We start from the raw sequence: 61,785 nt of genomic DNA on the forward strand, positions 1-61,785 counted from the left end.
TTTGTGCTGATCCTAGAGTTTAGTATAAGTGAAAGATAAACACTTATGGATAGAATCGAGAATTTTACCATTAGTCTTCTTCTGGGGAAATGACACCATTTGGTTCAAAGTCAGTTCAAAAAACCTTCCTGTTGGGGCGCCTGGGTGGCTCAGTGGTTGAGCCGCTGCCTTCGGCTCAGGTCATGATCTCAGGGTCCTGGGATCGAGTCCCGCATCGGGCTCTCTGCTCAGCAGGGAGCCTGCTTCCTCCTCTCTCTCTCTGCCTGCCTCTCTGCCTACTTGTGATTTCTCTCTGTCGAATAAATAAATAAAATCTTTAAAAAAAAAAAAAAAAAAAACCTTCCTGTTTATGGAAAAAGTAGGAGCTGAATTTGAGAACCACTACCTTAAGGAACGAGTAAAACTCTGGGATTTGTACTCAGCTTGCTACAGACCTGTTATCTTTTTCTTGTTTTTGTTCCAGACCCCTTAAGTTAAACATTTCCTATCACGATCTTGGTCATGCTCTTCATTTACCTTGCAAATCCTGTTATTCAAATAGTTCAAAGATGAATCAGATGTGCAATTTGTTGAGATTTTACTGCAGGGAACAGAGCTGGTTTCTCTCCCTTTCGCATTGTCCTGCTTACTTCTTGCCCCTTGTGCTTCTGGTTCTTTCCTAGGTGACAACCTGAAGACTTGGGACTGGCCAGGTATACTCTGCAATGCCTGAACGTAGTTCCATAGTCAACAAAACTCATTCACCACTAAGCAAGTGACTTATCATCAAGGAGGGAAGGGTATAATGAGCCAGCTGCAAAAGAGTGTCTCTTGACTCCAATGACTTAGGTAAAGAACCACAAGGTCATCCCTGTGGTGTAGTTGCGCTTATCAGCTGCACGGCTCCTTAGCCTAGAGCCTATCAAGCTTGATTAGAACTCTTCTGCGCTGGGATGGGCTTCACAGAGGTGGGCTGATGGTTTCTAACTGTAGTTTAATTTGTCACGGTGTTGGCCCTTGGTACAACTGTGGGGGTGGGCAAATCTCCCACTATGTGCTCTGTTAAGCCTCTCCTGGGTCCATCCGCAGCACCTATCCTCTCTCTCTACTGTTTCACCTCATGGAGTGTGACCTTAACTCAGTCCTTAACCGTTTTTTTTTGTTTTGTTTTTTTGTTTTGTTTTGTTTTGTTTTTTCAGTTTCCTCCAGAGCAGAATCATCCCACAACACAGTTGCTGATCAGATGAGGTCCTATGTGAGGGGACATGTTAAGAGTAGACACTTTATGGGGCACCTGGGTGGCTCAGTAGGTTAAGCCTCTGCCTTCGGCTCAGGTCATGATCTCAGGGTCCTGGGATTGAGCCCCGCATCGGGCTCTCTGCTCAGCGAGGACCCTGCTCCCCCCCTCTCTCTGCCTGCCTCTCTGCCTACTTGTGATCTCTCTCTCTCTGTCAAATAAATAAATAAAATCTTTTTTAAAAAGTAGACAGTTTACAAAGTACTTTCATCTTGGTTAATCCTGGTTGGAATAGTCAAACAGAATCCACCAAGTTCTGTAAATCTCCACCAGGGGGCACCCGTTCATTCCAAATTCTCCATGCCATTCTAGTCTGGATTCAGCAGGTGGCATGCCCGTGCTTTTTTTTAGCCTTAAGTGGCAAGAAAAGGGAGGGTACTGCCTCATGCCCTCTCAGATTTGAGACTGGATATGGCTATCATTTATGATTAGGGCCAGAAAGATCCCTTTCCTTTATGCTCTTAGCAAATAATGCCCTAAATAATCGATTAGTTTTGAAGTCCATTTTTATGGGAAAATTTTATGGTCAGCACTGCAGAAAAAGAAATGGTAAAGAATATATGCATATGTATCAACTACATCAGAGTGTGGTAATGGAGGGAGAGATACTTTGGGGGGCAAAGTCATTGGTAGATGCGGGAACGGTTATTTAAAGTCTATCTTGTTCTAGATGTTTTACAGATATTACTTCACTTTTCCTCAATAACCGGCTGGCAAACTATGACCCACATGTCAGATTTGATTGACTGTTTTTGTAAGTAAAATTTTACTGGAATATGGCCACAGTCATTTGTCTACGTATTGCTATGTGCCTTCACCAGACATCAGCGGTGACCATATGGCGTATGTTGTCTCAGGGATTTACAGTCTGGGTTTACAGAAAGGGTTTGCTGACTCCTGCTCTATAACCATGTGAGATGGGAACTATTTGCATTACACTGATGAATAAATGGAAACTCAGAAGAATTAAGTAACTAGCCAAAGTCTCCTGTTAGTAAATGGCACACCTAGACCTTGACTCAGAGGCAACTTTCTTTCCAGATCCCTTGCTTTTACTGCCCTAAGTGTACAACAACCTCCCAGTTTATCCAGTGCCCACATGGGCTTGGCGTTTTATCTTGTGGATCTCATTTCTTATCATAAACCCAGACTACTTTGCAGTGTTTCTGGGACTGCACAATCTAATTTCAGCTTGCCATTTCTGTCTCCCTCCTGCTCCTACCCTGGTGAGTGTCATGAGAGTGGAGCAGGTGCTCCCACTGCTTCCAAACACACCCTTCGCTTCTTCACGCCAGGCCTCTTTTTTGATTCCTCTGCCTCCAGGTAAATACCCTCCCCCGCCTTCAGCTCCTGTCTCCAGGAATCCTGGCTGGACTGCACATTCAGGCATGATCTCTCCCTCTTCCATCCTGGAGAGCAGTTCTCTTTCCTGTTGATTTAGTATTTATCATATGCTGCCTTGGACGATCTTTTAGATATGCACGTCTTATCTTCTATGGGAGGTTATAAACTTCCTGAGCTCTGAGCTCTAGGACTGTCCACACCTCGCTCCACACCAGGGAGGGTTGCGGGGAGACTGTGTCATCCACGTTGGTACTATGTAATGGCAGGTCCATTTGGCTGATGAGCATTCTTGCATGGAAAGAAACTCTGTTCACCCTTCTCCACAACTCAGCACATCACTGAAAGCACAATCCTGGCCCATCTGGATATGGGGTGTAAAATGGGATGAGATGAAGAAAACTGGGGAAAAGCTGCAAAGAAATAAGCATCCTTCCCTTATTTTTTAAATCGAGGACTGCATTATTAGATTTCCCTTCAGGTGCTTTTCCTAGGACAACACAGTGATTAACAGCCTGAGATCTAGAGTCAGACCCAGTTTTGAAATCTAACTTTATCACTTACCAGCTCTGTGACCTTGGGCAAGTTACTGAGCCTCTCTGAGCTTCTGTGTCCTCGAATTTACAATAGAAAAAGTCGTCATGCCTAGTTGGTTTGCTGTGAGGAGTAAATGAGGAGATACATTTAAAGATACATCTTAGCTCAGTTTCTGGCGAATAGGAAGCTCATAACAATTACCAGCTATTATTTCTCCAAAGCTCTGTCCCTAGGTACCAGAGGGAAACGTTTAGGGCACCAGCTCTAAACATTTAGGACTGACTGGACCCTGTCCTCCCACTGCTGTGCATGAACCAACCTTCCTGACTGTGTCATCAATACCACAAAGTGGCCCACGGTGATCTGAGGGGTTACCAAGAAAGTAGATGATGGATACCCTGCCCACAGCACCTGTATTTTAATAGCAACGCATGAAGCAGAAAAAACAGATATTTCTTCTCATTCCCTTCTCTCCAGACACCATTTACAGCAGACATGTGGTTTCAAACTGGAGACAGAGTTGAGAAACAATCCTGAGTCCTAGTCTGCTGGTGTAATGCCTTGGGGTCTCTTGGGTAGGAAACTCTCTTGGTTAACAATAGGTTCCTTCATCTGCTATCTCCAAGAGAAACTGCAACTCATTTTTAATCTATGGTATGGTTACCTTGGGGCTGGAGGTTAGTCCCTCCCAGCTATTCCTTTCTTCTCCATACTTCCGCAGCTCTTTATTCTTCCAGAACACACCTGAGATTTCAGATTTAAAAACTGACTCTACTGCAGAATGAGCAATTGGGTTGATGTGAACAACATACAGGTAGAGAAGTTTACTGGTATTAACCATGGGCATTTAATCCAGGCTGGTTCGCTGAACTCTGGGTTCACAGCTCCTGTCTCTTTTCCCTCTGTATTTGGTGAGACAATTCAATATGGCCCTTGGAACCATCTGGTGTTTTCTGGTGACTGTGAGGTTTTATCCCTGGCTTCTAGTGAAGACTGCATTCTACAGGGAGCTGTCTGAATTCTTAGATAGTTATTCCCGGGGCGCCTGGGTGGCTCAGTCGTTCAGTATCTGCCTTGTTTCAGGTCATGATCCTGGGGTCCTAGAATCGAGCCCCACATTGGGCTCCCTGCTCAGCAGGAAGCCTGCTTCTTCCTCTCCCACTCCCCCTGCTTGTGTTCCCTCTCTCACTGTCTCTGTCCCTCTGTCAAATAAATAAAGAAATAAAATCTTTAAAAAACAAAAAAGAATAGTTATTCCTCTGGTTTCTGTGCCTTCAAAATCTTTCATATAATCCTTAACTTTGAGACCCCAGCCTGGCACACACCCTTGTTCTGATTTTCTGGCATCTCCAAATGGAATCAACCCAAATATCCCAACAGATAATGTCTCAGGGCACAATCCCAATGAACTATCCACCTCCCACCTGGCACTGCCTTCCACTCGCCCTCCAAAAAAAAAAAAAAAAAGGTCTTGACATAAATATAATAACTCTCCATAACTCTTCCATTCATTTTTAATGAGTCCACAGATGGACTGCGCCCTTTTCCAGCTGACCTTTTAGAGCTGTTAAACTGGTTTGTTTATATCCAACAGCCAAAGCAAACAACCATGAGTAAAAATCTCATGGCGGGGGGGGGGGCAGGGGGGAGAGTGCACTATTTTATCTCTAGAGTTACAGATTCTCTTCCAGGCAGGAGAACACGCAGGTGTAATCAAAACACGTAAGGCACAGCCATGCCAGGAAAGAATTTCCCATTCTTCCCCGTGGGCTGGTGTGGGTAATTGGTATAAATAATTATAAGTGTTAATGATTACAGCAACTATTCAAGAGTCCATTCGTAACAGATTAAGGGCCTCCGGGAGCAGCCAGAAGAAACAGAAGGTCATACAGCGAATCCCGGAGTAGAAAGAGGAAACAAAGTTAGCGAAATAAGAGAGAAGACTGTCTTTGAAGTCCTGCACAAAGGATTTCTGGCTTGAGAGTGACCAGAAAGTTAAGCCAGGAACTAAGTGCAGCTGGAGTACTGACTATCGGACCAAGGAAAGTCTACTTAGGGAAGCGGCACCAGGAAAGAGGAGTGAGTTTACAGAAGAAAGCCCACAGGGCCGAGAGCCGACCGAGACGGACTGCCATGCTGGGAAGACATGAGCTCTCCATCTGCTCTGGGCGGTGTCCGTGTCACCGCTGACCGGTTACTCTGAGTTCTGTGAAAGGGAGGGGGGCGGTTCCACAAGTCCTTGTGCTTCTGAACCTACCCTGTGCACAGGGCAGCGCTGGCATTCAGTGGGGGAGGTAGGTGAGGATAAGAACAAGGCGAGATTCCTCCCCCAAGAAGCTTCAAGGCTAGCCTGGGAGACAGAATCAAGAACTTGCACGAAACATCTCACGAACCAATGGAAACAGCGTGAAATAGACTGCAGTCTATGAGTAGATGAATGGATAATCAAGATGTGGCATGTGTGCACACGTTGGAATGTCACTCAGCCATAAAAGGAATGAGAGCTTGCAGTCGGCAGCCACGTGGATGGACTTAGAGGGTATGAGGCTCCGTGAAATACGTCAGCCGGAGAAAGACAAATACCATATAATTTCACTTATACGTGGCACCTAAGAAGCGAAACAAATGAAAAACGACAACAACAAAAATCCAGAGTCTAAAACACAGAGAACAAATGGGCTGTTACTGGAGGGGAAGTGGGTGGGCTGATAGGCAAAATGAGTGGGGTGGATTGAGAGGTACAAACTTTCAGTTATAAACAAAGAAGGATGAAGAGTACAGCCCTGGGAACATAGTCTAAAATTTGTAATAGTGTCATATGGTGACAGACGGTGACAACACTCATCGAGGTGGACATTGAGTAACGTACAGAATTGTCAAACCAACATGTTGTACACCTGAAGCTAATATAACATTGTATATTGATTGTATTTCAGTTTTAAAAATCTGAATGCCATAGAGCGTGAGTGTTCTGTGGCTCCGTCTATCAGGTCTCTGGGCATCTGGGGTGGGAAATATGGGAAGGGAAGGAGCAAAGAATTTCAAGGAAAAAACAGATGGTAAGGGTTAAAGAATGGAGCCTCAGCCTACAGACTTGAGGCCTGGAAGGCCGATCTAGATCCTGGATTATCTGGCATCCCTTCAAATTTGGAGTCTTTAATAGGGCGGGCTGGTGAACCCTGATGGTTAGTTACGTTTAGAAAAACCAAATCTCTCTTTATGCTCAAATAAAGGGATTTATTATATGTGCAAACTACAGCAGACTATTTTTCTTGTTTGGAATTATCTTTTGTGGAGCAGTTTTCCCAGCATCCGTAACTGGAAAGCATTAGTCACTCACACTCACCAAAGGCAGAGATATCTTAGTTGGATATAACTGCACAGTCTTGTCCAAGATATATTTCCTAAAAAAATATTTTTCTCAAATCACTGTGGGAGTAGCAAGACCGCCCATGGTATGTGAAGAGTGACTTTTCATTTTTCATCTGAATACCTTATTGTTCTAATTCCTTAATAGCAAGGATGGATTCACACTTCTCTTGTATCATCTATAACCCAAACATATTTTTGTACATTTCCTTTCTATTACTTATTCATTGACTTCGACACTCATGAAACATCACATTTCTGCAATCTTTGTTTTCTCTTCCATTTCCATTTCCAATTACATGACTCCATGGGAGGTATAAAGAAAGGATTTAAATTTATACTTAAAAGAAGCTCTCATTCCCTATGCTTTGTCATACACTGGCTTTAGAATTCAGCTGCCAGCCTCAGGTTTTCTTGGGGTTGGGACAAGACTCTAGTTACACCAAGAAATATGCATATGTGTAGCACAGAAAATCTCCACTAAGGTATATCCACAGACCTGAGAGTGTTTTTATATTTTTATCCAAGGACACTTACTCCTTGAGTGAGAATAGAAACAATTCACATCTCATCACTTGTGTTGAGAGTGTTGGTGGAAATCTGAGTTAAATGGCATGGAATCTCTGGTTAATTCCCGGGTAGTTTCAGTGCCTCTGTGGATTGTGGCTGGGGCCACTGGCCATGCCCTCCTGGCTGTTTGTCACCATGCTCATGTCACTGAAATGCTAATGCTCCATTTCCTCATCGGTGTGGAGATTAATATCTACAGAGTCTACCTCATAGGGCCACTTGAAGCTTGGATGAGATAATGAACATGAAAACATTTTTGTAAATTGGACAGTGTTGGCTTTTTCTAGGCTGTTATCTCGTGAGAGGGGGAGAATATTAGATTGCTCATGAAATGGTCCAGTGAGAATCCTGACTTACAGCTCCGCTTGGCTTCTCGACAAACACTCTGCTTGAACCTGTGATTCAGGAGACCTAAGCGAGTGGGGTGCTATTGAAAAGAGCACTGACTGGGAAGTATGTGATTCTGGGTTAAGACCCCAACACTGCACTATACTGAGTTGTATGAATGTGTGTAAATCACTTAACCTCTTTAGTTTCTTTTTCTGTAAGATGAGATGCCTGGACCAAAAACTTTACATATTCTACAAATATGAAAACCATGGTTCCAGACTTCTAAGATATTCACGATATGCTGAAGTATGCATAGTGCAAGGTCACGGACCTGTCTTCTACACTGAGGTGTCCTCTGGTGTTATATACTAGGCCTGACATCTAGTAGGTACTCAATAAATTCATGTTGAATTTAAGAATGATGGTTCAGCCACGGTAGTAACTGACTTGTAGGGGGTAATTTTACATGTATTTTAATGCAATTCTATTCCTCTCAACAAAGATGAAAGTTTAAATATATAACTCCATGTGGTCAGTAAGAAATATTTTTCTAAGACATTAAATGAATCCACAAATCCAAAAACATGATTCGAATTTTGGCTTCGAAAAAAAAGGGATATGATATTTGAACTCGGGATTTTCTGGACCTTGTCCATAATCTGTTCCAATGTCTTGACTACATGTTTTCTTCTAGCACCAAATGTTAAGATCTAGGTCAATCAACTGAACTTTTATTCCTCCCTGCCACCACTGTCACTCTCTCATCCAGGCCTCATTTGGCCTTTCAGGATGCTTTGTGATGGGTGCCAAGCTGTTTCTGGACCCTGAGACTTTACACTTATGATTTCTTTGACCCAGAGTCACCTCCCTCCTTTTCTTTGTCACCTGGCTAGCTCCTACTGTCCCTTTCAGGTTTGTCTGGAAAGTTTTCCAGAAAATGGCTCCTGACCCCAAAGGCTGGGTTAGGTACCAGTAGTACCCTGAATGCTTCTCTAATGCAACGTGTCTACATCATGTCATTTATCACACTAGATTGTTGTTAAGCTGTTAAAGTGAAGGGGAGAAGTCACAGACACTAGAGCTATGCTGTTGGGTGTCCCAAGCCCACTAGTCAGGTAAGATGGCAGGGATACCTCGTACAACCTGCCTTATAGCGTTGTCCAGAGAATTAAATGACTTGACAGATTCCTGTGTGGGAGAACACAAGTTGACACAGAGTATCATATAATGTTTTCTGATTCTGGTGTTATTATCTGTTTGGTCAACTCAAGCCCATAAGCTCCTTCAGAGCAGAGACCATATTTTATTTACTGTGGTATCCCCGTGCCATAAACACTCCGTAAACATTTGTTGAATGAATGGATTTTTCTTTTATTGAAGCTATATTGGGGGACCCTCTTGCTTGACTGGAGATGAAGCCCCAAGGATCGAAGAGAAAAGACGATGAGTGGGGGCGGGGGGGTACTAGCCAAGTGGGCGGGAGGCTTAACGCAACCTTATTCAGCATAGGATAAAGTTTTGGTAACACCCTTTAAAAAGCTGTGACTGGTAGTAAAGGACTGGAAAAAGAACATGACAATGGAAGTGATCATTGCTGGCTGTGGAGTTGGCAGACACAAAGACAGTAACCCCACTTCCTCCTTCAACCTGTGAGGGCTGAGCCATGTTCTTTCCAGTCTGTCTGCCCTTAGAGATGCTTCTTTTTTTAGTTTGTCTCATTACCCCAGTGCTGCATCCACTGTCCACACTCTAACACATGACCCACAGTGACATTCAGGAGCCAGGCCCGTGCCTGATTCTCTAGCCTCTGACTCCCTGCAGGACCATCCTGTCCCACCCTTTCCCGTACGGCACCTCGGTGTTTGTCCTTGCTGGGAGCACCCCCCAAAACCTACTTCTCTTCTCCAAGACTCAGCGGTGGTGTCACCCCTGGGAAAGCAACCTCTGACAAGCCCAGTTTCTTCTGGGCCCCGATTGCTTGCCACGTAAGCCCAGTCACAGAGTTCTCTCCCCGTGTGGTTATTGTTCCTTCACCAGATTCGCCATTACTACCTGTGGCTGCCATTTTGATGTCCTTGATGTGGAGCGCTGGGCACAGAGGGTGCAGGCATGGCTGGAGCTCTGCTGGGTGGAGCTTCCCGGCTCTGCCCTTTACACTCCCACACTGGATGTTCTCATGCTTGCCTCATGGGCTTAAATTCAGCCTCTGAGGCTTACTTCTGAATAACCTCAGTCTAATGTAGCCACCCAGAGCCTCCTTATTTGTGAAATAGAGCCTATTTGTGAATGTTAAATAAATAGATGGTCCCTTGTTTATGATGAATTCCATGTAGATGATCAGATCATCTGCAAATAACAGCTTTGCTGCTTCTTCTTTAACGTTTATGCCTTTGATTTTCTTGTCATTTGCGTTGGGATAGATTTCCAGTACCATTTTGAAGAGTAGCAGTGATACTGGCCATTCTTATCCGGCTTCTAATCTTAGGGAGGGGGCGTCTAAAGTTTCTCCATCAAATCAGATACAGATTTGTTTTAAGAACTTAGTGAACTTGGGGTGTCTGGGTGGCTCAGTGGGTAAAAGCCTCTGCCTTCAGCTCAGGTCATGATCCCAGGACCCTGGGATTGAGCCCCGAATCAGGCTCTCTGCTCAGCGGGGAGCCTTCTGCCCGCCTCTCTGCCTCCTTGTGATCTCTGTGTGTCAAATAAATAAATTTTTTAAAAAATCTTTAAAAACTTAGTGAACTAAATAACTTTCTAGTTTCTGAAGTACAGAGGGGACTGAAAAATATACCTTAGCCTACCTTGACCTAATTTTCCCCAGTACTCACAATTTATTTTCCTCACCTCCCCATCCATGAGGGATAAGAGGTTCTAGGCTATTTGGAACCCAGCAAGGAAACAAAGTCTTGGGCTCATGCTGGAAGAAACATATGTAGGAAGCAGATTGTTCAAGACCTAACCCTCAGCCAAGTAAATCCCAGCAAAAACATCCCCTTCTCCTCCCTCTATTTCCTTTGATCAGATGGAAAATACTTTTGCTTATCCCATCCCCAAATTCTGCTCTAGGAAATAAGATAGTCTTTGATATCTGCATACTTTACTTTAATGAACTCTTCATTTTTTAATACATTATACTTTATTAAAAAGTTTACTTTAAAAAAAGTGGATCTGGGAATGCCTGGGTGACTCAGTCGGTTAAGAACCTGCCTTCAGCTCAGGTCACGATCCTGGGGTCCTGGGATCAAGTCCCACATTGAGCTCCCTATTCAGTGGGGAGCCTGCTTCTTCCTCTGCCTGCTGCTCCCACTGCTTGTGCTCTCTCCCCCTCTCTCTGACAAATAAATGGATAAAATCTTTTAAAATAAATAAATAAATAATAAATAAATAAATAATAAATAAATGGATCTAAGAGAAGTTGCCCACAGTGAACAATAATACTACTCACAGGTGCTTAAAAAATATTTCTTCATTAAATGCATTCACCAAATACATTTTGAGTTCCTATTGTAGGAGCTGAGCACTGTGCTAGGCTCTTGGGACAAAAGTATGAATCAGAGAGACAGAGACCACACTCTGGGAGTTTCCGTGCTAGCTGCAGGAGAGAGACAAAACACAGGAAAACAAAGTTTATTAAAGTGTTTCAAACATGAAGAAAACAAAGGACTGAGAGAAAGAAGGGGAGTCTACTGTAGACAGAGTGGTCTGAGAAGGTCTTGATAAGGAAGGGACAGTTAGGTTTGGGGTGGGAAGTAGTTATCCACAAAAGCATAGGGACTGACAGTGGGGGTCCAGCCAGCTCTGGGCAGAGGAGAAAGAAAGGCCTGGCTGTGGGAATGCAAGTTTTCGTTAGGGCTTGAGAAGAAGAAGATAAATGCCACCAGAAAACAAAACAAAGCAGAGCTGTATGTTATCTAATAATAAACAAACCAAGTTACACAATAAATGCAAGGGCTGAAAATCTTTTGTTTTTGTTATTTATTTTTCAGCAAACATATCAAGACAAGGATGAGAACATGTCTCTTCCAAGTTGGGCACTGACTGATCCTTGTGTGCTGTGTCAATCCAGCCCTAGAAGGCGGTCGGTCAGTTTCCCACACACAGTCCTAACCAGCCTGGATGATGGAATTAGGGAGCCGGGACAGGTGTCTACTGAGAAAAAGAACATTTCACTGATAAGCTGCCCAGGTGAGCTCATTCTTGCCTCCCACTCTCCTCCGCCTTGCCTGAGAATTTTCACCATGAGAAACACCAAAACACATTCTCGGAGGACTTGAGTTAGAACTATTTCTGTTGAAGTGGGTAGACATCCAATTCAATTAGATAGGTAAATGGTTAGGGATATTTAATCGCTCCTGTAACTGACAAGTACAGGGATAGAGTGAGTTGAAGACCTCAAATAAACTTCTCTTTCTTTCTCTGTCTTTCCCTCTTCTCCACTCTTTTCTGTTTTGATGCCGCATTCAGGTTCCAACCTCTAGCCTTCCTTCTCTAGCATCTTCAGGTTTTTGCGGTCTTTTCCATTAGCAGCTCCAACAGAGAAAAAGGGTTTCTTTCTTTTTTTTTTTTTTTTAATATTTTATTTATTCATTGGACAGACAGAGATCACAAGTAGGCAGAGAAGCAGGCAGAGAGAGGAGGAAGCAGGCTCCCCGCGGAGCAGAGAGCCCGATGCGGGACTCGATCCCAGGACCCTGGGATCATGACCTGAGCTGAAGGCAGAGGCTTAACCCACTGAGCCACCCAGGTGCCCCGAAAAAGGGTTTCTTTAACCTTAGCTTCTGGGTCAGTTGCCCCTTCTGGATCCCTCCCTGGTCTATGGGAATGCCGACTGCCTGGCTGGGTTACAGACCTAGCCCTGGAGTTGCATGATTAAGAGGTAGAGGTGGGGAAGGTGAAAGGCTCTTCTAGACAAGACTAAAGCTGAGAGACAGTTTCTCTGAAGGAAAATTAGGGCATTTATTCTAAGAAGGGAAATGCAAGCTGAGCTAGCCAAAAATAAGAGCTGGGTCCTACAGTCTATCTCTTGGTTCACTTTCTTCCATGCACTTGATTTAAAAAATGTCCCCACCTAATAGCCTGTGATGATTCTAAGCATACATGAAAAGCTACTCACGCACACTCCAAAGGGAGAGAACTTTACTTTGGGTCTAGTTCCTGGTCCTTGACCGTTAAGTGATTTCTGTTCTGATAGCTCATGGCTAAACTACAGATCTGATGATGCCCCCGCACAATCCGTGTAAAGTGGTAGAAGAAAAAATAGGGCAAATCAACTTGTAGCAAAGGAAAGGGAAAATAATCAGCTGCGAGGCTATCCTATAGGATGCGTTCAACTCTGCTAATTAGAAATAGCAAGAATTACCCGCCGTGGAAAGAACTGAGTTGTCAGTGACAGCCAATGGAGCTGTTTCCACTTGAACTCTTGAGAAAGATTCTTATTCATTATTTTCATCGCTGAGCACAACCTCAGTGGGGACTGGGGAGGGTTTCTGTTCTCAGGACTGAACTGCTTTCCCACCCACTTGCTCTTGTAACTCAGCAGTGTTGGGGTTCATCTACACTCTAGACCCTGGCCCGGAGCTTTCTGTCTGTTAAGGAAAAGCCTTATGGTTGATTTCCTTTCCAGTCTTCAGTTTAATGGCCACCATCCTGACCTCTGCCTGGGGGCAACCGGAACAATAAACTGGGACGGAGGAGGACAGACAGATTGGCCTTTTTTTCTTTCTTTCTTTTTCTTTTTTTTAAATTTATTTGTCAGAGAGAGAGAAAGCACACAGGCAGACAGAATGGCAGGCAGAGGCAGAGGGAGAAGCAGGCTCCCCGCTGAGCAAGGAGCCCCATGCGGGACTCGATCCCGGGACGCTGAGATCATGACCTGAGCACAAGGCAACTGCTTAACGAACTGAGCCACCCAGGCGTCCCCAGATTGGCCTCTTGATGCAAGGCTGTATCCTAGTGGTGAGCTCTTTTAATTAGGGTGACCTGCTTTAGAGCTGTCATTCAGGTGTAATTATTAATAGCACCCCTCCCCACACTCCAAATTGTCCCATTTGGGATTATAAATTATATGGTCACCCTACTTAAAATGGGGTTAATTCTTCCCTTTCTCGGACAGGGATGGCACAGCAGGAGTCTGATGCAGACCCTGGCGACGGTCTTTCCATGATGAGGTGTTTTTTTTTTTTTTTTTTTTTAACCTTCCTGCCTTTGCTGTTACTCTGGAAAGGGCGCAGAATTTCCTTTTTTCATCCTGGCATAGCTCAATATATCTGACTCTTGACCATTTGGGTTTGCTGGCTAGAGTCAAAAAGGAACATCTTTTAGCCAGGCTGTAATTTGTTCCTTCCTGCTTCTGAAGAGGCCCGTTTCAACATGAGCCTGTCTCTTTCTTTGGAATATTTATAAACACTGCAAGCAGTCCAAGGGCTGGCATTTGTCCGTCAAGACCTCTAAAACTCCACCTTTGAAATGCTGGGACCTGGAGACCTTTTATTCGGTGTTTTTGATGACCTGCATCACCAAGATTTCTAATTCCCCAGCCTGGGACAGAGGGATCCTTCCACCTCTCACCCTTCTTCAGCTTCACTAGCTGCCCATTGGAGGATCTGCACTCTAACACCCCATACTCCGCTGTAGAGAACCCTCTTGGCTGCAAGACATGGAACGGAAGTCAAAATAGCTTAAGTCCAAAAAGGAATGTTCTGGCTCATCTAACAAAATATCTAGGGTTACCTTGCCTTCAGGAGTGATCAAACAAAAACGTAAGGATTTGCTGGTGCGTGGTGTTCTCCACCTCCGTCTCTGTATGTCTGTACGTTGTTGCATGTGCGTGTGTGTGCGCGTGTGTGCATGTGTGTGCGCACACGCCCACCTTTCTCAGCTTTGCTTCTTTTAGTAGCTGATCCTTTGTACAGCAATGGAACAAGGTAGTTGGTAGGTGATGATTATGCACCCACCACTGAAGCAGAGCCCCTCTCAAAATGGTAAGGGCTAAGCTGGAAAGGGGATTGTTTCCCCAAAGGTGTTACCACAAAAGCGGGAGGGCGGGGGAGGATGGATGCTTGTATAGGTAAGGAAACAACAGGTGTCCACCTCATGCTTGTTAAAACATGGAGGCAAATCTCTCCAGGTTCAATTCCCATTTTGAAAAGTAAGGAGGAGTATAGTTACCTATTCTATCTCAAAGTGAAGGGGAAAAAAGGCAAGGGTAAAATATTTGCTTATTTTTTTAAAAAAAAATTTTATTTATTTATTTATTTATTTAACAGAGAGAGAGAAAGAGCAGTGGGAGCAGCAGGAGAGGGAGAAGCAGGCTTCCCACTGAGCAGGGAGCCCAGTGTGGGGCTGGATCCCAGGACGCTGGGATCATGACCTGAGCCAAAGGCAGCTACTTAACTGACTGAGCTACCCAGGCATCCCAAATATTCACTTAATTAAAAAATTAAACACATAGGCTGGGAAGTTAAGGCTTTTCTGAAGTTGCTGTGTGCCCTTGAAATCTGCTGTAGAATTGGAAATCTTGACCTCCATCCTGGAACATCAGGGAGCCCTTGTGTCCCTCCCCTCACTCCCTACTCCCTCCCTGAGGGCTTGAAGGGCGGGGGAGGATGCATGACGACAAGGAAAGGAATGTCATTTCTGTCTGGTCTCAGGCTCTGCCGATATTAGCTGGGAATGTGCAATTTATTAATGTCGATCTGAGCATCTTCAGCAATGATATGTCACAGGAATTAGTTAATTCAACAAGTATTTGTTGAATGCCTGATTTCTTCTCCTTTCTCTCTCCTCTGCCTTCACCCTCTGCCTCTCTCCTAGACCTTTCCCATCAGCTTTCAAGCATCCCCAAGGAGCTCTCATCTTAAAAACTAAACAAACAGAAAGCCCACAAACAGAAATCGTCTTCCCCTTAGACCCTACTTCCTTCCCAGTTACCACCCCCTTCGCAACCAAATTTCACACACGGAGTGTCCCTATTTACTACTTGTGTTTCCGGGCCTCTCTTGTTCCCATTCCTGATTTCGCCTGAACAAAAGAGTTTATGCAAAGAGTGAGACCCTCTGAGAACACAAACCTCTATGTACGGCTCTTTTATAGCACTTAAATGTTATGTGGTAATTGTCTGTGTGATGTCAGCTGGAGTAGGAACTTTTTTTTTAAAGTAGGCTCTACACCCAACATGGAGCCCAGGAGTATGAACTTCTTGAGGGTTAAGACAGAGCTTACTCAGTAAATGTCTTACAGTGGAACGTTAACATATGTCTACTCTGGGCATGGTGACTAATGTGTAGTAAGTGTTAAACAGATCCCTACTGAAGTCACCAGTTAACCGGGGTTGGCAACAAAAGAGAGAGACGGTTTTGGTATGGGAGGGAGGTGAGTGAAATTTTAGGCATCTTGAGCTAACTTAGAAACGTAGGAGGAGAATGAGAAGAGTGTGCTATATTGGAAGGCAGAAAATAGCTCTGCTGAGGGCATAGCAGGCCATGTTAAATGCTATAGCAAGTGTTTCCTCTTTTCAAGCTGAACACTACAAGAGGTCACTGGGTTTGCCAAATGATTATCAATTATCTTTTTTTTTTTTTCTTGGTGGTGGTGGAGGGAGGGACAGTTTTATTAGAATGTTACCAGACTGGGGCACCTGGGTGGCTCAGTAGGTTAAAGCTCAGGTCATGATCCCAGGGTCCTGGGATCGAGCCCCACATTGGGCTCTCTGCTCAGCAGAGAGCCTGCTTCCCTCTCTCTCTGCCTGCCTCTCTGCCTACTTGTGATCTCTGTCAAATAAATAAATAAAATCTTAAAAAAAAAAAAAAAAAAAGAATGTTACCAGACTGCAAACCCTTAGGAAGCAGTGATTTGCAGGGTCCCCCAAATGCAAAGATGACACAAAAATTAATTTAGGTGGACAGTCAACAGGGAGACATGCAATGGGAACTTTGGGGAGGTAGCTGATGACATCTGCACACTTCTCACCATCGCTACACCTTAAATGGATCCAGCCCATCTTATCCCTGTGGTTAAGTATCTCAAGAGAAAGAACTAGAACCGCAACATGGATGCACTTTTCTTAAGTGCATATTGAATGTGCACATGCGCATTTGAAATGTGAGAGACCGAATGGATAGGCACGGTCATTATGACCCTCTCTCTGGTTACATTTCAAACACATTTTAGAGCATGTTGGAACTCTTCCTTTCCTAGCTCCGTTCATTACATTCTGATCACCCTCCCTAAGGAGAGAGCACTGCTTTTCCTAAGTCTCCATGTGGCCCTTCCCTGATTTTTCCCATGAGTGTCCTGGGTATGCAATTTCAGAATTAGACAGGAATTTGTGGAGGACTCCTGATAGGCTGGGCTGGAAGTGGAGTTCTCTCTTATAGCCAATGCCCAATGTTCCTAAACCCCTGATACAGATGACCATCGCGTCTGTTTGTAAGGCGGACGAAACCAAATCCTAAAGGCGAACAAGAGAAAGAGAAACAAATTCCAGCATGCTCCTAAGTCTGCAGCACAGGTTGTTTTGTTGTTGTTGTTGTTGTTTTACCTGTCTTGGAGTTAATTCATGCAATTTGTCTTCAATCTCTTAATTTAATTACTTTTCTTGAAAACACGCCTGGGACAAGGCCAACATGGGAGAGAGCAATGTCACGGGGTCAGGATCTGGAAACAAAACAGGTCTTACGGTTTTAAGGATGAGCACCCAAATCTTAAGGAACCTGAATTCCTGGTGAGCAGTCAAGTTCTTTATACCGCCCCCAGCAGGATTCCGGCGGTTTAAAAAAGACAAGGAAAAAGAAAAAGAAATCTATTGAAAAAACAAGTCAACTCAAAAAGAACCCACCCCAAACTTCCCCCATCCGAAGAAATGGCAGCTCTCACCGCGGAGTCCTCCGGCACCCCGCGACAGCTCAGCTACAGGCCACCAGCTGCGGGGGCGGCCGTGTTCGGGAGAGCCGAGTCGCGCTCGGCGGGGCCGCGGGGCGGGGCGGGGCTGCGGGGCGGGGCCGTGGGGCGGGGCCGGGCCCAGGGCTAGACGCCCCTGCGGCTCCCAGTCCTGGAGCGCGAGGGAAGGAGCGAGCGCGTGTCCTCGCGTGCGGAGTGCGCGTGTGGCTGGGGAAGCCTCCGCGCCCGCTGCCCTGGTGGCAGGAAGTCCCCGGGAACTACAAATCGAGGCATGCTGGGAACATTCCCCTGCTCCTCCCAGGAAATGTCCTTTGTCCAGCCCTACAGGAAGCCCCAGTGAGGAGTCAGCCGGGCAGCCAGCCAGCCAGCCAGCCCGCGGCCGCTGCAGACGCCGCCGCCGCAGCAGCAGCACAAGGGCAGACGCGGCGCGGGACTCCGGCCGGGGCGCGTGCTGCCCTCGCTTCTCGCCGCCGCGCAGGTAGGAGCGTGGCTGCGGCGGGGCTCTCGAGCGGCTGGGACTGGTCGGGCACCCGACCCGACCGCTGCGGGGATGGACTGTGCGCCGGCGAGCGGGTGGCGGAGAGGCTGGGCGAAGTTGTGCGGCGCGCGCTGGACCGCTGTCCGCTCCCCCGGGGCGCAGGGGCCCCGCGCGCGTGGGGTGCTCTTGCGGCCCCGAACCCGGGCTGAGCTCCCTCCGGGGTCTGTGGCGAGGGGCGGGGAAGAGGCGGCTGAGGCGCTAGGGAGGAGGGGGCAGAACGGAGAAGGCGGGTGGGACCGTCCCGCCGACCACCGAAGGGGGCATCCGAGACCCTCGGAAAAACGAAGCCCAGGGAGGAGCTTGGAAGGCAAGGAGAAGGTGAAGGGCTTTGTGTGCAGCTGCGGACAGGGACCGAGTGTGCTTCCCTTCCCTTGTCTGTCTGCGCCCCCAGCCCGACTCGAGGCTGGAGGGGTGGGGGTGGGGCACTTCAAGGAGGGGCAGCGGGTCCTCTTGGGTCCCTGTGCTATGTGTTCCTCCTTTGCCCTCTCCGCTGCATTCTAGCCGACTCCCATCAGCGGCTTGGGCTGCCATCAGACTGGGCAAATGGCACAATAAGGATGAGTGGGTGGGAAGATGGGCAGCAGCTCGTCGCCCCGTTTATCTGTGGTGGACTTCCCAACCCCAGATGTCCATGTCTGCCGGTGGTGGGTAGCGGGACAAAGCTGATACATTCACCCAAGGATAATGCTGTGAGTGGAGGCATGGGGGTGAGACGCGTGTTGGGAGGAGAGGGCGAGTGAGAAGAGGTTGAGGTGGGAGAGCAGCGGCCGCAGGGGCGCTGAGTGTACCTACGAGCCAGTGTACATTCTGGCCAGGCTTCGAGAATAGGGTTACCACTTCCTCTGGGACTTTCCACGATTTTCCTTTTTCCTCACTGCCACCCCGGGAGTGAATCACTCATCCCTTGCTGCAAGGAGCGGTAGGCTGGGTTCAATTTGGGCTTGTTGTATTCCCGCTTTCATAGCGGACTTACTTGTCTCTTACCTGGGGTTGGGGGTCACATGAATACCCCGCATCCCCTCTGGCCTTATGCTCTTCCCTGGGGGACTGAGGGTGTGGTGAAGGTGGTTGGATAATGGCTAGCAAGTTAATAGTCTTTGAGGAGCTGTGATGGATGAGTGGGCAACTTTGAACACGGCCCAAGTGTTATTGCTGTATCTGAACTCACTTGACCAAGGCCTCTGGTTCTCCTTTAACCCTTTCCGTCTTTTTTTTTTTTTTTTTTTTTTAATGCCGTACCCAGATGGTTACCTCTTTCTCTTAACAAGACAATACATGGATATTAGTTAATGTGGAATATATTTTAAGAGCCAGATGGACCTTTAAAAATGACACTTGGTGGTGAGGCAGGAGCACCCAAGGCTCATGGTTAAGGAGGAGGTGGTAGGGCAGAGCCCTACACCTTGTATAAAGGGTTTGTAGGGAGAAACACACTGTTTACACTGATTTCTGTAGGAGAAATGAAACTTCTGAAGGTAAGGTAAGCATGGGGGGTTGAGGGAGAAACCCAGGTGTCCAGGCTGAGGGCCGGAAGAGGGAGAAATAAAGGGGGAAAGCTCTGTCAGTTTGGAAGATGATTTCGAGTTGGAACATCTTGGCTGTGTGTGCGTGTGCAAATGTTGGAGGTGGAGGTTGTTGTTGGGGGAGAATTTGATGTCAGAATTCCAGCTGGGCCCCCAAAGAGAATAAGATGGCACCAGAGTGAAGCAGAATCAGAAAAGGGAAGTCAGGCCACCCTTTACATTACACACAAAGGGAAACATTGATGGCCTTCAAAAACCATTGGGATTAAGGAGGTGAATGGAAACAAATCAGACTGGGGCAAACGAGCTGGTGCAGCTGGCGTGAGGCGGTGGTATGAAGCTGACCTCACCGAAGGTTGTATGACTAAGGCCGATGGAGTTGCACCCACCCCACCCCCCAAAAAGCTCCTTGGATTTCCTCAGAATCTACGTGTTTGCCTCATTTCTAGCATCTGGCTAAGGGAAAGAGAAAGGGCAAAAATTGATGGTAAGGATGATAAATTAAGACAAGAAAGATATTGCCTGCTCATGGAGGGTGGGAACCCCTTCCCCCAAAACTGCAGAGCCGTTTTAAGAGGTCTGGAGCCTGAAGCTCTGCCAGTGCTATGTGGGCTTTTCTTTGGATCTAAGATCCGATTTCTTTTCCTTCTCCCCCCACCCCCACCCCTCCTGAACAGGTTTCTTAGCACTATGTAATGTTAATGTACTCAGTATAGTTACCTCCTTAGCTGGGCATACAAAACCTTTCACGGTTCTGGGCCCACCTATTTCCATTGGATCCAGGGCACCCCAAAATACCTACCCATTCTTGCAACAAACAGCTCCCCATTTCCAGACGCCACAGATAGACTTCCCCCAGTGTCTCCACCGCGTTGAATTCCATGCTTGTTTGGCATCCCTGCACAACCTCTGATTAGTTTCTGCAAATCCTTGCCTATCTGATGTAGCACCCATCTAGAAGGCTTCCCAGACCTCCCAGTGAGAGTTCATCCCATCCCCATGGTACTTTGTATGCTTGGGATGTCTCCTACCTCTGTTCGTCCTTGTGATAGCTAGATGTTAATTTTATGCCCTTGGGACTGTAAACCCCTTGAGGGTAATGGCTTTCTCTACCTGGTGTTTTATACCTAGCAGTGCAGAACAGATGTTTCTTTGAAATGCATGAGTAAATGAGGAATGAGTGAAAGAATGCATATGTCTTAATTTATCTCTTTCCTTTTCTATAAAAAAAGGGGTGAAGCCTTTCTCAGACCTGTGAGGATTCCTCGCAGTTGTGAATCGAAGTCATCTGGGTCATGAGAGTCTCTGGTGCTTTTCCGTGTGCTCCTGGATTAAGAGGCCCTAAAAGGATCCATCACAGTGTCTAATACAACGACACTCATTAAAAGTTTGTTGAATAAGTTCTTTGCCAGCCTATGTTTTCGAACTCTTATAGACAGGGTACGGAATCGATTAATCCCAGGTGGGTAATTAGTGAGTTTCCGCCTGGCTCCTGGACTGAAGAAGGTGACTGTTCTCTCTCAGTTGTGCAGGTGAGATGTACTTTCTAGAAAGCAGCACCAACAAAGGCTGTCCTGGTATTTGGCCATGAAGCCACTGACATCTGTCATGTTGCTTTGATTTTTATAGTCCAAGCCATCTACCAGGATTAAAATGTTGTATGTAAAAGTGCAAGGCAGATCAGACTCTCAGATTTTCCCCAAAGGTGCTGCTGTTCTGTAATCCCTCACTTAACCCTCACTGGACAGCTTTTTGTGCTGCTTTTTGCACTTGATGACAGCAGCAGTTAACTGTTTATTGAACATCTATGTATCGACTATTGAACTGGGTAATTTCCATACATTGCCCTAATCTGATGATTTATGTAGTATTCTCTCCATTCAAAAATTGAGGAAATGGAGGGTCAGAGGGAAGTTAAGAAACTTGCTCTAAGTCCCAGTTTCTGATCTGGAAATAGGCTGGAAATTTGGGTCTATTGACTCCCAATCCTGTTCAGAATAGGTGGATCTTTGCTTACCCTGGGAGAATATTGCCAGGTCTCCCTTCCTTTTTCTTCTGAGATCCCTCACTTTCCAAATTTCCTACCAGGAACATTGTTGGGTTTTTAAATTCATCCTACTAGATCTCATTCTTAAAGGCACTGGTTTTTCATAAATTCGTTCTTCTTATGCCCTTAAGCTCCCATGGGTGTCAGTTCGAAAGCTCAGGTTCAGAACCCCTAATAAGATCTTTGAGCACAGAACTGTTTGCCTGGAATCCTTTTCCTTTCTCTCCCAGCCTATCTGAATTTTTTCTGTTCCTCCCTCCCGGCCAAGTCTTACCGTTTCTAAGCCGCCTTTCTTGACACTCCAGGTCACATGCAGCCTCTCGAATTTTTTGTGTTGTCTGAAATACCTGGAGCTCAGTGTCTTCCCAATGAACACAAACCTGAATAAGCCCGCACCCCATATGGGAACATTTGCATATTCCCTGCTCATGGCAGGAACCATATGTCCAGAACACAGCCTGGCATACAGTGGACCTTCAGGAACTGAGTTGAGTTGACCATAAATTGGTAATGACTGACAGTGCAGAAATGTAGACATGAAACATCATTTGCATGTTGACAGTTTGGGAGACAGGTCAGAGGGATCGTTTTCTTAGTTAATTTTCATGTGACTGCCACAAGAAATAAGCACCTTCTGGGAGCCTGGGTGGCTTAGTCAGTTGAGCGTCCAACTCTTGATCTCAGCTCAGGTCTTGGTCTTGGGGTCGTGGTTCAAGCCCCATGTTCGACTCCACGCCCAATTTAAAAAATTAAAAATAAATAAATAAATAAAAAGCACCTTCTGGAAATATGCCAAAGCAGACCTGTGTGTTGCTGAGTTTCCCGAGCTTGAGGTTGACTTAGACATCACTGTTAAGTGATTATGGTGTTTTATTGAGATAGTATGGGGGGGGGGACTGGCCTCAATGCCTGCCCCCTTGATGTCGTGCCCACCTCTCCATAATCTTGTAGGAAGGGCCTTTTGTTGCACATCTGAGAAAATCAGAAGTTTCCTTCTGCAGAAACAGTTTGGGGAGGCAAGAGGTAAGGCTAAGGTGAGGAAGGAATTAATTCCTTTTTTTTACCTCTGGGGGAGTAGCATCACTTGGGTGGGATATGGGTTTGGGCGTTATTGTATCATGTATTAATGGGGAAGGTAGAAAGGTCAGCCGGCTTCTCCTTTTCTGGTAGAAAGGTGCTTACCCACCACAAGAGGCTGAATCCAACTCCAGAGGCTGACTGTGCCACCTTTTCCCCTAACCTCAAGGCAACACAGCACTTTGGAAGCCTGCATACAAACACAGTGTGCTGTGGGTTGTCCTTAAGCACATGAGTCATTTTAACTGCAAATGGGATAGTAGTTGCCATTCCTGCATTTGTTCAGCCATTCACTGTGTATCCATAGCCTGGCAACAGTGTTACAGCTAGGTGTGGGGAAGGACATGTGCAAGTCTTCGTGTCCCTTCCTGCAAAAGGTGAAGTGTGCATCTTACATATATCCCTATAGGTGCAGCTTTAATTTGCTAAAACGTATGTAGTTAGGGAGGAAGGGCGTACTTGTATTCTGAGAGGCATTTTAAAGATTTTATTTATTTGAGAGACAAGAGATCTCAAGTAGGCAGAGAGGTAGGCAGAGAGAGAGGGAAGCAGGCTCCCTGACAAGCAGAGAGCCCGATGTGGGGCTCTGTCCCAGGACCCTGGGATCATGACCTGAGCCCAAGGCAGAGGCTCTAACCCACTGAGCTATCCAGGCGCCCCCTGAGAGGCATTTTAGATATGTATTGCCTTCCAAGAACTTTTCTTAGGGTCATGTCCTAAGTTAGAAAACAGGAACCATTCTACCTGGGTCTTATTAATAATAAATGTGTCACTTTTATCGTTTCGGTGCTGTGCATATTCAAGTGGTTAGCACACCTTTGATGCCTGATAACAGTTAGGCAGGGCACCACTGGAAGAACATACTGCCCTTTGTTGCCCCCCGGCCCCCCTGCCCCCCACAACCTGGGAACCTTTGTATATTTCAAATAATCACTGTTATTTTCTTACGTAGTCTTTTTTCTCTTTTTTTTGATAATCTCTTAGGCAAGTATCAGCAGTGATTTCTGTTAGCAGTAGGTGGTTTTGAGAGCAGTAGATTTTGGGGGTACCTGGGTGGCTCAGTTAAGCGTCTGCCTTTGGCTCAGGTCATGCTCTCAGAGTCCTGGGATCAAGCCCCCAGTGGGGCTCCCTGCTCAGTGGGGAGCCCGCTTCTCCCTCTCTCTTTGTCCCTCTGCCTGCTCATGCTCTCTTTCTCTCAAATAAATAAATAAAATGTTTTTAATAAGTGGATTTTGGGGGCACCTGGGTGGCTCAGTGGGTTAAGCCCCTGCCTTCGGCTCAGGTCATGATCTCAGGGTCCCGGGATCAAGTCCCACATTGGGCTCTCTGCTCAGTGGGGAGCCTGCTTCCCTTCCTCTCTCTGCCTGCCTCTCTGCCTGCCTCTCTGCATACTTGTACTCTCTCTCCGTCAAATAAATAAATAAAATCTTAAAAAAAAAAGTGGATTTTTAAGTTTATTTTAAGTTATTTATTAAGTAACCTCCACGGAACAGAACCCAGAATAATGGGTAGTAGCACATGGTAAATGTTCAGTAACTGTTGAGCGAATGAATGTTATATTTTAAAAATATTTCATTTTGATTTTTTCCCAATAGTGCGTCATTGCCAGTTTTCTACAGTGAGTTGTGGCACAGGGTATGTGCTTATGTGCTCTATAAGCAGAGGAAATAGATACAATTTTGTAAAAGGTAGCCTTTATTAGTAGAGCAGTTTTAGGTTCACAGCAAGATTGGGCACAAAGTACAGAGAGTCCCAATGTGGTCTATGGCCCTAAAAATGTACAGCCTGCCCCTTTATCAACCTCCCATATCAGAGTGGTGTGTTAAATCCATGAACCCATATTGACACATCATTATCACCCAAAGTCCGTAGTGCATTTTAGTGCATTTTGGGTTTGTACATTCCATGACGGTTTTGACAAATATGTAATGACATGCGTCCATCACCCTAGTATCATACGGAATAGTTTCATGGCCCTAAAACATCCTCTGTGCTCCACCTGTTCATCCTTCTCTCCCCTCTAACTCCTGGCAAACACTGTTCTTTTTTACCATCTCCATAGTTGGCCTTTTCCAGAGGTCATATAGTTGGAATCATAGTGTATGTAGATGTAGCCTTTTCAGATAGGCTTCTTTCACTTAGTAAGAGACATTAAGGTCCTCCCATGGCTTGTCATGACTTGCTAGCTCATTTCTTATTAATTAACTCTGAATAATATTCTGTTTTCTAGAGGTATGGCAATTTGTCCATTGATCTCTTGAAGGACATCTGGGTTGCTTCCAAATATTGGTGATGATGCATCAAGCTGCTGTAAACCTCCACATGCTGGTTTTAAGTGTAGACAGAAGTTTTCAGCTCATTTCTATAAATATCAAGGAGTGAGAATATTGGATTATAGGGGGTAAAATGCTTATTTAGTTTTATAAGAAACTGCCAATCTCTCTTCCGAAGTGGCTGTCCCATTTTGCGTTCTCAGCAGCAGTAAGAGAGAGGTCCTGTTCCTTCACATCCTCACCAGCATCTGGTATTGCCAATGTTCTAAGTTTTTTTGCTATTCTGATAACTGTGTGGTGGTATGTCATTGTTGTTTTAATGCGTAGATCCCTAATGACATATAACATTGAACAGTTTTTCATAAGGCTTTTTTGCCATCTATCGCTCTTTGGTGAGCTGTCTGTTTAGATCTGTTGCCCTTTTTTAAGTCAAGTCATTCATTTTCTTACTGTTAAATGTTAAGGGTTCTTAACATATTTTGGATAACAGTTCTGTATCGGATGTGTCTTTATATTTTCTCACAGTCTGTGGTTTGTCTTCTCATTCTCTTGATACTTTTTTTTAAATATATATATGAACTTTTCCCTTTTTTTTCTTTTTGATGAGTGTATGTTGCCAGTTCTTTTTTTTTTTTTTTTTTTAAGATTTTCATTCATTTATTTGACACACAGAGATCAGAAGTAGGCAGAGAGGCAGGCAGAGAGAGAGAGGGAAGCAGGCTCCCGTTGAGCAGAGAGCCCGATTCGGGGCTTGATCCCAGGACCCCGGGATCATGACCTGAGTCGAAGGCAGAGGCCTTAACCCACTGAGCCACGCAGGGACCCCTGCCAGATCTGCTTTAATGTAAAGCCAGCCTACCCCAGAAATGAGAAATCACATGTGAAATAAACCTGAAGAAATGCTCCCTGCTTTTTTTCTTTTTTTTAAAATAAGGTAAATGTCAGTTGAATTCTACAAAACTGTGGCCTCAGTCTGGATTAGCTTGGGGGCACTTGCTATGAGGAACTCTTTAATTTCTGTTTCCCTATTCGCTACTAGGTATTGTGTGTGTTGATTGAATTGGTGGTTTGGTGACTATTTCTGGTCACCTATTTTCTGTAGAGCATGTACCCTTTTTACAAATTCCTTCAAGAGCCTATGTGTGTCTCAGAGCTTAATGCTGGACCCTTAGGAAAAGGGTTTTTTAGGCTGATTGCTTGTAGGTAAGAAGAGAAATCAAGACATGCACGCCCTTCCTATTATACTAGTAAGAAAACCAAGCCAAAACACAAAACTCTTGAAAACTGCCAGAGGGTAAGCTTTGGTCTGAGTGGACACTTTCAGTGTTGAGTATCAGGTTCTCCTGTGTTTGATGGTGCTTGCTGTTCTACCTTCCCACCCCAACCACACAACTTCTCAAGTTATTAGTCTCTTTTTTGTTCATGGTTTAATTTATGTTAGTTCTAGTCCTGTCTTTCCTCCAGGGATGAGAGAGAAGCAGCTGTCCTGTCAGGCTGGCAGAGTCTAGTGGCGTTTCCTACCTTAAATACAAACACAGCTCTGCGCCACCTCTGTTCTCTGCAGAGCTGAACTGGATGTTAAAATCTTCGAGTGGAGGGGAGGATACCCACAGGACAATTGGATGCAAATAAGGGGTGCTGGCGTTGGGCCAGGGATGCAGGATTCTTTTTTGAGAACATTCTGTCTTAACTTCTGAAGCTAATCACCACTTTCTATCATGTCTACTTATTTAGCAGGATAATTAAGCATGCTTGGCTCTTGGTGCTGACAGGTTATTGGATCCTTTTAGGAGAGCTAGGTTGTTTCCAGGGCTCTGCCTTACCTGGCGTGATCTTGGCCACATCACTACATTTCCTGATCTTATTAGCTCTTCCTGTTGAGACCGAGGGAGAGAAATAAGTACACCTAATTTTACCCATTTCAAGGAATAATTGAGGGCTCATTATGTGGGGGATGACCAAAGTGAGTAAATAAGTCTGTTCCCAACAGGAGGTGACAGTTGGGAGGTGGGACAGAGAGAGGACAAACAAGATGCAAATTATTGTAAATCTGATTATATTTTAAAAACTAATATGAGACAGAACAAGATAAGGAAAAGTACCTCAAAGAAGTCATACAAAGTGAAACAGTAATAATTCTCTCTGAGCACCTAACAGTAATCTTTATAGAGTAGATACAGTTGTGACCCATTTTACAGATGAAAAAACCCCACCAAGGCTCGAAGAGATTGAGGAACTTGCTTAAGATTGTAGAGTTAGAGGCTGGATTCATGCAGGTGGTGTGGCTCCAGAATCCAAGTTTTTACCACTCCGGGTGTTGCTTCCCTCCAGGAAAGGACAGACTGCCCCATGCCGTTCTGAGAAGGAAGAGCATGGCTAGAGAGGAAAAACCCTGGGAACTTTCTTGGGGGTCATAAAGCAGTCCCTTTGGCCTGAGGTTAGCTGATTAGAGGTTAGGGAGAGGTAAGAGAGTCTTGGGCTACATTGTTGAGGAATTGGAGTTCGTGCTTCTTTGAAGGCTCTGGCTGTCAATCAGAGGTTTCTGAACAAGAGGGATTAATGGAGGGGCAGCTGTGTTTTAACATGGATCCAACAGTGGTGAGTAGATGCCTGTAACTGGCAGGAGTGTCTGTGGCAGTGATAGTGGCTACAGAAAAAGAAAGTAAAAGGAAGGCCTGGGCAGTTGATTTGATTGAAAGGGGTGAGGAAGGGTCAGTCAGACTCAAGGGTTTTGAGCCTCCCCACAAGTAAAGACAAAGAGGCATTAACAGAAATGGGCACCGTGAGGAGCTGATTTGTAATAAAGATTCAGAAAAGAACTACTGGGTTTTTTTGGTGTGATACGGGTCAGATTACAATTGGAAATGACAAATGGAAATTCATTTAGTCTTCACAATGGCCTTTGAATGTCACTTGTTTTTCTCATCACATAGATGAGAAAACTATGCCTAAAGAGCTAAATTAGCTATTAATTTAGCTAAAACTAGCTAAAGAGCTAAATAACTGTCCTGGGGCATATGACATGTAGGTGGTAAACTTCTGCTTGAACCCGGGTCTGTTGATGCCTCCTGTCCTGTGTCCCATGTGTTGTGCAGGGCAACACCTCAGGATGAGGAGGGGTATTAAAGCTCCTCATTGTGGTGCTTGGTGCATCATTAGAAACAGGGACATGGGGTGCATATTGGGGCTGGGGGCAAGAGGTTCAAATTATCGAGGTCTCTGGATAGAGGTGTTTATTCAAAACTGGGGAAAGTGGCTGGACGATTGTAGGGTGAGAAAGAAGAAAATGTAAACAAGAATCTTGGGGGTTGACTTGTTTTAGGAGTTAAGAGAAGGCAAAGTGGTAGGTGATCACGAGAAGGACTGGCACCGTGTGATAACGTGGATGCTCAGGAAGGAGAGAATTTCCAAGGAACGTGTCTCCGCAGGATTGCTGCCGTCACTTACCCAATCCCCTGTTTTGTATGCCAAGCACTTTATAGTGTTGATGCTGTTAACTTTAAAAATGAAAGTCACTTATTTCACTAGCAAAATGGGTTTATTTGGGAAAAGTAGAGAAATGTAATTTGAGACCTGAAAGCTATGGCAAAACCATAGGCAAGTCCAAGCAACAAGGGAGAGGAACATTATTTTACAGAGAAAAAGGAAGTGGAGAAAGGTCGTTTTGAATGCCATCAGCAGCAGAAAAGCCCAAGTCGAGGGTGATGACTGTTTCTTATTGGCTGAGTTACAGGGTAGTTGATTTCTTTTTTTTTTTTTTTTTTAACCAGTTTATTTATTTATTTATTTATTTATTTAAATTTATTTTTTATTTTCAGCATAACAGTATTCATTATTTTTGCACCACACCCAGTGCTCCATGCAATCCGTGCCCTCTATAATACCCACCACCTGGTTCCCTGACCTCTCACCCCCCCACCCCTTCAAAACCCTCAGATTGTTTTTCAGAGTCCATTGTCTCTCATGGTTCATCTCCCCATCCAATTTCCCTCAGCTCCCTTCTACTCTCCATCTCCCTATGTCCTCCATGTTATTTGTTATGTTCCACAAATAAGTGAAACCATATGATAATTGACTCTCTCTGCTTGACTTACTTCACTCAGCATCATCTCTTCCAGTCCCGTCCATGTTGTTACAAAAGTTGGGTATTCATCCTTTCTGATGGAGGCATAAGACTCCATAATGTATATGGACCACATCTTCCTTATCCGTTGAAGGGCATCGTGGTTTTTTCCACAGTTTGGCGACCGTGGCCATTGCTGCTATAAACATTGTGGTACAGATAGCCCTTCTTTTCACTACATCTGTGTCTTTGGGGTAAATACCCAGTAGTGCAATTGCAGGGTCATAGGGAAATTCTATTTTTAATTTCTTGAGGAACCTCCACTCTGCTCTCCAAAGAGGCTGTACCAACTTGCATTCCCACCAACAGTGGAAGAGGGTTCCCCTTTCTCCACATCCCCTCCAACACATGTTGTTTCCTGTTCTGCTAATTTTGGCCATTCTAACTGGTGTAAGGTGGTATCTCAATGTGGTTTTTATTTGAATCTCCCTGATGGCTAGTGATGATGAACACTTTTTCATGTGTCTGATAGCCATTAATATGTCTTCATTGGAGAAGTGTCTGTCCATATCTTCTGCTCATTTTTTGATATGATTATCTGTTTTGTGTGTGTTGAGTTTGAGGAGTTCTTTATAGATCCTGGATATCAACCTTTTGTCTGTACTGTCATTTGCAAATATCTTCTCCCATTCCGTGGTTTGCCTCTTTGTTTTGTTGACTGTTTCCTTTGCTGTACAGAAGCTTTTGATTTTGATGAAGTCCCAAAAGTTCATTTTTGCTTTTGTTTCCTTTGCCCTTGGAGACATTATCTTGAAAGAAGTTGTTGTGGCTAATATTGAAGAGATTACTGCCTATGTTCTCCTCTAGGATTCTGATGGATTCCTGTCTCAACGTTGAGATCTTTTATCCATTTTGAGTTTATCTTTGTGTACGGTGTAAGAGAATGGTCGAGTTTCATTCTTCTAAATATAGCTGCCCAGTTTTCCCAGCACCATTTATTGAGAGACTGTCTTTTTTCCACTGTATATTTTTTCCTGATTTGTCGAAGATTATTTGACCTTAGAGTTGAGGGTCCATATCTGGGCTCTCTACTCTGTTCCACTGGTCTATGTGTCTGTTTTTATGCCAGTACCATGCTGTCTTGGTGATCACAGCTTTGTAGTAAAGCTTGAAATCAGGTAATGTGATGCCAGGGTAGTTGATTTCTTGCAGGAGATGCAATGTACGTCTTTCTCTGTCCGGGTCTGAAATTGACAGTGCTTCCTTTGACTGACCTCAGTAGCATGGCTGTCTCTTTGAGCCTGTCCTCCTGCCCTCCAGACTAGACTTTAGCGAGGTTTCCCTTTACTAATTTTCACAATGGCAAGATCAGAGGAGAAGAAACTGGGTGGATTTGGAAGTTTGAAAATTATAGCCGGTACTGATGTGAGCCTGACTCCAGAAATGTTAGCGATGAGTACTGTGTGCTGAGACGGCGAACACCTGGGAAGCCCACAGTTAACTGGGAAACTGCTAGGTGTGGTGATGCTGAAGCAGTTTATCAGGGCTCAGTGGCATTGATCCCTCCTTTTCCCAGGAGTCTGTGAGGCTTGTTGGCCAAAAAAATGGCACTGCAGAAGGGAATGTAATAGAGTTTGATCATTGGTTTGGGGCATTTAAAAGATGATATTGTGAGGGAAAAGTGTCCCTTCTTAGAGTTTCATAGTTTGATGGAAAAATGTCTTTTAAAATTCTTTTAAAATGGCATAACCAATACTAATTCTTCCGGTTGATGGCTTCCTGGGCTTTCTTTTCTCTCTAACCCTCTCTCTCATGAAGACTTTTCTTTCAGAGGCTGTACCAAGGATGTGGACTTATTAACTGTTTACCATAACTTAACTCCATTAAGTCAAAGCTAATTCAAATGACTGCTTTGTTCTGGCCAACAAGATGTCTGTTTTGTCTAAGAAAAACAGTTAAATCTGAGACCATTTCAAAGCATCCCATGAAGATAAGTTTGAAGAACATTTTCTGTGTTTTTTGAGAGGAAAGATAATTAAAATAGAAAGAAAAAATAGGTGTCTGGGAGGGAACAAGGAAAATAGGAAGAAAGAGGGTAGCGTCCTTGAAATGTTATATCAGTAAATCCAGAGCACTAAACCCATAAATATGACAGAGCTGGCTGGCAGACTTCCGTGCAGCGGAGATTGAACTTCCACAGAATCACATAACCTGGATGGTAGTCACAGTTCTCCCACCAGCTGACTGACTACTTTTATGAATTCAAACAAGCTACTGATTTTCCCCTAGGCCTCTTTTTCCTTACTGGTGAAATGAGGGATCCTTTAGGGGTGCCTGGGTGGCTCAGTTGGTTGAGTGTCTGCCTTTGGTCCAGGTCATGATCGCAGGGTCCTGGGATCGAGCTCTGCTCGGTGGGGACCCTGCTTCTCCTTCTTCCTCCGCCTGCCATTCCCCTGCTTATTCCCTCCCCGCCCCCACTGTTGAATAAATAAATAAGATCTTAAAAAAAGGGGGGGGGGTGTCTGAGTGGCTCAGTCCATTGGGCTCTGCCTTTGACTCCGGTCATGATCTCAGGGTCCTGGGATTGAGCCCCACTCTGGGCTCCCAGCCTGCTTCTCCCTCTCTCGCTCCCCCTGCTTGTGCTCTCTTGGTCTCTCTGTCAAATAAATAAGTAAAAAAATCTTTAAAACAGAAACTGAGGGAATCCTTTAAAGACATTTTCAATTTTTTATTCAAAAAAATACCGTGAGATTGTCTCAGGATCTATGGATATTGTCTCTTCAGCAAAATTTAGCTTGTGTTTGGCCTGCTTCCACCACCTGGCCTGCTTCTGCTCACCTCCCACACAGGGAATGCAGAGCTATGCAGGAGCAAAAAGATGTAATAGAAAAAAGGGTGAATCGGAGCAACTGTATGCATTGTAATGGATCATGGTGAAGGTGTATGGCGGGGTAGGTTTTTTTACTTGCCATTAGGTGTGAACCAGGGCTCCTTACGTTGGTTTTTTTTTTTTTTTTTTTTTTTTTTTTTGATACTCCCAGAATCCCCTTTCTCACCTGGGAATTTCCAAGTTATTATTTGTAGGTTGGATGACTGCGCGAACACTTTGAAGATTGGTTAGGAATGAGTTGGTGACTTCGGCCAGATTTTAGTTCTTTTTCCTTTGAGAAAAGGAGGGTTAGCTAACAAAGCATTTTGTGTCCTGGGAAGGTAACAGCTTGATTAATGTGCTTTGACTCACTGCCCAAGTAAGCAGCTGATGGGAGCCATAAACCCAGGGTCAAACTTGTATAAATTAGCTTCATCCCAGAGACACAGTGTGTTAGAAGCTTGAAGAGCTACTTAAGGCCTCTTAGTGCCCCTGCCATGTGACACAGGTGATTAGGAAGTGAAAAGCAGGTGAGGTAATGCTCGGCCGTGGGGGCAAGCAGGAGTGCTTCAGCCAAGCACCAGAGTTGCATGGGGTTGAAGAGAAAGGGGATTGGGACAGAAGGTTCTCGATGTCAGTGATTTCAGCTCGAGTCTGCCCTTCACTGGCACATTCATGGGTAATTCACTGAATCTTTCTGAGTCTCCGTTGCCTGATGCATCTATGAAATAGGGTCCTGGATGAGACAAACCCATCAGGCAGGCTGCTGCTCCCCTCATTCTGCTGTAGCCCCTATTTGAAATTAACTGCTGTTTTTGTCTCTGCTACCACCTCATTTGGGATTTACTGTCAATATCTTCTCTTCTCTACCAACCCACCAGAAGATTTCTTGGCATATAGTGGTGCATTGGGCTCTTATCCCTCTTCCTGAAAGTCACTGTGGATTTCTGAAATACTGTGCTAGGGAATGTATTGTGAGTCCTCTGTAGCAACAGGGGAATTGCCGGGTTTTTGTTTGTATGCCATGAATCCTTTCAGAGTCCAAAGGAAAGAAAGCTGTGGGTCTTCTATTCAGAAGACAGTTTCTACAGACACCTTCACGTAAGGTTTCAGAGAGTTCGTGGACTCTGAACGCCCTCAGGCTAAGAACCCACGCACAAGGAAGATATCATTATTCTGTTTCTGAGCTTGTACAGGACTGCTGCTCTCTCCAGGGAATCCTAGGCACTGGAGGTAAAGGGGACGTAAGGAACCCAAAGGGCCTGAGCCTCACGAATGACTTAGGAACTATGGTATTCGAGCAGCGGATGAGGCCTGAACACCAGAGTCTCCTTGAGACAAGTGTGCCACTTCCTGGATGAAGCTGTGACCCGTGACGAGTTCTCTGCGTCCTTTGCTAAAACAGATGGTATCTGTGAGTTTCCGGTTTCCAACCTAAAGTGGAAACATGCTACCTTCTTGCTGCTCTCTTTGTAATGTGGGGTGAGTAGATTTGGGTGGCATTTCTCTGAGAAGGACACTCTCTAAATTTAAAAGTTGTCAGTTTGGGCTAGTAAAGTAATTCATGTTCATTGCATGGAGATCACTAATTACTGTTTTCATAAATCACTAGTTTTCATAAATCACTAGTTACTGTATTAACTTCCTGTTCACCAACACACACCCTAACATTGTTCATGCCTTTAGAAGATCATTCTGTGGATGACCGATTATCAATGTATTCAATCTGTTGGATACCTCACTTTATTTCGTCGGTGTGACTCCTGGGGATAAAGCATTCCTCTTACAGACTGGTCAGGACCTCAACCCCTAGCCAGGTTTATTTCCCCCTTTTGTCTTGGGTATAAAGTTGCCAAACTAATGGTGGAAATAAATAAGCACCAGCTATGGCGCGATCCTCTTTTGAGTTCTTTGGGAATACAAAAGTAGGTGAAAGTGGAAACTGTTTTCTCATTCTTTTTTGCATGTAACGGCTATTGTTCTGTCTCATAAAAAGAAAAAAATGTCTCAAAAGCATTGAAGTTAAGGTCTTTAATCTCTTCACCCCACTGTCTCTGCCCCCAGTTCTCCTGGGCTCAACTCAGTATCGAGCATTGTCATCAGTCCTGATTCGGTGTACTCTAAAAGCGAGCTAGTTCTTTGGTGGAAGTCACTGACCGTCGATCACAGCCTGTTCAGAAATTAAGTGAATCTGATCAACCTCAGTTTCAGAAACAAGAATGTATGTTTTCTATTTTAAAATTTATTAGTAGCTTTCCTGGCAATCACAGGAGTAGAGGACAACCACGAACACCGATCAGCTTCAACAGTAATCAGTGGCTGGCCATCTTGTTTCTTCCGCATCCCTGCTCACTCTCCTTTGTCCTAGAATTCCAGACATTTCGTTTCAAATAAGGCAAGTTCCAGACATGCCATTTCACCTGTAAATTTCATTACGTATACCTTTACCATTGTAAATTGATTCCCAACACCAACGCCTTAAAAAAATGAACAAGTTTCTTACTCTCCAATATCTAATCAACATTTGCAATTTCCTGACTGCCTTATAATTTGTTTTTGTACTTCAGTTGAACTGGGATTCAAATACTCTGCGTTGATGTTGGTGGATACATCTCAAGTATTTTGAGATACAGTTTTCCTTCCTGTATGTTTCTTGCTCCTTTTCTCATCACTGTTGATGTGTCTCCTATGGTTCTCCTGTAGTTCTGTGATCTGGGTTTTGCTGATAATGTTATTTTCAAGGAAATAAGAATAACACAAGTATGTAATTTTTAAAAAGGTGGTTTTTCGTGTATGTAAATGTTTCACTTTGTGCTGAAAAACAGCCTAGCTCTAAAGAGTTTACAGTTTAACTAGGCAGGGAAATGGAAGCATCGGGAGATGTCTCTACATTTTTATTTTTCCTTTCTCTCTGTTGGAAGACACCTTGGCCGATTCTATACAGAGGTGTTACTTACCCACTGCTGAAATGAACTGGGCGGAAACGCCAGCCATCCTTCATCAACAACACCAAACAGATATTTCGGGCAGAGAAATGGAAGAGCAGTTTTGCCTGTTGAATTTGTAGAGGAAAACGTGGGTGATTGAACGTATGCATCAAACCCTTTGGTCCCAATCCTCCTCTCTCCTTTTGAAGGTGTGGTAAGCATTCCCTTGAGGACTGTTCATTCCAGAGGAAATATGATCACAGAATCATTTGGGGTGGAAAAGACTTGCTGAGGTCACCTGGCCCCATCTGGTAACCTTAACAAGAATTCTAGCATCAACTCTTCAGAAGGAGGCTGTTTGTTAACAACTTCCTTATCCCACATACAGCTGCTGTACATTCTAGGTGGGCTCTCTGCCTTGTCCTCCAGTGAAACAAATCATTAGATGGTGTGTGTGTGTCTCTGCAGTGGGAGTGTTGTTTGTACCCATATATGTGTCATTGTAGCTCTTTGGGTAAGATTAATTTTGATTCTTTCCTACTGTTTGTACAGTACATACACACCCAGTTCAACTATATATAGGAATAGTTTTTTATAAAAAGGAAGATGTTTTTAGTGAGTAAATTTTGACTTATGATGGCATTATTGTAGATTTATTGTGTGTAATGATTAATTTTATGCATCAACAATTTTATGCTGAGCCACTAGGTACACAGATTCTTGATCTAACATTCTGGGTGTTCCTGCAACAGAGTTTTGGGATGAGATTAACATTAAAATTGGTAGGTTTGAGTAAAGCAGATTGCTCTCCATAATATGAGTGGGCCTCATCCAATCAGCTGAAGGCCTGACTAGAACCAGAAGATTGATTTCCCTAAGTAAGGAGGAATTCTCCAGCAGAAGGGCCTCAAAGTATTAGTTTTTAGGGCTCTCCAGCCTACTGGCCCTCTGTGTAGATTTTGGACTTGTCAGTCTCCATAATCCCATGGGCCAGTCTCTTAATAGTGACTCTCTTTCTACATGCACATCCTGTTGGTTTTGTTTCTCTGGAGAATGCTGACAAATGGTGTGGAGGGGGGAAAAAAGCAAGTCAGTATATGTCCTGGATTTATCTCGCTGGCAGTTTTTTGTTTGTTTGTTTGTTTGTTTTGTTTTTTTAAGATTTTATTTATGTGAGAGAGAGAATGAGAGATTGAGAGCATGAGAGGGGAGAAGGTCAGAGGGAGAAGCAGACTCCCTGCCAAGCAGGGAGTTAAATACGGGACTCCATCAAGGGATTCCAGGATCATCACCTGAGCTAAAGGCAGTCGCTTAACCAACTGCGCCACCCAGGTGCCCTGGCTGCCTCTTTTTGAAGTGGTGTTTTCTATTAAAGAGATGGAAAGATCATTGGAGAGGCCATGAGAAAATTGAGATTTTGACCTGACGTCTTCTAGCAAGCTGTCTTTCGGTTCCTGACCCTGTCATTTTCCCTTTCCGAGCCTCACTTTCCCGTCTGTAGGAGTTTGAGCTAAGGGATTTCCAGCTCGATGATTCCATGAGATAACAAATGTTGAACATTTCAGCGAGCTACCGAGGAGGCCTCTGAAGGCAGTTCTCCCGAGGACTGCCCAAGGACTACATCAGAAAAAAAAGCCAAGGATGGATATATACAGTAGTGGTGGTGGTACAAGGCCAAGCACAGTGACGAAAAAAATCATGACAAGAAAGGATGCTCTGCACATCAAGTAGGACATTCCAATTGGTTCGTTGTTAAACATGGAGGAGTAAATGTCCGCATGAGAACCTGTAGCTTCTGTGCCTTCTCCTCGAAGGGCAGATGGTCTCACTTTGAGGGCACCCAGAATCCGTCTCTGAATTGGAGGAATGCTTTTTTTTTTTTTTTTTTTTTTGCAGCAGAGTAGGGTGGTGGTGAAGTCTTGACAGCTGTGACAAGCTCTGAGGCCCTCCGGCCAAACTGAGGGGCCTCTAGCACAACCAACAGACAGGAAATGCCTGACCCCAAGGACATCGTTGCTATTCTTGATCCAAGAGATTGGAAGGCGTCTCAGACTAGCTCTGGCCAGTGGGATTGTCTATTGATTTCTCTGTTGCCTTGGTTTGAGCCTGTCTCTCTTTTTCAACTTGGGCTTTCCCCTCCAGGTAAAAAAGCGGTAACCACAAGGAGGAAACCGTATTATTTTAGCTTCTCCTGTCTGGTGAGTACTCAGTATTTAGCTGCAGTAATCTTTTGGCTTTCTGTAAGAAATTAATGTTCACCTCATGTGGCAGTCTGCCACTGGTCAGGTTGGCATTTTGGGTTGGACAGTCTGGGTGTGTGACTGGGGAAATCAGCTGCCCCCTTTGGATGTGGACACACTCTCCTTGATCACTGGAGGCATGCAGGCAAATAATGGTGAGGTGGATTTCTTTGCCTCTGGGGTTCTTTCCAACCACAGGCTCATCGTGAGGAGGCAGGACCCTGATGGGCATCTCCCCAGAGAGGCTAGTGCTGGTTGACTGTTTACTCAGTTGGTGCTGAGGACTGACAAATGATTAACCCCATGGAATCCCTGGTTAGACCCCAGTTATGGTCATGAGTTCAGCCTTTTGAACTGCAGACTAAAATTGTTTTTCCAGCATTCTCCCCAGTTGGCGTCCCTGCCCGTTCCTGCCCAGCCTCTGCTATGGAAACCCTCCCCAGGGAGCAAGTGGTGCGCCTGGGGGGCATGGGAAGTGAAGGCTGGAGGCCTCAGTCCGCTGCTGCGGGGTAGGCGGGGAGGCTGCCTAGCCCTAGCTGAGGTAAGGAAAGCACTCTGGAGAGGATAGGGAGACAGGAAAGGCACTGCAGCCTGGAGGAGGCGGAGTGGGAGCTGCTCCTGGCCCTCTGCCCAGCTGCTTCCTTCCCGTGACATGACAGCCCCGTCGGCCTGGCTCCTGGCCACCTGGCAGTGGCCGTGGCACGTGACTCCCCCACTGGACCGGCCAGGAGTCTGTCGGCAGAGGGCTGTGTGCAGGCCAACCCCTCCACCTGCCAGGGCCCTAGGTGGGCCATGCTCCGCTCCCCCGGCCCCCAGAGCTCAGCGTGCCCTTCCCGGGCAGCAGTGCCAAGGCAAGGGGCCTGGACACGCTGGCCGGAATCCTTAGGGTACCTAGGAGCTGTGTCACTGGGAGCTCATCTGCCGAGCTCTGTGAGCTGTGTTGTTCGTTATGTGTAGACCTGGGTAGATGGCACTCCGTGTGTACTTCCCTGATTTACTGGATTATTGGAGTCAAATGAGCTGCAGCGCCCAGGGGGAGACCGTCTCACAGCAGGGGCCTGGGAGCACCTCGTGCTACTCCACCTACCCTGGCCAGAGGTGGCATGACCATGTGGGGTCCTGCGCCAGAGGCCCTGGAGAACCATGGCCAGCACTGTTTCTTTCAAGAAGGTGGGGGAGTGACCTGGGTTTGTCTGCCCCAGCCTGCTCCCAGAAGTGCGGTTGACTCCATAAATTGGTGGGCCCTCACTTTTGGAAAAGAGCTAGGTTTTGCACATAGCTGCAAAGGGGGCCACTGTGAAAATGTACTGGTACACTGTGGTTAAATGCTAGTTCTGGCCCTGCTCCTGGCTTCACTTCCTTTTCCCCCACCTCATTGCCTCAGTACCTCCTTCCAGCATACTTTATCCCATTTACTTCTATGGCATTGTCTTCACATTGATCTGATTAATCGTTCCATTGGGGTTGAATTTGTCTAGAAGGCACTTAAGCATTTTCCTAGTAACTTTCTAGGGTAATGAACATGACTCTTCTTTGAGTTTGGAGACATGGGGTGGAAAGAGGAGACATGAAAATATTGCAAATTCTAGAAACTAGGATTTAAGCAGTCTTTGCAGAGATAACTGATCCCACCCTGGAGTGATCTGTACCCAAGGAGAAAGGTGTGGTGGTGGGGGGGGCAGGGAAATGGGGGTGGACACTCGGGGCGTTCATAGCTCTGCTGTGCTAGTTGAGTAAACATGAAGATGTGTAATGACACTGACAGTGATGTCCCCTTGGATTACCTCTCTCCTGCATGTCATATGACAAGCCAGAAGAGGCCTTGGGTCCATTCAGACCGAACCTCCTCATGGAACAGAAGCCCAGAGGGGGCAAATACTCAAAGTCACACAGCCCAGGGGCTGTGCTAGTCAGAAACAGGGGCTCCTTCCTCCCCATTGCTGCTAGTTCAATGATTAGCGTTAGATGCAGGATTCATCGGGTCTGCCTCACTGCCTCCGCCGTTACCTGTTTGGTTTTCCGCCCCCACCCCCTTAAATTTCTGTCTCTTCTGCAGGGGTGGGCAGGATATCCCCTACAGTGGAGTCTGGGTTTATGGAACACCTCATTCAGCTCGCTTGTACTTTCTGAATGCAGGTTGTATTATCCGCATCTCCAAACCACTATGGGACTGCACCTTCTTCCCTTACCCTCTGCTGGCTCTTGTGTCCGCAAGGTGGGCTGTTCATTATAAAGTCTTGAGTAGTGAGGCCACAGGAAATTGCGATGTACTTGCCAAAGGCTCTTCTTGGTGAATAGCCGTGAGCTTCAGTTTAGGAGGGGTAAGTGTGTGCATATAATTTTTTAAATCAAGAAGTTCGCGTAAGTTTCCTAACATTATAACTACTGTTTACTGTCACTATGCCTACTGCTTTTCCTAATCTTATAGGATATAAGCAACAATCTGAGGGGTTTGAAGCAGCATGGGGTGGGAGGTTGGGGGAACCAGGTGGTGGGTATTAGAGAGGGCACGGATTGCATGGAGCACTGGGTGTGGTGCAAAAACAAGGAATACTGTTATGCTGAAAAAAAGAAAGTGATGATCTTTCAAAAAAAAAAAATTAGGTACAGTTTTGAAAATCTGGCAAGGAGGTCGAAGGTCTCTTAGGGATTCCATAAGTCCCTGTATTTGTATATGCATGAGTAAAACGTTAAAAAATATATATATCTTATAGGTGGCAGTATAGTTGTTTTTTTCCATGCAAGCTCTGAAGTTGAGCAAGGTTAAGTAACTTGCACAAGGTCACGTAGCTGACAGGATTTGAACCTAGGTCAGTGTAGCCGCACATCTACCACAGTGCCTCGCCACCCATTCATTATCCACCCCTGGCCTTGCCCAAGAAGGCATGTTGCTAGTTTTTGTTTTGAGAATGAATGGGAAAGGAGTTGGAACAAAATGTGCTTACAGATCTACTGACTGACACGTCAGTTATACCACAGTGTTTAGATAAGTTTCTGAAAATTGTCTTCCATAGATTGAGATAAGCACAAGGTCTGCCCTTGTCTTCTTGTTGTTTCTAAAATAATGTAGCTATTCCTTCATTGTGCTTTATCGCATTAAAAACAAAGTTGGCTTTTCTCCTGATAAAAAAATATATATCTTTATTGTAGAAAGTAGAGATGTTCACAAAAAGGAAAAGCGATCCCAAGCAATACACCAGCTCTTGGCTAAGACTGTGAGCACTGGAACTATCCTGTAGGGGTTTGAATCCCCGCTGTGCCACTGGCAATATGTGTGACTTTGAGCTAGTCACAGCTTCTTTGCCTATTCCTTCATGTGTCTCTGAAGTTGAAAATTAGACCCTGCGGGACACCTGAGTGGCTCAGTTGGTTGGGCAGCTGCCTTCAGCTCAGATCGTGATCCCAGCATCATGGGATCGAGTCCCGAGTCAGGCTCCTTGCTTGGCAGGGAGCCTGCTTCTCCCTCTGCCTCTGCCTGCCATTCTGTCTGCCTGTGCTCGGTCTCTCTCTCGCTCTCTCTCTCCCTCTCTCTCTCTCTCTCTCTGATAAATAAATCTTAAAAAAAAAAAAAGAAAAAGAAAAAGAAAGAAAATTAGACCCTGCATCATTGAGTTGTTTAGATTAAATGGTACAAAACCCTTAGATGTGACCAAGAGATGTTTGATTAATACTTCAATAATGTTCTAATTTTCCTCTCTGAATATGTATATACATGTGTAAATATATATGTGTGTGTGTATATATATTATATTGTATGCATATACTAATAAATGAGATTTTTTTTTAAGCCAGCTAGTTTTCATCTAACGATATATCATGACTGCCTTTCCTTACTTCTAAATAGTCTTTAGTACTTGGTAGCTGCCTGGAACCTACTGATGGGTTGGTGTGAATGGAACTGAATCCATTATTGTGGGTCATGAAGGTTTCCAGGTCTGCTCTAACATAGTACACTCTTAAAGAAATCTCAGTAGATGTTGCACCATGAATGGTGTTCCTCTAGGTGACAGGAGCTCCCCACTTTTTGTAGGGCATACCTAATCTTCCCTCTCCTGGTGTGAATGAGGATCTGAGCATTTCCCTTTGGGAGCTCAGAAGCTTCTGAGTGTGGCACCTGTGAACTTCTGTATTCTAGCCCTATCTGGGGAACTCGGGCTCTGCCTCTTTTCCTTCCTCTCCCTTAAATCTATAAAAGCTGTGTTTCTTTGTTTAATATTTCTGGTATCTGGTATCTCTTGGTTCCTGAGAAATCACATCAGAAAGTACTCTCATTCTGTTTCTGTACCTGAGGTATGAAGAAGGTGTGGTGTCCTTTTTAAAAGGAAAACAGGAGAAACCCTAAGCATCTCTGTTTTCCAGGGTGGACCCCCAATGCCTACCCTTCTGGGTGAGCTGTAGTCACTTCTGTATCATTCCAGGCACTATGCCCTGCCATTAGTGTTTATCTTATTTTATTTTATTTTATTTTTAATTTAATTTAATTTAATTTAATTTAATTTAATTTAATTTAATTTTAACTTTATTTGTCAGAGAGGGAAAGAACAAGCAGGGGAGTGGCAGGTGGAGGTAGAGGAAGAAGCAGGCTCCCTGCTGAGCAAGGAGCCTGATGTGGGCCTCAATCCCAGGACCTTGGGATCATGACCTGAGCCTTAGGTAGCCACTTAACTGACTGAGCCACTCAGGTGTCCCTGCCATCTTAGTTTTATATTTCTGGCAACATGCTTATTTGATGATTCTATTGATGTAGAATTCTGCTTGCTGGTCTGAGATTGTTTCCCTGGAAGTGGCCGCACCCCTTCTCTGCTTTTAGCCTCTAGCAAACCAATAAGTCACGTGTTTTGAAAATCCTGCTCTGCCCTCTCCACCCCGAGCCTTCGGGGTATGTCATCTATGCAGACTCTAGGGATGTATTTGTCTGTAGAGTCTGAGCTCCAGAAGACAAAGAGAGTTACGGATGGAAGTGACTTGGGGTCAGTAGTATCTCATGTAATATTCCTTTTTCAAAGTTTATGGCTTTACTGAGATTTTCTCCTAGAGCTTAATCCTGGGTGTTTGGAACCTGTCATTTTAAACTGTATTGAGTCTCAAGATGAGTCTCAAGAAACTTAGCTACATTCCAGGACACTGATGACTAAACAGCTGCAGACACGGCCATTTTCTTTTTTTGCTTTTCTTTCTTTCTTTCTTTCTTTCTTTCTTTCTTTCTTTCTTTCTTTCTTAAGATTTTATTTACTTATTTGAGAGAGATCACAAGTAGGCAGAGAGGTAGGCAGAAAGAGGAGGGGGGAGCAGGCTCCCCGCCAAGCAGAGAGCCTGATGTGGGGCTCGATCCCAGGATCCTGAGATCATGACCTGAGCCGAAGGCAGAGGCTTAACCCACTGAGCCACGCAGGCGCCCTGACATGGCCATTTTCTGATGATGGTTAAGGGTCAGGCTTGGCTTTTCACTGTAATCTAGGGAGTATATCCTCATCTCTGAGAGAGGGTAGAATATGTTAGGGCAACGGGTCTGTGAAAATTATGGTGGTGATTGTATGTCTGAGGTGTGCTGGAATGGCATCAGGACTTAAAAAGAGAAATAATTCATATTCCATATTGGATGGAGAAATGGCCTGTGTATTCCACATTTGTAATGCTCCAAGTATCAGTTTCTCGCTACAGTGTTTTCTAAAGCCCATTTTAATGTTTCCTTCTGATATCCTCCCTGGGAGAAAGGTTAAGTAGCATTGTCCTCCTTGCACTACCCAAGAGGAGGTGGAGACAAGAACAGGTGAATTTCCTTGCCTTGGACCCTGAAATCAGGCTGACAAGAGCTTGCAAAGGCAGGAAAAGCTCCCAGGCAAGGAAAGAGCATTTTGCTCAGCGGTATTCATGTATGTCCTGTCTGGGGGCTGCTGAGCCAGAGAGTGCTGGACACTTCAGTGTCACAGTTCAAGATCCTTGACCGTTAATCTGCTTTGCTGCCTTGAGCTAAGCCCTCAGAGTGATGGATGGCAGAAGTCGATTATTTTTGGCTCGGCTGGTCCGTCTTGGCAAGGGGCCTTTACATGTAAAACTGATATCTACAAAGGGTTTTGGAATCTGATGTCATTTTTTTCCTACAATTCACATGTTGGCCTGTGCTGTAGATGGGGTTATCTGTTATGTGAGGGTCACGTTCTTGTTTGGGGCTCCCTGTAGAGATGGCTTCTAATACAGAAGGCCCCTGCATCCTCTTCCACACCCCAGCAGACTTGCTAGAGCTTCAATCTCTTGACTCACTGGGTGCAGGAAAGCAGCAGGCCCTTGCTGGTTTAATCCCCACCTTACTGCTTATAGGTTAGTCAAAGGCTGACGGGGTCCTTCTTTTTGAACTTCATGTTTTCTCAGCCGAAAAATGGGAACAACCACTGTTAAGGCTAAAAAGCCAGGTTAATGGAGAATCCACTTCGGAGATGGGAGGAGATGACTCAGCATCCAATCCAGTGGGAGTTGGCATGTGATCTCAGATGGAGTTGCCACTGTTCCCATGCCACCCAGCCCAGCATCTTTTGTGCTTGGTTCTCTGCATCTTAAAATGTGACGTGGAGCAGAAATTTGTCATCTAGGTCTTGAACCTCTACACATTTTCTTGGACTGAGCCACTGATTTCCATGGAAATCAAAGCCAGATATGGTGAGGGGGTGAGGCCAGACTGACCTGACCTATATCTGTGTTTTTTCTGGAACAGGGGTCCCCGGTCACCTCCCTTGTGCTGTTCTTCCTGGATGGAACAAGAAAATAAACAGGGTGTGTGTGAAGCTAAGGACTCAGCAGACAAAGGGATGGGCTCTGATTTTGAGAACTCTGAAGACAGAGAACGGGACCCAGAAGAAAGAGGAATGGGCTCTCACCCACAGGATGCCAACAAGAGAGAAGGCCCCCCAGAGCAGGAGCTGGACTCCAACCCACATGATGAAGCTCTGGGAGGGGACCCAGAAGAGAGGGAACTGGTATCTGACATCTGCCCAGGTGAGGAAAAGCTGGCATTTCCATGGAAGTTGCCCCCACTCACAGTTATTTCTAGCTCCTCTAGAGTTAGAACCCAGCGCAGCATTCTTTGTGGGAGAGCCCTCTAGCGGAGACCATTACGCGGAACCATAAGCCTGAGGAACCTTCTTTTCTTCAGTCCAGTCTGAGGGGGGCTGTTCTGGTAAACGTGGATGAAGAAGGTAACTCACTGGTGTTGCACTACAGTGTACAGAACACTGCTATAAATTAACACTTGCAATAACATGAGAGGGAGCACAGCTAATATCAGAACCTACCTCATCAGGTTGTTGGGGGAGTTTAGATAAGTTGCTGCATTTGAAGACTTATCACAGCATTGAGCTAATAAAGTGTCCAGATGTTTGCAGTTATAGTCATCATCATCTTTGTTCACAGATAAGGAAACTCAGTGGTAAGTGACCGGGTTTATATGGCTAACGCCCAAAGTGCTCAAGGTCTCTGCCAAATCCCTTGGTATTCCTGACCTGGAAAGAGGAAGCGCTGGCCCTCTGCCTTCATCCACATCCTTGGTCCTATCTCTGGGCATTTGTTGCTTTATACTGCTCTGTGCATGCCTTGGGGACAGAAATGAACTGAAATACCTTGCGGTCAAGACTAATGAGGTTACATTCCCTCCCCTGTGACACATCCCAGACTTCCTCCTGCTCTCCCCTGCAGTGTACACAACACCTAGTCTTTATTATCTTAGTAACTTTCTGGAGTGCCCTCTGCTCCGTGTTAAGCAGCCAGAGAGAGGTGTGTGTTCTGGAAGTCTCTACGCTGGGATCCCCAGCTCTAGGTCCTGTGCTCATTCTTCCTGCCTGGCTTACATAGTAAAGCCCTTAAGGTGGGGTGTGTTTGGGTTTGTTGTTCCACCCCTAACAAGTTTTGTTTTAAAAATCAGCCCATTACCTCATTAGGACGGGTGATCTTTTCTTGTGGTTGGCTGGAGTGGCCTTGTCTTTTGAGGCCAGGGCCCTGAAAAGCATTAGGAGCTGTGAGAGTAAGCTAATGTCTCCTGAGATCCCACAGAGTCCTACCCAGCCCATTTCAAGCAGACTGTCAAGCCTTCAGATGACTCTGCTGAGTGGAGCCTCGGGTGCCCTGGGTGGGGCCTGGGCCCCAGAGACAGTTGCTGTAAGAACTGGCCAGCCAAGGGGCGGTTGAGTGACCTTTGCCTGGGTTTCAGAGCACACTCTCCTGTAGGCCTTCCTCAGGAGGCACCAGGTGGGAAGAAGGCTGAAATCGCGGGGGTCTTGGGGGAGGGGTTGAGAATACTCTCAGGAGGGTGGCCTGCACTTTTACCGAGACGTGCCCTCCGGGTTTGCCTCTCGAGCGCCAAGTATAGTCACGACCACTGCCACCTTTTCTGTTGCAGAGGAACTGCTGAGCGAGGAAGAAGGGGCTGCTCTCCGCGAAGATGATGATTACCAGTCTGGCGTAGCCGAGATGGCCATGTTCCCGGGACTGTCGGAGTCCGACAGCATTTCCCGGAGCCCCCGGGAAGAGGAGGAGGAGGAGAGCGCTGGGGAGAACCGGCTGCACGAAGAGGAGCAGCCGCCCCCTCCCATGCTCCCCTGGAGGCGGCATCTCTCCCTGGGGAGTCGGCACCGGGGCGACAAGCCCGCCCACCGCCGCTTCCGCCGGCTCCATCACCCCATGGCCATGGACCTCGGGGAGCTCGACAGCCTAATGGCCAGCATCATGGACGCGCCCACCATCTGCCCGGACTGTGGGGAGAGCTTCAGCCCCGGCGCCGCCTTCCTGCAGCACCAGCGCATCCATCGCCTGGCGGAGGCCGCCGCCGCAGCCAGCCTGGAGCCCTTCGGCTTTGCGGGCGAGTGCGGCGCCATGGTGGGCGTGGCGGGGGGCTTCGGGGCGGGGCCCGCGCTGGCCCGGCCCCCGCGCGAGAAGCCCTTCCGCTGCGGGGAGTGCGGCAAGGGCTTCAGCCGCAACACCTACCTGACCAACCACTTGCGCTTGCACACGGGCGAGCGGCCCAACCTGTGCGCTGACTGCGGCAAGAGCTTCAGCTGGCGCGCGGACCTGCTTAAGCACCGGCGCCTGCACACGGGCGAGAAGCCCTACCCGTGCCCCGAGTGCGGCGAGGCCTTCAGCCTCAGCTCGCACCTGCTGAGCCACAGGCGGGCGCACGCGGCAGCCAGCGGCGCGGGGGCGGCGGCGCTGCGGCCCTTCGCCTGCGGCGAGTGCGGCAAGGGTTTTGTGCGCCGCTCGCACCTGGCCAACCACCAGCGCATCCACACGGGCGAGAAGCCGCACGGCTGCGGCGAGTGTGGCAAGCGCTTCAGCTGGCGCTCGGACCTGGTGAAGCACCAGCGCGTGCACACGGGCGAGAAGCCCTACATGTGCTCCGAGTGTGGGGAGACCTTCAGCGTCAGCTCACACCTCTTCACGCACAAGCGCACGCACTCGGGCGAGCGGCCCTACGTGTGTCGCGAGTGCGGCAAGGGCTTCGGGCGCAACTCGCACCTGGTGAACCACCTGCGCGTGCACACGGGCGAGAAGCCCTTCTGTTGTGGCCAGTGCGAGAAGCGCTTCAGCGACTTCTCGACGCTCACGCAGCACCAGCGCACGCACACGGGCGAGAAGCCCTACACGTGCATCGAGTGCGGCAAGAGTTTCATCCAGAGCTCGCACCTGATCCGCCACCGCCGCATCCACACCGGCAACAAGCCGCACAAGTGTGCGGGCTGTGGCAAGGGCTTCCGCTACAAAACGCACCTGGCGCAGCACCAGAAGCTGCACCTGTGCTAGGGGCCGGGCCTCGGGGAGGCTGCCCTGGTGGGGAGCATGTGGCGAGGAGCAGTTCTGGGGATAGAGCTTGTGGAGAGAAATGGGGAAGGGGCGGGAGGGACAATCTGAGTGACCGGGGAGTCTTGGTGTTAGGGGGTCTTGAAGGGGAGTGTGGTTTTTGGGGGGTGTTCTTTTTTGCCTGCCTCCCCAACGGGACGTGTTTGGGAGATGTGCTTGAGCCATGACGTCTTCAGATACACGCAGTAGGGGTTGAAGAGCACGGAAGAGCAGGCACTTTGAGGACGTTGAAGAAGGGGGGTTAGGGGAGTGAACAGGATGGCAGGCAGTAGAGTAGGTCGGGCTGTGGGGGCCTATGGGCGTTGGGAGAGGCTTATGGGGTAAAATAAAAGGCGGGTATGAATCATTCTGTCCTGGGCTCACCAGGTGTTAGGTTAACACTGTTTGCCCTGTCGCCCCAGATCAGCCGTAGTCTCATGAAAAGTAGAGGAACCTTGTCGATGCTATGGGAGAAGATATTTAGTATATATTCCCCTTCATTTCTCTGAGCCACAGTTAGCTGCTATTTTGAGGCATCCAGGGGAAACTGGGCAGGAAAGCTTATGCACTCTGATTTGCAAGGACAAAATTGAAGTTTGGAAATCCGTTCATAATAGGCTTTAAGATCACCTGGGAAATCTTGGTTCTGCTCCCCCTGGTTCTTTGCCACTTCCTTTAAAGTAGTCTAGCTTCATGCTGGGTCAAGGTGGTCTGTGTGGATGGGAGGTGTTCGGTGTGTGCCAAGCCTGGTATTTCACGTCTCACTTGTGATCTTCGAAGTGCAGGGGAATGAAACAGTCCCAGCTATGTGTGGCTTTCCCTTTTCCAGGTCAGCATGTTGCTTGTTTGAAGTGAATCTCAGATCAGCAACTATTGCCCCAGTGACCTACTACAAAAGTCATCTAGCTCAGAGTTTTGCTGGCCTTATGTGAGAAATCCAGGAAAGCAAATGTTCACAGGTTGGAGTGCAGAGCTTCTTTGTCTCATTTGCCTTTGCTCTGTATCCAGTGCCCCCCTCCCTCTTGGTAGTAATGGGGGAGATAATCGAACAGCCACCTCCATCCATATTGATATGGGCTTTTGGTCTGAATAGAGATATCTTTTATGTACACAGGGAGGCACAGTAGAAAGCTCAAGGGTTTACACAAGGAAGGCCCAAGCAGGGAAAGGTGTTAAGTGCAAAATTGCCAAATAGCACAAGCAATGAATGTTTTCTGGTTGTTATATAAATGCCAAAATAGCACTTTTTTATTTCTAAAGTGCTTTATGCTTTTTAACGACCGTTAATTGTTTCTCACACCTTTGTGAGGTAGATCAGTATTATGACCCCTGTCGTAGGGAAGACCCGAGGACAGGAGTACAGCAGGCTGTTTGGAAGACAGGCTGACGACCGTGGGGATAGGTATGGTCAAACCTTTTGTGTTCTCCTGTCAGCTGCTAGAAAGACTTAACCTGTCATGATTTATATAATAAAATGAAGACACTGAAAATTCTTAATGCTTCATGGAAAACTTAAGGCTAGTCTAGAAGGGCCAAAGATGTCCTTATTGACAAAGCTGGTCTTTGTCACATAATTAGGGTATCTTAGGATTGTTCCATTTCTAGTAGGGGGCTGTAGTTAGATGACTCTTGTACAGATTTCGGTTACCTGTACGGAAAATTCCTCCCCCAGGTTAGCCTTTAGGAATTAGAGTTGTGGAAAGCAGTCTTGTTTTCTTCACTAGTGATTGTTAGTTGTTCTGTACTTTTCATGGAAGCATCTTCACAAACTGTTGGACACACTTGAAAGCAAGATTGTTTTTACAGTTATAGCAAACTTTCTGTGGATGCTGGTAATTTATACTTGATCAATTGTATTTTAACAAAGAACCTCCTTGGGGACTGTAGGGAAGCATGTTTTTGTCCTTATAAAAACACCTTCCCCCCAAAAGAAAAAATCCTGAGAATTCTGGGCTTGTACAATGCCTGTTGATCTTGCCCTCTTAATCAGTTTTTTGTTATTTACAAATGCAAATCGATTTTCAAAAGATAGATAATTTTGCAAGACACTAATTCTTTATTTTCTTTTAGTTGATTAATTTGAGCAAAATCAATGTCCATTATTTATTCTGACTCTTTACCCTGAATACTAAGTGTATAGGACTCCTTTGAAAATAATATAGCCAATTTGTAGGTAACCTTACTCCTTTGTGTGTTTTTTTATGCACATCTACCTCTTCCAGCCATTTTATGTTCTCTCAAATCTGTGCCTATGAAATCTCATGCAAATTTTGATTCTCCACTTTATGGGTTATTTGGCCTTTGACTGCCATTGTACTCTGTATGGTCTTATCTGCATCAGCTATGTTATATATGGGCAGCTTTCAAGAAGGTTCAAGAGGGAAGGGGCATTGAAGCTCATATGAAATAATTTGGTGGCAGTGGAAATGTTTGGGTTTCATTGACCTCTCTTCTTTCAAGTACCATGGGTAAGAGAGTCAGCTACCACTTCAGTATCCCTTTGAGGAGCAGATCCCTCAGCAGAAGAAAAGAGCCCAACCACCAAAATCCCCACTCGCATGGTGCATTTAAAATGTGATTCCATTTTTCCTACACTTCTTCAGGGATCATAGCTGCATTAAGTGAATTTAAATGCAGTCAGGAGGCTGGTTCTTGTATCTAGTTCAAGAATAATAGTTTTTCTTCAGCAAGCCCCACTGTGATGCACCCTTAAAAATGCTACTTTGAAGATTCCTTCCATCAACTCATTCATGCTGGTGGAGGCAAGTGTATCATTTGTTTCCCGGGGAGTTTGGTCAAGTGCAGGCTGCTCTTGGCTTAGCAGAAGCCGGAGCAGTTTCGGTAAGTTAAATGGCTTGATGCGATCTTGAGCTCTGAGTTGGAAAGAGAAGATGAGAAGTTAACCCCTTGAGCCATGTGGTTTCTTCAGGATCAAGAGGCTCTACATATGTGAGAAAGTACAGATGAAGAATCTGTGTTCATAGACAATCTGGACTGTGTTTCTGAAGTTTGCGCACATTTCCCTTCAGTATAATGTTATTTTACAGCTGTTTGTTAAAATAGTGAATAATTTAATGATCCTAAATGTAACAGGTTTTGTGTGAGTGTGTGCTTGTATATGTGAGAATTGCTTTATTTTCAGGTGGTTTTATTTAATGATGGTTCCTCGGACAGCGTTCTGGTGTTCAGCAACCCATATGGAACATTTGTCATTAAATCCATATCAGTCTTTTCCCATGTCATTCTTCTTTGTCATCCATTAAATGGCACTGAGATCCATATACAGAAGCTTACTGTCTGGTAGAACAGGGGTCAGCAAACTACTGAGTCTAGCCTATCTCCCTTTGCAAGTAAAATGTTCTGGGCTGTGGTCCTCTCCATACAACCTTGCTTACATGTTGTCTGTGGTTGGTTTTGCTCTACCACAGCAAGGCTGAGCCTTTGTGACAGAGGCTACATGGCCCACAGTCCTAAAATGTTTACTCTCTGGATATTTACAAACAAAGGTTGCTGACTCCTGTGTTTGAGTGTTCTGGAAGACCCTGGATCATCCTGGAACTGGTTGATGTCTACATAATCTGCCTGTTTTAACCAGTAATTCAGCAGGGCACTTCCGTATTCTTGTAGCTTTGGGATGTTGGGAAATGTGTGAATGCTATGCCACTGGTATCAATTTCTTCCTTCCTTGGAGGAACCTTTCTGTGGGGCATTTTGACAGGAAGTGGGGAAAGCCGATATGGGGAAGAGAGGCAGTCTTAGGTCTCACCCCCTAATCTATTAAAAAAAAAAATGTATTCCTGAATAACATCACAAAGTATTTTCCTTCCCTCAGCTCTCAGAAAGGTAACTTAATGGCTGTTGATAATACTGGATGGAACTTAACCAGCTAGACTGGCCTTTTACTTAAAATGTTTTTTAGTTGCTCTGTGCCCAACCTCAGGGAAACAATGAGACAGGCAGTTTGTAAGGAAGGGATTCACAAGAAATAGAAAAAACGCAGCGCGAAAGGCACTTTATGTTCTTGTGATGATCACAACCACCTCCTTGTGTGAGTGTCCACCCACCCTGTCTTGCCTGGCAGGGCCGGTGGATTTGGGGTCCTGGTCATGCACTCAGTCCAGGATTTATCAACATTCCTCCCTAACCTAACTATTCAGGTCTGAAGCAACCACCAGTCTAGCTCCTGGTCCCTAGGAAAACTACTGAATCAAGTATTTGAAGTATTTGTTCAGTGCTCTGTGGAGACATGGCAGTGAACCTGGACTTCTGGGCTCTCTCATGAGAGGATGCTGGTCCTGAACATGCTGTTGGAGCAGGGCTCTGTCTGCCTTCCAGGTAGAGAGGATGTATCTGGTCAACTTGGAATTTTGGGGGCTGAATTAGTTTGAGATCAAGATTTCATTAATCTAACTTAACTATATATGGTAGAATTACCTGGAGAGATTTTTTTTTTTTCTTTTCTTTTCTAAAGATTTTATTTATTTATTGAGAGTGAGAGAGAGCATGAGAGGGAGAAGCGGACTCCCCATGGAGCTGGGAGCTTGATGCGGGATTTGATCCTGGGACTCTGAGGTCGTGACCTGAGCCGAAGGCAGTCGCCCAACCAACTGAGCCACTCAGGTGCTTTAAAAACAAGCCCTACCCCCCCAAAAAAACCCGGGGCACCTGGGTGTGTCAGTCAGTTAAGCATCCAACACTTTTTTTTTTTTAAGGTTTTATTTATCCACTTGACAGATCACAAGTAGGCAGAGAGGGGGAAACCGACTCCCCACCGAGCAGAGAGCCCGATGTGGGCCCAATCCCAGGACCCTGAGATCATGACCTGAGCTGAAGGCAGAGGCTCAACCCAGGCTCCAGAGCCACCCAGGCTCCCCAAGCATCCAAATCTTGATTTCAGCACAGGTCATGGTCTCAGGATGATGAGATTAGGCCCCACATCAGTTCCACGGTGTGAGTGAAGCCTGCGTAAGATTCTCTCCCTCTTCCTCTTCCCCTTTCTGCCCCTAAACACCACCCCACTAACACCACCTCCACCAACAAAATCTGACAACAACCAAAAAATTTTACCAAATGGTGGTTGGTTGGTTTGGGGTGAAGTCCAAGTAACAGTAATTTTACATATAGACCTCCTAGGCAACTTTTATGTGCAACCTGGAATGAGAATTCTATAGGACCAATCAGGCGCCTTCGTGCTCTCTTGGCGATTACAGTAAGTAAAACTAATAAGCCTCACATCCTCTCCCCTGCTAAGAGTATAGAGGCAAAGGGTGTGGGCAGACAGCAAAGCCAGATAATGCCAGGGTCACTGCTGCAGCAAGTCAGGCTTTGCAGCCTGCCCACGCCTGCTAGGCCTACTTTTTATGTACACCTTCCCCACTTAGATAATAAGTAAGGGCCAGGAGAAGTGCCTGTTTTCGCCATTCATCAGATAATGCCAGATGGGCCTCACGGGCTGCTGCTGGCCTTCCTCTGCCAATCATAGACTTCCTGCCTTTCCTTTCTGATCTTCATTCCAACTCAGCTCACTTAACAAAGCAAAATTCCATGCATTTCTCCTTTCCTGAGCTGCCCTTGGCAATAGAGTTGTTTTCTGAATTTTGCTCCTGGAGGGAAAGGGGAGGAGCTCACGCTTCAGGTCTCCAGCTTGAACACACTAGCCCTGGGTTCCGTTCTTTCCTGGCCAGAGCCGCAAGTGTCTGCAGATTACAGTTCCCTGCTGCCCGCCTGTGTTTCCAAGGTCACCCTGGCTCACCGAAAGCCCATTCCCATGGTTTTCAGTCTCTAGCGGCCCCAGTGGGATCCAGGCGACTGTTCCCAGACTCGTCTGCATCCCGTTGGTGACCTGCTTCACCGCAACCAAAGAGTTGGATGGCAAGGTGTTTCATGTACCTAGCTGGCTTCCACACGTCTATATTTACAGGGGTTTTGTGCTAAGTGAAAGGACTGAATGGCCCCAGGCCTCACAGCTGCTGGAAACTAGGGACTCCCTGGAAGTGACTTGACGTCATTTATTCACAGAAGAGTCTCCCCAGAGATGCCTCCCCTAACCCACGAGGACTGGAAGGTTTCTTCTGCTGAGATGTTCCCAGAACGTCCCAGACACAGCTTCTGTGTATGAGCAGGTGCCCTGAGGTGCTGGTTCATTGAAAGCAGAGACCCGGAGAGGGTCACTCCATAAGGATGCGGAGTGCCGCTGGGCTGGGTGGTGCTTGCTGCCGGGGGTTAGAGAGAGAGAGAGAGAGAGAGATTTTCACATGTTCAAAGGCTCCAGAACAGGGCAGGGGAAGGCTGGTTTTGCTCTCTGCCTAACATCAAACCCAGGTTCCCGGTGGTGAATCGGTTTGCAAACTGCAAGTGTGACTTTTTGGATTTGGCCCCTGGTGGGAGAAGGAAGAACTCTAATACCAAGGCGGCGGGTGTTAATGCCTGGGTAAGATGAGGCAGACTCTGCGGGCAGACGTGTGCCAGGGTCACTGCTGCAGCAAATCAGGCAGTGTCCGTTTTATCTGGCTTTGGAGGATAGGGGAAAGAGGCAGTGTGACCTTGGAGGAGTTAATGAAGCAAGGGGCTGCTTAGGGACCCGGCTAGACACGTTGTCAGGTCTAGTGTTCGAAGGTGACTGAGTAAAGCCAGGACTTTGATGCACAAGGACCACCTCCAGGTTTCCACTGAAGCAGCTCTACTGCTCTCTGGGTTAACATCGATGGACACAGTAGAGGTCATGGACATGACTTCACAGCCAGACAGCTGCTGGACCAAGGGAGCCACTGCCTAGTGCTGCCGCAGCCTAAGCTGGGCACCTCGGGTGGGCTCAGTCTTGGCCTTGTCGGTCCAATGGAAAGATGTCGGTGTGAGGTGTGGGGAGAAGATCCGGAAGGTTTAGGGGCTGTGCAAAGATTAGGAAACAAGGCAGTTGCACAGCGTTGTCTCATAGCCTGGCTCCTGGGGGCCTAGAAGGAGAAGAAAAGCAATTGCTTGCCTGTGGGACTGCACCCTTTCCAACTTCCAGCTCCTGAGGCAGGGGGGTGGAGGGACAGTGGAGAATGAGAGGATGGGAGACCATGGCCTTCACTCCTTTCCCGGGGACAGAGGAAAAATGGAGGAGTCGGTCCTGCCGTCCTTGGAGGGAAGACTGCAGGACAGAGCTCTGGCATTCACTGGCTGTGTTCTTGAGCAAGGCTCGGATTTCTCTGGGCCTGTTTTCCTCTTCAAGTGACACCATCTCTATGGGCTCTCCCCACTCTAGTGTCTGGTGGTGGTCACAGAGCTTAAAACTTGGGAGGCATCCATATCTCAATACAAGAATGACACGAAAGCTCGTCTAAGTCTGCGTTAGTTTCTGGGGCTCAGCTGTGACCGCACTGCCGAGGAGGGAGGGAACACTCTGGTGGGCTCCTGCTCCGTCTGGCCTTGGTCGTCCACAATTGGGAGGGGTGTTGTGCCCTGTACAGATGAGAAGTCAGACCCCAACAGAGCTGGGGAAGGGCTAGGGAGCCACTCGGTCAGCTTCGGCTCTGTGCAAACGTACGGCTAGAGAATGGTGTTATGGGGGCAGGTCGCTGCAGAAGCACAGTGGTGCTGGGGGGGTGAGGGGGGTGACCACTCACCAGTGTCCAGTATCATTGGGACTGGATCTAGAAGTGGGCCACGGGCTCCAGTGTGCCGGTAAGGGCACAGACCCAGGTGAATAAAGAGAGTTGAGTCACTCTGAAAAGGGCCAAATTGAAAGAGAGCCCAGGTGTTCACTCTTGTTTGCAGAGACGGAAGAGTCTCTTCTCTTTTGCACTGGTCTTCCCCAGCCCTCCCTGGCCCTGGCTACTTTTGTTCCTGTCCCGGGAAGCCCCTGCTTGTCTCTGTTCTTGCCAGACCAGCATTCCACAAGCTGGGTCGGGCTGCATGGACTCCACAGAAGGATCAGGCAGTTGGGGTGCCGGTTAAGCCTGCCCCTTGCCCTCTTTCCAAGTAGTCTCTCTTATCCCTATCTCTTTTTCCTTAGCAACTATGCTGGCCCTGTGCCTTCTTGGCCTCCAGGAGGCTGTGCCTCTCCTGCCTATTCTGAGCACTGTACTCTCAGGCCAAACTCAGGGCAGCAAATACAAGGTCACCAGTCCAGGTGGGTAAAATCTCTAGACTTGTCTTGGACAATCTTCACTCTACTCCCTCCAATCCCGTCTATTCTGGTCCAGAGTCTTTTTCCTTTCCTTTCCCTTCCCCTTTCTTTACCTTTCACTTATTTGCCTTTCTTTAAAGAGGTATTTATTTATTTATTTAAAGATTTTGTTTATTTATTGACAGAGAGAGACACTGCGAGAGAGGGAACACAGGCAGGGGGAGCGCGAGAGGGAGAAGCAGGGTTCCCACTGAGCAGGGAGCCCAATGCGGGACTCGATCCCAGGACCCTGGGATCATGAGCTGAGCTGAGGGCAGACACTTAATGACTGAGTCACTCAGGTGTCCCTAAAGATTTCTTTATTTATTTTAGAGAGACAGAGAGAGAGTGTGTGTGTGTGAGCAGGGGGAGGGACAGAGGGAGAGGGAGAGAGATCCTAAGCAGATTCCATGCATGGAGCCGGACATGGCCAGGGGTGGGGGATGGTGAATTGGGGGACCCTTGATCCCAGGACCCAGAGCTTATGACCTGAGCTAAAATCAAGAGCCAGTGGCTTAACCAACTGAGCTACCCAGGCACTCCCAGAATCTCCTTCTTTAAGAACATTGTCTTCCTTCCTTCACTCCTTACATATTCAATGGGTGCTCACTCGGGGCCAGATGTGGGAATACAGCTGGGCACAGGTTGCCAGCACAGGCTCCTCGCGGTGCCTTCCAGAGTCCACAGTCTAGTTAGGGAGACAGATGAGTTCATAAGCAGCCACCTGGACTGTGACTAGTGCCTAGTGGAGAGACATGCTTTACCCTTCCCTGGAAGGCTGGAGACTCTCTAGGGGAGGCACAGCCTGAAGCATGAGGACAAGTTGGCTGAGGGACGGGAGCCAGGAAATAGGCCTGTGTTGCAGGCGGGAGAGGCCATGGTGGGAGTGTGGTGTGTGTGGCTGTAGTGTGTTCAGGTGGCGGGTTGAGAGGTGTCAGAAGCTATAATAAACCCCCCCCCCATATTCAATGCTGCTCAAACCCTATTTTGCCTGGCCCCAGGTGCCCCTGCTATAAACATTCCTCTTTCCTTTACCACGGGGATTCTAGTGTGTTCTCAAGGGACTGCATCCTAGGCCAGCTCTGCTCCTGACTTATGGGTGACCTTGGGAAAGTCACTTTACATCTCAGGCCTCAGTTTCCTTGTTTGTGAAAAGAGGAAGGGAAGGAACCCATAGCTAAATGGACTATGGGCCTATGGCCCTAGATCAGCTTATTTTAAGTCTAAAAATTTAGAGTTTATTTTAGGGTTCATTTTAACTCTAAAATGTGAACCCCACAAACCATTTGATCTGTCCTGGAGGGGATAGGGAGACTCCCTGGTTTACCTGTGATTAGGAGGGAGTTGTTTTACCTACTGAGGAAAGAAATGCTCATAATCAAGACGAGTCACTTAGTTCCCAAAGCTTAGGGAAAAATCAAATGTGGGGCCCGGCCAGGTCTACACCAGCCCCATACCCACACATCCTCCCTGCTTCTTTGTAACTGAGCCCATGACTTTACCGATTCCAGCTGGTGCAAGGGGGCATTTCGTCCTGCCTCGTGGAAAGGGTATTCCTACCTCGATAAGGGCAGCGACCACGCTCAGAGGACGACAGAGCCGGGAGCCCGTGTGCCAGCCCTATCTGTGGCCGGTCCCCTATTTTGGGAGAAGGACTGACTTTGCTCGCGCAAGTTCTTCTGTTTCTTGAGGAAAGACTGCCCTCTTAATTACTGGGGAGCTTCAGGTTTCTAGAACAGACTGGTGACTGTTCCAGAGTTTGCAACTGACCCCAGGGTCACCTGCCCTTGGGGACAGAGTGGCCAGTCCACCTTTTGTTAGTCCTCCCCTCCCCCTCCACTCCATCATAATGAGTCTCTTTCATGCCTGGAAACACCAGCTCCCACTCCCCCCACTCAGTACCCTTGTGTGCGATCCCATGATAAAGGAGGACTCCCTACAAACTTCCCTCAGAGTCCTTGATGCTTTCAGAAGCATCTTCTTTTTCTTCTAATGAGATTTTCTCTGAATTCAGTTTTTAAACCTAGAACATCCTTATTTTTGCATTTTGAAAACTCTCTGGGCATTACATTGTTTCAGACTGTACATCTCATTTCCAAACCCCTTAACAATCTTACCAGTTGCGTTCTGCCTTCATAAATGTCTTTCCCTCTCACATTTCCTTCAAGCGCTCACTCTTCATACAGTGCGGATGGATTGCTCCGCCCACCACCTTCTTCAGGTTCATTAATTTCCTGACCTTATCGTTAAATTCCTTCTTGCTTTGTCATTCCTTCAGCCTCCCCGACTCCCTTCCTTCCCCATCTCAGCAATTCCATTTGTTTGCATTTTGTCTGCCTATCTATCCATCCAGTCTTCTGTCCAACCCACCACCCATCCATCCGTCTGCCTGTCAGTCCGCTGTCCATCTGTGTGCCTGCTTTGTGTCAGGCACCGGCCCAGGCACTAGAGACACAGAGGTGAAACAGCTAATTGCTGCCCTCAAGAACAAGACAGCATGGCGTGGGAGGGCAGAACAATCCCTGTGCAATTAGACGTGCACATGGCATGCAGATGATCAGACGGAAGCTTTGGATGGTGGATAAGCGCTTGGGAGGGATGTGCTGACAGGAGCGGTGGGCCAGGCCTGAGCAGGAGGGACACAGTGCTTAAGCGCAGCCATATGTAAAAGCGTCCTGTTTGCAGGAAGTGCCAAACCCTGGCCTATTCCTGGAGTAGAGCATAAAGTTGGGGAATCCGGAGATAGGGTAGGAACTGGTGGCAATAAAGTCCAGAGAGGTGGGCAGGCACTAACTCTCCAAGGGCCTTATCTGGTATCCTAAGACACTCCGGGCTCTCCTAAGGGTCCTGGATGGTTTCTCGGTAGGACACAGACGTGGTCAGATTTGACGTTGGGTCGACAACTCCGGCAACAAGGATGCGAGGGGATTTCGTGGCGACTCTCTGAGGCAGGGAGGCCGGGCAAGAGACAATGATGGCCTGAACAATGCCGTGTTCCTAGGGAGAGAGGGGACGCCCACAGCAGGCACTTTGGAGGGGAAATGGGTGGGACTGATTGATAGGCTGGAGGGAGAGTGGGCAAAGGACTTCCCAGGTTCCTGGCTTGGGAGAATGGGTGCATAGGGGGTGCTGTGACCCTATTCGGGCATTTCCTGACGTAGTAGTGTGTTCGTTCTGCCTCAGTCTGGCCCCAGTTGCCCTCTGTGTCCCGTTTTTGCTAAACATAAATGAGGCCTTTATTTCTTGCTGAGATTCTTGAAGTATCCTCTTAATCTCTTCCAATCCATCCTACACACCGGTGCCAGAGTAACCTTCCAGGGACAGCTGAACAGGTTGCTGACTGCATATTGAATAATCTCCAGGTTCTTTAGCCTGACTGTTAAGATTCGTTGCTAGTGGGGACATGGAGACGTGCTCTTTGCCCTTAACAAGTATAGTTTTCCACTAAGGTATATTACATGTAAAGTAACTAAATGTCAAAAGGTCTTTAGAAGGGCAACCGAGTTGTGCTCTGAGGGGAAAGAAGGAAGGAGGCAGAGTATCTCCTAGCGGTGACCCCAGGTGACCCTGGTCTTTTCCCATCGTGTCTTTCCAGGTGTGTCTTCCATTCTCCCTGACACCTATGCTCTCTGGTCTGTCCACAACCTAAAAGGGACTCCCCTCTCCCACCTCTGTTTCTTGGCAGACTTCCTTGCCTTTGCCTGGGATACATCCCCCCTGCCACATCTGCCTGTTGAAATCCTACCCATCTGTCAGTATTCAGCCCAAATGCCAGCAATTTATTGAGTCCCCTACCCCGATGGGATCCTCTTTCTAACGGCCTTCGTACATTTTATTGTGTACGGTACCTGCCGCCTGGGAACAGAGATGGAACCCTGGAAGCCTTAGCTGTGGGTCTGGCCTGCAGATGTGTTTCATTAGTTTTTACTCTTTTTTTTTTTTTTTTCTTAAACGGAAATTAATTTATTCACAAAATTACAACCACTATCAAACATACAGAAAAGTACAGAATATGCTGTAACCTTTACCCAGGACCTACCACCAAGAGTGAACACGGTAGGCTGCCCACTCTTTAAGAGATAAAATATTACACATACGATTGCAGCAGCCGCCCACACGTTCCCAGAGCTGATCCTCACACAGTTTTTGAAATTTAGAATTAGGTGCCAATATTTAGAAATAGAGAGATTTCATATAAAATGTGGGAACGTTTTGCTTTCGTCGGAGAGTCCGAAGATCTGGGAACTTAGGGTGTATCCCAGGCCTGAACCGGGGGTGCTCGGCGGCCGCCAGCTCCCAGGAGCAGAGCGTGTGGTCTCCTGGACACCACAGTCCCCCGTCATTCCCCGCCAGGCCTCTCGGCTCTAGCCCGCCTCACTTACAGTCTGGGTGGCTGGCTTCCGCAGGTGTGTGAATTTCACCTCTTCGGGGAGGCCCTTGGAAGCCCTCTGATTACTTGACCTGAGCCACGAACTCACTGAATGACCTCGAGCAAATTACTTACCTCTCTGTGCCGCCCCTTCCTCCGAAGTCCAATTAGGACCATTGTATGAGATGTGGAAGGGAATACCTGGTACGAAATTCTGCTGCCCGTGGTCCGTGAACTTTTGTCTGAAACTCTCGGGGCTAGCTGTGTTTTGAAATTCAGATTTCTTTCAGATTTTCAAGAGGTAATAAGGTAATATCATATATTAAGTAACACCCCAAGGAGGCTCTGCGCCAGCACTTCGTAATTGCAACACATTGAAATATCTCCAGGAAAAAAGCACGGATATTCACATGACCTGTGATACAGACTTGGCTTGCTGTCCTCATGGAAGCTTCCTAGGTGTCCGGGTGTAACCTGCACCCGGTTCCTACAGTCAGAGGGCAGGGAGAGACTTAAGAGGCTGCTCCGGGTTGGTAGGCGGCAGCTACGCTGTAATAAGCCAAGGGACCTTACTAACGAGGCTTATCTTGGGTGGCCCCGAGATGAATGGATCCTTGTGTCCATCTGCCAGATCTTAAAAAGTTTGTATAGAGGCCTTCCCTGGGTTCGGTCAGGGATACTGGGCGGGTGTTCTCAACACCACATCGTTATCTCAAGACCTGGCCTCTGGGAATGGAAAAGGCAAGCAAGGGCCCGCATGCCAAGGACAGGGGAGGGGCTGGAGAGCTTCTGAGAGCCCTGGTCCTGCCCGAGGGTCAGTCGGGGGTCACATCTCTTGGATGACCTTCCCTGATAGCGTCATCCATTTCAGGGTGGGACGGACGGCCTGGAGCTGTCGGGGTGCCAGCGATGAGGGGGCCCATCCCAACCCCAGAGCTGCCCTACCCTCATCCCAGACTATATTCGGCTCTTTCTTGGACATCTGGACTTACTGACGAGAGGTCAGTATTGCTCTTTGCATGTTAATAAATTGAGAATTTTATACGTGGAGTGAAAGACAGGGGCTCTGGGTTTCTACAACAGCTTGTCTGGCTGGCCTTCGGGTCTGCCTCACCCCCTCTCACGCCTTCAGGCCCCCTGCCACCTTCCTGTGGGCCCTTCATTCAGCCATTCACCGGCCTGCCAGCCCCACCTCTGCCCTCAGGCCAGCCTCACTGTCCCCTCTGACACCCTAAACTGTCTAATCTCCCCTGGGCTAAACCCTTCCCACCGCGCAGGCCAGCCTCTTCATTCCCCATCACCCTCCTGCCCTCCCACCTCTACACTTCACCCTCTCCGCGGCACCGCTGCTCAGGCTCCTCACCTGTCTGGAATATCTCCCTCTTCTACCCAAGTCCCGTCACCCCCTAAAGGCCTCGCTGAGGCCCCACTGCTCTGTGGGGCTTCAACACTGCCCTCCCAACTCGCTGAGGCCCCACTGCTCTGTGGGGCTTCCTCACTGCCCTCCCAACATCCGGTGAGCTCCAGTTCCCTGGACTCACCCTTAGGGCTTAACTGGGCGCGGAGCCCTTACCTGCATCTTCATTCACTCATTCACCCCACTCCAGGTGGGGGAGGGGCCGGGAAAGGAAAGGAGGGGGGAGGGGATGGAGATGGAGAAGGAAGGAAAGGGGAGGAGAATGGAGGGGGAGAGGGGGAGGGAGGAGAGGGGAGGAGGGAAGAGGGCTTCTGTGCATTAGCTCTAAAGGTCCGCAGCCCTCAGTGCTGTGCCCAGGGTGAGTAAGAAGGGCCAGTTCCATGGGCCCAAACATTCCAAGGCTTTTGGGCTTATTCAGCTAGACCGACCGCCAGCTCATTCCTTACCCTCTCCTCTGTCTCTGCTCCCTTGCCCTCTGGCCACAGAGCTCCTTGTCTTCCTGGTGAGAATCCCTGGCGGGTTCATAGATATGGAATCTCACCAGGTTAAAAACTCAGCTGAAGGGCCCTTGTCCCGGATTTCACCTCCCTCCTTCCCTTTTCTGGCTCCCAGCATGCACGTGTCAAGGTGTGTGCATTGCCCAGGAGGGGACAGGCGCTGCCCCCTGTGTTCTGTGCTCTGGAGGGAGGCAGGAGGGAACGTGTCATTCTTCCCTACCCCCACAGGATGGGGCCACCCTGCTCTGATACCCGATGCCCACTGTGGGTCCTCTGGCCCTAGGGGTTTTAAAAGTGATAGAAACCCTCGTCCCCACCAGAATAGTTTTTCCCTTTCTCCTTAGAATGAAAGCATAAACTGTCTCCTTCGGGGTAATCAGACTCAACTGAATTCATAATCCGTACATTCCCTGGGTAAGAAAGAAGCCATCTGGATGCTTGGTATGACCCTTCCGTGGCTCTGGTTCGTAGAGACACAGCCCAGTCTGGAGATAGGCAGCTCTCACCTCCCATACTCTGAGCCCAACAGCCACCTCCTCACCAGCTTCTGCTTCTGCTTCACCAGTCTCTGCTGGCCCTGACTGTGTTTCTTTCAACTGTTGGTCCTCTACTCAACTGAGGACCGTGTCATCATTCAAGTCCCCAAACCTGCCTTGG

The 61,785-nt window shown here is 46.9% G+C and overlaps 1 protein-coding gene across 2 annotated transcripts; it reads left to right on the forward strand.

Annotated features, from left to right (window-relative positions):
• The first annotated feature begins 17,075 nt into the window (after nt 1–17,075).
• ZNF697 (zinc finger protein 697) lies at nt 17,076–49,938 on the forward strand. Of its 2 annotated transcripts, none has more exons than XM_082687932.1 (3): nt 17,076–17,798; nt 43,587–43,867; nt 45,264–49,938. In XM_082687932.1, the coding sequence occupies exons 2-3, from the start codon at nt 43,624–43,626 to the stop codon at nt 46,658–46,660; spliced, it is 1,641 nt and encodes a 546-aa protein (XP_082544058.1). In that variant the 5' UTR covers nt 17,076–17,798; nt 43,587–43,623; the 3' UTR covers nt 46,661–49,938. The 2 variants fall into 2 exon arrangements, with proteins under 2 accessions (XP_082544058.1, XP_082544059.1); XM_082687933.1 differs by lacking the exon at nt 17,076–17,798 and adding an exon at nt 37,331–37,418.
• The last annotated feature ends 11,847 nt before the right edge of the window (nt 49,939–61,785 follow it).

This window comes from Mustela nivalis (genome assembly GCF_964662115.1).
Source record: "Mustela nivalis genome assembly, chromosome: 10".
In the NCBI taxonomy this organism is placed as follows: Eukaryota; Metazoa; Chordata; class Mammalia; order Carnivora; family Mustelidae; genus Mustela; species Mustela nivalis.

What these genes read in the sequence shown, in the direction of transcription:
- ZNF697 (XM_082687932.1), top strand. Translation starts at nt 43,624, where the DNA reads ATGGAACAAGAAAATAAACAGGGTGTGTGTGAAGCTAAGGACTCAGCA. An exon ending in GGTATCTGACATCTGCCCAG is followed by an intron (nt 43,868 to 45,263) that starts GTGAGGAAAAGC and finishes TTTCTGTTGCAG; the next exon opens with AGGAACTGCTGAGCGAGGAA.